General features: G+C 47.0%; 3 protein-coding genes across 8 annotated transcripts; 2 read left to right on the top strand and 1 right to left on the bottom strand.

Annotated features, from left to right (window-relative positions):
• The first annotated feature begins 9,085 nt into the window (after positions 1–9,085).
• PFKFB1 (6-phosphofructo-2-kinase/fructose-2,6-biphosphatase 1) lies at positions 9,086–24,860 on the top strand. 4 transcript variants are annotated; one of them, XR_002322776.2, is made up of 16 exons: positions 9,087–9,477; positions 11,884–12,009; positions 13,058–13,151; positions 13,545–13,611; positions 13,987–14,061; positions 14,488–14,544; positions 15,192–15,313; positions 16,552–16,759; positions 18,215–18,361; positions 19,062–19,166; positions 19,735–19,864; positions 21,303–21,365; positions 22,354–22,418; positions 23,329–23,422; positions 23,532–23,754; positions 24,329–24,860. XR_002322776.2 is itself a non-coding variant. In XM_020978959.2 (15 exons), exons 1-14 carry the CDS (start codon positions 9,384–9,386, stop codon positions 23,395–23,397), a joined length of 1,422 nt encoding a protein of 473 aa, XP_020834618.1. In that variant the 5' UTR covers positions 9,087–9,383; the 3' UTR covers positions 23,398–23,422; positions 24,329–24,860. The 4 variants fall into 4 exon arrangements, 3 of the variants coding, with proteins under 3 accessions (XP_020834622.1, XP_020834618.1, XP_020834620.1); XM_020978959.2 differs by lacking the exon at positions 23,532–23,754; XM_020978963.2 differs by lacking the exons at positions 18,215–18,361; positions 23,532–23,754 and having other exon boundaries at positions 9,086–9,477.
• Positions 24,861–26,275: 1,415 nt separating this feature from the next.
• On the bottom strand, positions 26,276–67,882 carry LOC110202688 (uncharacterized). 2 transcript variants are annotated; one of them, XM_020978954.2, is made up of 14 exons: positions 67,812–67,882; positions 33,955–34,019; positions 33,321–33,636; positions 32,657–33,058; positions 31,657–31,747; positions 31,123–31,287; positions 30,903–30,966; positions 30,401–30,480; positions 29,775–29,869; positions 29,151–29,230; positions 28,999–29,041; positions 27,497–27,559; positions 26,759–26,873; positions 26,276–26,610 (listed from the first exon to the last, which is right to left on the bottom strand). In XM_020978954.2, the coding sequence occupies exons 3-14, from the start codon at positions 33,605–33,607 to the stop codon at positions 26,404–26,406; spliced, it is 1,692 nt and encodes a 563-aa protein (XP_020834613.1). In that variant the 5' UTR covers positions 33,608–33,636; positions 33,955–34,019; positions 67,812–67,882; the 3' UTR covers positions 26,276–26,403. The 2 variants fall into 2 exon arrangements, with proteins under 2 accessions (XP_020834613.1, XP_020834612.1); XM_020978953.2 differs by lacking the exon at positions 67,812–67,882 and adding an exon at positions 37,623–37,730.
• Positions 39,140–54,446, top strand: LOC110202689 (uncharacterized). 2 transcript variants are annotated; one of them, XM_020978956.2, is made up of 8 exons: positions 39,140–39,358; positions 40,877–41,077; positions 46,834–46,990; positions 48,987–49,130; positions 49,325–49,447; positions 50,167–50,361; positions 51,603–51,713; positions 52,766–54,446. In XM_020978956.2, the coding sequence occupies exons 2-8, from the start codon at positions 40,908–40,910 to the stop codon at positions 52,964–52,966; spliced, it is 1,101 nt and encodes a 366-aa protein (XP_020834615.1). In that variant the 5' UTR covers positions 39,140–39,358; positions 40,877–40,907; the 3' UTR covers positions 52,967–54,446. The 2 variants fall into 2 exon arrangements, with proteins under 2 accessions (XP_020834615.1, XP_020834614.1); XM_020978955.2 differs by having other exon boundaries at positions 39,142–39,358; positions 40,824–41,077.
• Positions 67,883–69,391: the final 1,509 nt, after the last annotated feature.

The raw sequence follows: 69,391 nt of genomic DNA, 5'->3' as shown, positions 1-69,391 counted from the left end.
ATCACTCCCCACGGCTCTGTTCCTTGCTTAGCAGAATCATCCGGTTCTTATAATTCTGCATGTGTTTTTGATGAACCAAAAAACGAGCAAAATGTAATATTGATGGGGATTGCTTGGTTTTGTCTGTAAAAATACCAGTGACCTGGACATTTGAGATTCACTTATTCCTGATGATACAAATGAAGCAGGGTCTGGCCAGCTGCAGGGAAAGGAGAAAAGCTCAGGTTTTGTCTGGAGAGATAACGCCCATTAGGTTCAAATTCGATTCCTCGTCTGGCAGGATCAGACAGGAGTTTCCCAGTACTGCAGCGTAGCATATGTGGAGATGCTTGGTTAAATGAATGAATGCATGGAGCCAGAACAGCTTTCTCACACTGGAAGGCAAAACATTTTAGAATGAGAAATAAACTCATTAATATTCAGGGGGTGGAAATTTCTTGAAATGAAACACCAGAGGAATTATTTTAAAGAGTTGAAATGCCAAATGTGAAAGCTTCCCATGTAATGCTTTCTGGAATTGCTGTGAGCAAGAAACCATTTTGACAGAATGAGCTGCTGTCTGGGCCCACTGCACCTTGACGTCACATCTATAACTCAAAGGAGAAGAAAGAACAGCAATCTCATTAATTAGCGTCGGTTTCCACACTTTTCCTCACACATCCTCATGTTTGCAGAACGATCTTTGAACATTTTCATTACCAACTAATAATCCCTAATGCCAGCAAATGAAAAAATGAGAATTAAACTCTCAAAGCATCAAGCTCCGAAATATTTATCTACCTTTTCATTTTAAAACAAACTTTCTGGTAAAAACAAAACAAAACAAAACAAACAAAACAATCCATACCTGTTTTGGCTTCACACCCTCTGCCTGACAAATTTTGGTAGCAGTTTCAATCCACCAAAGCATCCCAGTCAATCACCACCATTGGTTTGGAATGATGGTCTTAGGAAAAACAAATGAGAAAGCAGCCCTAAGCAGGGAAGTGGTAGTCACCTCCTCTCTCAATCTTTGTCCTCTTCCTCTTTGATTTTCCTCCCTCTTAATCTGGCCATTTTGAAGACTGCCTCAGCTTGTGGTCTGATTCTGTTTCTCTTTACTCTCCCAGCATCTTCCCCTATAGATAGAGGTTACCTCCCTCATATCAGGGCCTTGCTTTTGCTCAAACTCTAGGGCATTGTAAGAGACATCAAGCATGGGAATCTGCTGCTCTGCCTCCAGATGCTTCTTTGCAGTATCTGCATCATCCCAGCAGCCATTTTCCATCCTCCCCTGGCCAGGGCTCAGCTGTGGATGTAGGAAGGGTATCCTTCTCCCAAGTGTTGAGAGTCAGGGCATGCTCAAGGTCCCCAGTGTCTATCTGAATCAGTCCCTGCACACATTGCTCCACCCTGAAGAGGAATTTAACAGGCTTTTCTCTTTCTGAGGTGCAGTATTAAAGACAAAATTAGCATAAAGGTCTTGGGACCCACCCTCCACACATGTCTCAGCTAAAGTTTGTATCCATTCCTGTCAGGTGGCACCTGGAGGGGAGGGTGTCGAGGAAAACATCCATTGGCACTGCAGCTGTGCCCCTCAGTCTCCCAGTCAGTGTCATCACTCTGTTGGGCTCAGGAGCCAGTCTCTGGTCTCCCAGAATTCTTCTCCTTGGGCATATGATACATGTCTAGAGTAAATGCTGATTTGGGGCATATGGTATCTGTCTAGCACAGGGGAGTTATGGCTTCAGCCTTACTCATCAGTGAAACGGAATGCCCAGATTTAATTATAACATTTAGTCTTTCTGTAATAATAAAAGCTAACATTTATATAGCTTTTTATTTATATATTTATCTATAATTTTATAAAATAAAAAATATAAATTTACATATTTACTATGGCACTAGGGTTTACGAGGCACTATGCTAAGTGCTTTGAAATTATCTCATCTGGTCCTCATAACACTGAGCAGTAGGTGCTATTATTATGTCCATTTTACAGATGAGGGAACTGAGGCAGACAGAGGGGAAGTGATTTGCCCAGGGTCACACAGCTAGTGTCTCAGGCTGAATTTGAATTCAAGTCTTCCTGACTCCAAGTTCAGCACTCTATCCACTGTGCCACCTAGTTGTTTTCTGGTTTCTGGGGAAATAATTTCTAGGTTCAAGCTGCACTTCTGATCGCTATCCCTTAAGAGGGAAGCAGTACCTCAAGGCTTGACTGACTTTCTATCAAATACCAGTTCCACAAAGAGCACACATAGAACATATGTTTTGCTGTTATTATTCTTTAGTTGATTTATTGTGTCTGACTCTCCATGACCCCATTTGGGGTTTTCTTGGCAAAAATACTGGAGTGGTTTGCTATTTCCTTCTCCAGCTCATTTTACGGATCAGGAAACTGAAGCAAATTGGCCAGCTGTGGAACTCAAAATTTTAAAAAACAAATGTTAAAAATGTCTACACATAATTGGGAAAAAAAGAAAATATCTTAAAAAGAAAAAAAATTCTCATCACTATTGATTAGAGAAATACAAATTAAAACAACTCTGAGGTAGCACCTTATACCTATCAGATTGGCTAATATGACAGAAAAGAAAAATGGCAAATGTTGGAGGGGATATGGAAAAACAGAGACCCTAATGCACTGTTGGTGGAGTTGTGAACTGATCCGGCCACTCTGGAAAGCAATTTGGAGCTATGCCCAAAGGGCTATAAAACTGCGCATACCCTTTGATCCAGCAATATCACTACTAGGTCTGTAGCCCAAAGAATCATAGAAAAAGGAAAAGAGCCCATATGTACAAAAATATTGATAGCAGCTCTTTTGCTCTTTTTGTGGTGGCCAAGAACTAGAAATCGAAGGGATGCCCATCAGTTGGGGAATGGCTGAACAAGTTGTGGTATGTGATGGAATATGATTGTGCTATAAGAAATGACGAGCAGGATGCATTCAGGAAAAACCTGGAAAGACTTACATGAACTGATGCAAAGTGAAGTGAGCAGAACTAGGAGAACATTGTTACAGTAACAGCAATATTGTATGATGATCAACTGTGAATGCCTTAGCTATTCTCAGCAATGTCATAATTCAAGACAATTCCATGATGAACGAAATGCTATCTGCCTCCAGAGGAAGAACTAATGGCATATGAATGCAAATTGAAGCAGACTTTTCAAAACTTCATTATTATTATTATTATTTGGTCTGTGTTTTCTTTTGCAGCATGACTAATATGGAAATGTTTTGTATGACTATCAAATTCCTTTCCTTCTCAAAGAGGGGTGGGGGAGGGAAAGAGGGAGAGAATTTGGAGCTCAAAATATTAAAAAACAAATGTTAAGAATTTTTATTTACATGTAGTTGAGAAAAAATTTTAAAATTAAGTAAAAAAAGAAAACAATGGGCTGCTCTTAAGAAAAAACACAGCAAAAAAAAACTGCTGGGAAAACTGGAAAAGAGTATGGCAGAAACTAGGCATAGACCCAAATCTCACACCATATACCAAAATAAAGTCAAAATGGGTTCATGACTTAGATATAAAGGCTGATACCGTAAGTAAACTGGGAGAACAAGGAATAGTTTACCTATCAGATCTATGGAGACCAGAAGAATTCATGACCAAACAGGAGATAGAGAACATTGTGAAAAGCAAAATGGATAATTTTGATGACATTAAATTGAAAAGTTTTTGCACAAACAAAGCCAATGCAACTAAGATTAGAAGGAAGGTAGAAAACTGGGAAAGAATTTTTACAACCAGTCTCTCTGATAAAGGCCTCATTTCTAAAATATATAGAGAATTAAGACAAATTTATAAGAACACAAGCCATTCCCCAATTGATAAATGGTCAAAGGATATGGACAGTTCTCAGATGAAGAAATTAAAGCCATCTATAGTCATATGAAAAAATGCTCTAAATTGTTATTGATTAGAGAAATGCAAATCAAAACAACTCTGAGGTACCACATCACACCTATCAGATTGGCCAACATGACAAAACAGGAAAATGATAAATGTTGGAGAAGATGTGGGAAAATTGGAACACTAATACATTGTTGGTGGAGTTGTGAAATGATCCAACCATTTTGGAGAACAATTTGGAACTATGCCCAAAGGGCTACAAAAATGTGCATACCCTTTGATCCAGCAATAGCACTTCTAGGGCTATATCCCAAAGAGATCAAACAAATGGGAAAAGGACCCACATGTACAAAAATATTCATAGCAGCTCTTTTTGTGGTGGCAAAGAATTGGAAATTGAGAGGATGCCCATCAATTGGGGAATGGCTGAGCAAGTTGTGGTATATGAATGTAATGGAATACTATTGTGCTATAAGAAATGATGAACAGGCTGACTTCAGAAAAACCTGGGAAGACTTATATGGTCTGATGCTGAGGGAAGTGAGCAGAACCAAGAGGACTTTGTACACAATAACAGCCACGTTATGCAATGACTAAGATTGTTAAACTGAACCCTTCTCAGCATTACAAGGATCTAAGACATCTCCAGAGGCCTTGGGATGGAAAATGCTGTCCACATCCAAAGAAAGAACTATGGAAGTCGAATAGCTATCACTTTTACCTTCTGTTGAGTTTTGTTTCATCTTTCTGATGGTTCCTCCTGTTGGTTTTAATTTTTACTTACAGCTTCACTAATGTGAAAATATGTTTATGGGTATGTAAATGTAAAGCCTATATCAGATTGTGTGCCGTCTTGGGGAGGGTGGGGGAGAAAAATTTTCAACTCAAAAGCATATGGAAGTGATTGTTGATAAATCAAAATAAATTAATAAAATTTTTTTAAAAATGAAAAACAGCAGAACCTTATAAGAACAGGATTGTTTTTTTTTAATGTCCAAGGTTTTTAGGGAAAAAGAAAACAGCAAAAAGCCACTGTTTCTTGCAAAATAAGTGGCCAGGAGATATTGATATATTCTGTGGATGGGCTCCCATATGTAAGGGATGTTGTGCATAGGTTGTATTTTCTCCATGTATGTTATGTGTATCCATATTGTTCTGTAAGATGGGGCTTTCGGAGAGCTATGATTTGATATCTCTAGAGGAAAGGTATCAAACTCAAGGGCCTGCGGAATTCAGTGTGGCCAGAACCAGATTAAAATGCAATTGGGAAATGTTTTCTAAGTCAATATGTGACCACTGAGTTTGACATCACTGCTCTAGAGTATCCTCCATCCATTCTTCTCCAAGGAAGACTTTTGATTCCTGCCAGGAGAGGAGGCAAGAGATGAATACAAGAAGCTGGCCACTCTGCCCTCCCCAGAGAAAGGCTCATTTTAAGTCTATCTGCCTGCCAAATAGTGTTAGTCTTTCCAGGTTCAGGGAAGCAGGACCCCAACCTATAAATCCAAGGTTGGACTCCCCACCAAATGCCAGTTCCACAAAGAACAGACATAGAAAAATAGCAAATAAACCCATGTATTCAAGGCAATAGCAAACAGAAATCAGAGAACTGCTTAGATAAGAATATATCAGACAGCACACAGAGAAAAGGAGCTCTCCAGAATCCCAGCTCTCACTCAAAGAGAAATTCCCTGAAGTCGCTTTGTAGTAAGTTAGAGACAGGGATGTGATTGAGGTGTTGGCTCTGCTCCATGTCCTCTTCTTCCTAGTCTTTCTCTCCCCATCGGGAGATCTGAAGAGGATCCAGAACCATGTGTTTTCTTTCTTGAAGCTGGAAGCCAGAAGACCAAGATCTCACTTCTCCCAAGCTCTCGCCAGTTCTGCACCTCATGTAGGATGCAGGTGAAAAGCATTTAGTAATCAATCTCCACCAATCAGGAGAGTTCCATTAACTCTCAACATCTTCACTTTATGGGTGGGGGAACTGAGGCCTGGAAAAGAGATAGTAAACTTAGAGAGCCATCAATTCCAACCCCATAAGTTTATAGATAAGAGAAAGTGAGACCCGGAGAGAAGCAGGGAGCTTAAATCTCATTGACTCCAACCTCCTCCTCTTACAGGCAAGGGAAACTGAACCCCAAAGATAAGGAAAGCCCCACCCCTCCCTCCCTGCCAGAGTCGCTGGATTCCAATCTTTCATTATATAGACAAGACCTAAAGAGGGAAAGAGAGCTTAAAAAGCCTCAACCCCAAACTCAGGAAACCGAGGCCCTGGTGAGAAGGTGCAAGTGCCAGGCATAGAATGCCACACCTAGCAAGTGGCGGAGTCAAATGTCACACCCACTTCCCAGCTCCTAGCATTAGGTGCAGAGACTATGAAGCTATTGGTCAACATATCTTGTTCTTCTAGCCAGTAAATCCCAATTGAGGGGTGAGGGGTCTGTGTGTGTGTGTGTGTGTGTGTGGTTTTATATTCCTTTCTCAAGCCAGGATGTGTTTAAAATTAGCTTTGACCTTTGGGGGGGGGGGAAGACTCAGGAGAAAGATTTACGGGCAGTTTTAGCAGGAGCTAGCAACAGCTGATTGCAGCCTAACTGCACCCCCCCCTCCATCGGGCCTCCCCTATCCAAGGGGTGCTTCCCTGGCTCTCCACTCTCCTGAGTGAACAGGCACACAGCAACTTTACCTCATTTTCAAATCGAAAGGCCCCACTGGGGCTGTCTTGGGTGAATTAGCTAAGCCATGGAGGACAGAGGAGGCAAGAGAGCAGGTAAGGCTAGGGGGCATAAAGGCTTGCAAAGGAAGGTGTAAGTGACTGGGGAGGAGGCAGAAACTGGGCAGAGCTGGGAGGGTGGGTGTCTTTCTCTACCCCCAAGGCTTGGAGAAAGGCTGGTCCCCCAGGGAACCAGAAGGTCAGCTGGCCCTCTGAAACACACCAGACTTGGAGTATCCCAGGGTGGAGGTGTGGGGCAATCTCCAGTGGCGTGACCTTGGGCAAGCCCTTCAGAGACTCAGTTTCCCCCTACCTGCATCACCACTTGTTTACCAAACTTGAGGCATTTGGGGAGCCCTTTTGTTCACTAACTAGACCATTGTAAGTCTAGGTCCTTTGCTTTGGGCCTCCCCTCCCTCTTCTGTGATGTGACAAGGGTTATAGTCAATGATCTTTAGGCCTCAGTTTCTCCCTTTGTAACTCTAGGAGAGTCAAACTCTAGGAGCTTTAAGTGTCGTTCTAGGTCTGATGCTCTGTGGTTCTAGGTCCCTTTCCCCATCTCAGTCTCTGTTTCCTTTATCAAGAAATCAAATAAGGAAGCCGGACTCCCTGACCACTAAGCTGCCTCTTTGCCACCATCTGCTCTGACCCTGGGTTGTTCGCTCAATAAATGGTGGGACTAGATGATCTCTAAGCCAATTAGCATCTTCCTCCACCACTCTGTCTGTCAAGCAGGAGGGGCAATGTGTGGTAGCCTGAAAGTCAGGACAGCCAGGACACTGGCTTAACCCCAGGGGTCTGTGAATCCTCAGGCGCATTGTCACCCCTCTTTGGGTTGGTTTCCTCCTCCATAAAGCAGAAAGAATTAAGTGTCTGTGCATTGTTTCAGTCGTGTCCAACTCTTTGTGGCCCCATTTGGGGTTTTCTTGGCAGAGACACTGGAGTGGTTAGCCATTTCCCTCTCCAGCTCATTTTACAGATGAGGAAACTGAGGCCAACAGGGTGAAGTGACTTGCCTAGGGTCATACAACTAATAAGTGTCTGGAATGTGGCCTCCTGAAACATCCCCAGCCCACTCTCAAGGTTCTTGTGAAAGTTCATTGTAAAAGCCCAGGGCAAGTGTGAGCTGTTCCCATTCTCTGCCCTGGGGACATTAGAGAGTTAGTGGTGGGCCAAGAAAGGGATTTGAATTCTTTTCAAATCCTGGAGCTGGGAGGAAAGGAGAGCCTGGGTCTCAGGGAACCACAGGGAAAAGGGATCTAATGCTGGAGAAATGGGAGAAGGAGACAGAACCCGAGCCAGAGAGGAGAGATGGCGAAGGAAGAGACAGAGACAGAGAGAGACATGATGGGGGGGAGAGACAAAGAGGCAGAGAGAAGGGGGAACAAGAGACAGAGATACAGAGAGGGGAACAGACAGAGAGAAAGGGAGGGAGAAAGAAAGAGATGGGGAGAGAGAGAAAGGAGGGAGAGAAAGAGAGAGAGAGGAGAGGGAAAAAGGGAGAGGGGGTGTGAGAAAGAGAAAGAGGAGAAAGGAGGAAGAGAGAGAAAGGGAGGGGGGAGAGAGAGAGAGGGAGAGGGAGAGAGAGAGAGGGAGAAAGGGAGAAGTGGGGTGAGAAAGAGAAAGGGAGGGAGGAGAGAGAGAGAGAGAGTAACCAAGCCCCACCCTGCCCCCCTGGGTCTCCAGGCCAAGGCAGGGGGACATACTGAGACCAGCTTTGGCCTTGTGCCCTCTTCTGGGGGGGAATGAAGAGATGGAGTGGGAGGAGGGGAACAGAGCCAGGCTTTCACAGCTGAGAGGGCCGTGAGGCCCACGGGCCCCGCACGTGGGGTGGGGGAGGTTGCTGTGTAGCCTCTCTCTGGGCCAGGGACCCATCTGTCCTACTTACAGGCCAATGCTCCCAGAGGAGCTCTGGGGCCCGTGGCCAGTGCAGTGCAGTGACCCCGACACTGCCCTAGGATCCCCAGCCAGAGGCTCCCCTAACCCCAAGCCTCCTCTTCCTCCTTGCCCACATCAGTAGTGAGCACCAGGACCCTCTCACCCTCTTTCCCTTTCTCCCTCCCCTCCTTCACTGACTCCCTCCATCTCTCTTTCCCTTCTTCTGTTAGAATGGCTCTCTGCTCCCTTCCTTCTTCCTTATATCCCTCTGGGCTTCCCTCCATCTTTCCTTATCTCTGTCCCTCCGTTTCTCCTCCCTTCCTCCCTCTGACCTGCCTTCCCTCTGTGCCTCAGTCTCCCCATCTGTCCTTCAGTCTCTCAGTGTACTCTGTACCTCCATCCTCCCCTCTTGTCTCTCTCTCCCCTGGGCCTCCCAGGAGGGTACAAAGGGCCATTCCAGAGTGGGAACGGGGGGGGGGGGGGGGTAAGATATTGCCTGGGGCAGCTTCCTCAGAGGGCAGCAGCCACCTCTGCCTCTATGACCCCAGGGGCCATCCTTGCCCCCACCCCCGGAGCAGGGTGTGTGTTGCAGGAGGGAGGGGACTCACTGACACCCAAAGCCCTCTGTCCATTGGCAGCCCTGGAGGGAGAGGGAGGAGGAGGAGAAGAAGGGGCCTGGAGGTTATCGGCTCCATACACAGTTAGGAGACAGGCACTTGGTGGTGGCAGTTCGGAGGCCTCCCTCACTGACCTCTGTCCTGCCTGGGGCCACCAGAGAAGGACAATATTACAAACACCCCCTCCCCCAGGAACCCTCCCAGCGAAGGCACAGCCTGCTGAGCCCTAGCCAAGGCAATCGAGGACCTTGGAGTAGCAGACAGAGGTGGGAAAGTGGAGAGAGGGGGAGAGAGGGAGGGAAGGAGCAGAGAAAAGGAGGGAGACCCGACATGTCCCAAGAGATGGGGGAACTCACCCAAACCCGGCTACAGAAGATCTGGATTCCCCATACCAGCGGCAGCCGTCTGCAGCGTGGCAGAGGCTGTAAGTGGGGTTGGGGGGAGCTGGGCCCCCCAGGGGAGTGGCAGGGCTGTAAGTGGCTAGGCCCCCAGGGAGGCAGGGGGTGCTGTAAGCAGGCCCTGGGTCCACAGGGGCATGGGGGGGTATAAGTGGGGCTGGGCCCGCAGGGGGGCTGGGAGGGCTATAAGTGAGGCTGGGGGGGGGACTATAAGTGGGGCTGGGAGGGCTGTAATTGGGGCTGGCAGGGTCAGGATAGGGGCAGCCAGAGACAGCTGAACAGGAGGGGAATCTCCATTTGTTTCTTGGGAGAACCCTTTCTCTCTTTGTGCTTTACTTTCTCAGCCTGCACTTTCATCTGGTTCTTGGAGGCTCCATCTCTTTCCTTTAGATATTTCTTTATCTCCTCGGGCTATATTGCTTAGAACATTCTATTTTCCTTCAGAAACTTCCCTTCCCACTTAGAACCTTTCCTTTATTTTTAGAACATTCTATTCTGTCTCTTCTTCAGAACATGACATTTACGGTTCCCCAAGGCTGCAAATTGGAATCACAGAATATCAGGGTCTCAGACTAGACCCTGTCCTCCAACCTGCACACACCCCTTTTATAGAGAGGAAAACTGAGACCCAGAGTGTGGGAGTGACTTGCTGTGGGTCAGCCAGCAAATAAATAGAGTCGAACTTGAGAGCTGGGCAGGCGCTTGCAAATCACCTAGCCCAACATTTGATGGCCAGGGAAACTGAGGTCCAGAGGAGGAAAGGAACTTGCCCAAGGTTCCATGGGCCAGGAGTCCTCAGTGTGGAAGCCAGTTCTCCTGAGTCCCTTATGAAGACTGGAAAAGTTTTGTTCCTTCGCTGGGGGCCCCTCTCCTCACTCCCTTCTCTCTACCTCCTCTCCCCAGCTGGGGGTTGGGGTGAGGCGAGGTGACGTGTCTCTGTTCAGTCCCTCTAGCTGTGGGAGACAGGTGGTGGTTACACAAAACCACCATGTGGGGCCCTCCCTCCCTCCCTCCCTCAGTCCTGTTTCAAAGTGTCCTGTTTCCATTAATGGGAGGACACTGTCCCACTGTCCCGGAACCAAATGTTGCGGGAAGGGGCCTCAAAAAGGAACACAGAGGGAAGGAAGGAGATGCCTCAGTGCCCAGGGACATCAAGCAAGAAGAAAATTCATTTGAAATTCAAACAGGAAAAAAAAGTTACATGGGGAGGAGGCAGTGGGAAGGGGGCTGAAGGAGAAGGTCAAGGGCCATAAATATTGTCAAAGAAGAGAGGAGGGCCAGTTCCCCAAAGATAACAGAGCCTGCCCTTGCTCTGGGAGGGCTTCTGTGCTGAGCTTTATGGGCTGGGCCCTGCAAATTCTCTGCAGATAAGGCCACAGCAGCCCAGTTATGCCAATGTGTGACCTTGGAGCAGTCCATTCCTCCTACCTTGGTCAAAGGGCCTGCTTCCAGCAGCACCCTGTCCTCTCAAAAGCCCAGGGGAACTTTGCCCTCCCCCCACCTCTTCAGCTCCCCTTCTCTTAACTTCATTCCCCCACTCCCCCAATGACTCCCCCAGGCCTGGTCCAGGCTCTGGGGCTACTTCTCTCCTCTCCTGAGGGCAGGCACCCCAATTCCAGCCCAAGCATTTAGTAAGTGCCCACCTTGCCTCCAGAGGGCATCGTGAGGGGTGCTAAGCAAAAAAGATGCCAGCCCTGCCTTTTCAATCCTAGTATTTGGAGCTGTATAGGACCCTAAAGTCCACCTAGTCCAGTCTTCTAATTTTACAAAAGGGAACCTAAGGACTGGGAAGATGAAGTGTCCCAAGGTACCACTGGAAAAGAGCTGGGATTTGAAACTAGGCCTTCTGCCTCCCAATAATGATAGCCCACCTGGCTGGAGGCTGGAAGGCTCACCCAGCCCTTTCCTCCTATGCCCAAGCATTATCACTCCTATTGTAAAGGGGAGGAAACTGAGACTCACAGGGCTGGTTACTTGTGTCCAGTAAGGAAAGCCAGAGCTGAGGTTTGAGCCTAGACCTCCCCTGACTTCAAAAGCCTTTCCCCTCCACCATGCTGGCAGGCTGCTAAGGGGGTAAGTGGACAATCACCACTGCCAAGGCCCAAGGCACCCTGGAGCAGTCAGGGGACGGGATTGCTCAATGCCTTCTCCCTAGCCCCAACCCATCTTGGTGAATGGCTCCATCAGCCCCGCCATCTTTACATTTTCCTTGGGTATCTTGCCCAGGTCTCTCCTATGCCCCGCCATAAGCTACCTTGTACTGCACTGCGTACAGTCTCCGATTCCCCAGCCCCGGCCCCACCCACAGCTTCATTAGATCATATGCTCCAGGAGGGCAAGGATTGAGTGGGTGAGGGGGAGTGGCACCAAGCATCTTTCCAAGCATATAGGAGCAACTTACTAAACGTTTGTCAATTTGAATGGAATTTCAGCATCCATTCCCCAGCTCACCAACTCCCCAACGATGGTGATCATGGTGGGGCTGCCTGCACGGGGCAAGACCTATATCTCTACAAAGCTTACTAGGTACCTCAACTGGATTGGGACCCCAACCAAAGGTACGTACAGCCTTCTGGCCAACGAGGGTCTGACACCACTCCTTAGCTCCCCATCAGAAGGAAGAGATTCCCCTTTCCTAGGATCCCGGAGTCAGCCACTTCCCTCATCCCCACCTAGTGGCCTCAGGGGATCCTAGCACTGGACAGGACCTTCCAGAGACGAGAAGGCAGATGCCAAGGTCACCCAGGTAGTAAGCAGGAGAACTTGGGTCCTGGGACTTTCAGACATGCACGGTCATTCTGAGGCTCCAATAAAGATACAACAACATTGTTTGGGTCAAAGCGCATGGCTTTGAGTTTTTCCCAGGTATCCCAAGTAGCTGAACTCGGGGTCTGTGACTCCAAAGCAATGCAGGGTCATCCCCCTCCAGATAGAAACTGAGGCCTGCTTGAGAGCCGGAAGTGTTCTGTGTCTGTCTCTGTATCTCCAGTGCCTTGCATGTAGTAGGCATTTAATAAATGCTCAGTGAATTAAATGTAGCTATGAACCTAGGTCCTGATCCAAGCACATGACCCCAAGTGTCGAGGATAAGGGGGGTGTGAAGCACTCACCCCTCTTTGCTAGTCAGACCACACATGCTGGGAAGGCCCTCGGAAGCAGGCAGACCAGGGTCATACAAGGATCCACCGAAGGAACGAGGGCATTTAGCCTCAAGCAAAGAAGATTTGAGGGCAATTGGACAAGTGGCAAAAGAGGGAGATTGTGGCTGGATGTCAAGAAAACCTTCCTCCCTTGGCCCGGGTTCTGTCCCCTTCAGACAACTGAGGCCAGCTCTCCTGTCCTCCCTGAGGCTTTTCTCCTTCCACAGGGGCACTAATAGCATGAATCAGAGGGCCTTCCCAGCCTAGTTGCCCTTCCCTGGATACGCTGCCTATTGTGGTCCCCAGAACTAAACCCCATACAGACTCCTTCTGTGGTCCTTCCCACCTTTAATGATCCTGGACCCAGGAAGAAGAAGTCATGGCACTGAGAGAAATCACCACACCCCTGAGCCCCTTGTGCCAAACTCACCCACTCAAAGCTGCTTTCTCCCAACTCTCTATTTAGTGTTCAATTTAGGCCAGTACCGCCGAGAGGCCGTCCAATACAAGAACTATGAGTTCTTTCGGCCAGATAACAAGGAAGCCCTGGTCATCCGGAAGTGAGTAGTCTTACCTCGTTCATGGGCCTTCCTTTCCTTACCCCTTCCCTCTTCCCTACCCCACCAGCCTTCTCTTATCTGTTCACTCTCCTTCCACCCCAGTAGGCCTCCTGCCCCCACCTCTGCCCCCTCTGCTGATCCAGACTTGACCTGACCTCCAGGAGGCTCTAAGCCCAAACTAATCTCCTGCTCATCTGACCACCCATGACAACCTTTAGCATTTGGCCTCTGACCCCTTCCTCTTCCCTACCATGGCTTCCTCTTTCCCTACCACCCCCATCACCTTCTCTCTCTGTCTCTCTCTCTCCTCTCTCTATCTCTCTCTCCCTCTCTCTTTTTCCCTCCTCCATCACTTCCATCAGACCCCTTCTCTCTCTGTTTGTCCTTTCTCAGGCAGTGCGCGCTGGCAGCTCTGAAGGATGTCCATGATTACCTTGGCCATGAGGAAGGCCACGTAGCGGTAAATTGACCTAAGGGTCTCTCTGGGCTGGGTCAGAATGGCCAAGCATAAGAGCTGGGAGACCCCATTAAGTCATCTGGGGCAATCTGGATGACGTCACAGAGGAGGCAAATGGGGGGAGGCCTAAAAAGGGGTGAGAAACCATCCAAGTTCACACATATGTCTTGCACACAAGCACTTACATGGCAGAACCTCTGGCCTTGAACCTGGGCCTTCCCTTTCTCAGTGACACCCAAAGAGCAGGGCACACAGGAATCTTACACTTGCCTGTCTTGTCAGAGAAGGCCCAATTCCTCTCTCATCTCCTTGTTTCCTCCTCCTCTTCCAGGAAGTCCTCCCCATTCAGCCTAGCCCCAAACTATCTTCTGTCTCTAGGTTTTTGATGCCACCAATACTACTAGGGAAAGACGGTCACTCATTCTGCAGTTCGCCAAGGAGCATGGGTACAAGGTAAAATAACTCTCATTCAGGGCTGATTTAACTTTTGTCTTGTGCACACTTCTAAAGCACCCTGTGTTCTGTTCCTCCCTCTCTCCAGATTGCCACAAATAGAGGCAAAGAGAGAGAGAGAGAGAGAGAGAGAGAGAGAGAGAGAGAGAGAGAGAGAGAGAGAGAGCCATGCGGGGAAAGGGCCATTAGCAATCATATAGTCCAAACCCTTCATTTTAAAGAAGTTAGGAGGGGGCAAGAGATTTGCCCAGAATCACATAGTAGAACTTTCGTGTGGGTGTCCTGAATCCTTGTCCAGGTTGTAGCCAGATATTTCAGCAAGATTTCCATCTCAAATGTGTCTTTTTACAGGGAATTTCATGAGCTCATATTTACATGCCAGGCCCCTAAGGGAAACTGAGGACCTCCTCTCTTGTCCCCTTGCAGGTTTTCTTCATTGAGTCCATCTGTGATGACCCAGACATCATTGCTGAGAACATCAGAGTAAGAGAGCCCCACTCTGGCATAACGCCTGTCCTAGCCCTCCTGAGCTCAACCTAAGGGCCAATTCCCCCATTGCACAGCCATCTCTTTGGGGGAGCCGGCCCTCCAACCCCTTACTGTGCTCTGGTCTTAGGAGGAGGAAGGTGAGTCCCATAGAGTGAAAACAACCCATGATTAAGAGCTGGAAAGGGCCTTGGAGAGACTCTTGTACAATTCCTTTCTATAAATGGGGGAACTGAGGCCCACAGAGGGAAGTGACATTGACCCAAAGTCGGATCACAGTGGGCCATCCTCCTCCCTGGAAAGGGATTATGTGACCTCATCCCAGACTGTCCGTGCTCAGGAGTGTGGAAGACATCCATTAAATCAATCTTCCTTCTATCTCTCTCTCTTTCTCTCCCTCTCTGTGTCTCTGTCTCTCTCCCTCTCTGCCTTTGTCTGTCTCTCCTCTCTCTTCCTCCCTCCTTTCTTCTCTCCCTCTCTCTGTCTCTCTCCCTCCCTATCTCTTTCTGTCTCTGTCTCTCCTCTCTCTCTCTTCCTCCTTTCCCTCCCCGTCTCTCCTTCTCCCTCTCTCTCTCCCCCTCTTCCCTCCCTCCCTCTCTCTCACTGTCTCTCTATCTCTGTCTGTCTGTCTGTCTGTCTCTCAGCAAGTCAAGCTGAGCAGCCCAGATTACAAAGACTGTGACCGGGAGAAGGTAGTGGAAGACTTTCTGAAGAGAATTGAATGCTATGAGATGAATTACCAGCCCATCGATGAGGAGCTAGACAGGTCTGAGGCCCAGGAGAACTTGGAAGGGTGGGAGGTAGGACAAGCTGGGAAAAGGAGGGAGGTCCTTGAAAGAACAGAGAAAGAAAGCTGGCTTTAGATTGATACCAGAGAAAGAGGCCTGGAAGAGAGTGAATGAAGGAGGTGAGAAAGGATTGTAAAGGATTGAGTAAAAAAAAGAATAAATGAAGAAAGGATTGAAAGGAATGAGCGAAGGAAGGAATAGCTGAGAAAGTAACAGAATGAGTGAATGGGGGAATAAATGTGGGAGGGAAGGAAAGGCTGCATGGAAGAATGGTTAAGTAGAGGAATGAATGAGTGAGGGAAGAAAAGAAAGAAAGGGAAGGAAGGGATGAAGAAAGGAAGAAATGTGCAAGGGGAGGAAGGAAAGACTGAATAGGAGAAGGAATGAATGGGCAAGGGAAAGAATGAATGCATAAAGGAATGCATGAGGAAGAGGACAGAATTCAGGAGTAAGGAAATAAAAAGGAGAGAATGAGGGAAGAGAGACTTGAAAGGGACCAAAAGAAGATAAGGCAGACTGCCCCAGCACGGCCAGCTCTGGAGCTGGGCTTCCAAGGATCTGCTAAAGGGAGGGCGAGGCCATGCCAGCCAACCCAGGGAGGTACAGAGACAGAATCAAGGTGGGGTGTGGGGGGAGTGGACAGCAGCTGGAGAGAGACTGGAAGAGGAGGGTGGTATCTGGGAGAGGGAGGCAGGGGCTGCAGGTATGTGTACTTTCTCCCCGGGGGTGAGGGAGCAGTGCAGCCCGCAGCCATCGGCCTGGAAAATGATGGTCGATCAGTGCACTTCGGACTCTGGCAGAATCTCTCTGGCTGGCGCTGACACACACGGGCAGAAATGCAGGGCAGCTCCTATCTCAGATGGCTTGGAGGGAGCCTGGCTATTCCAGGGGGAGCCCTTTCTGTAAAGTGAAGCAGCATCCCCCAAAACTCTCTTCCATGGAAATATAGGGTTTGTTTGTTTTTTTTTTCCTGAATCGGGTCTTGTCTAGAGCGAGATATGTGTGCAGTGTTTAGCAAGAGCAGAGCACAGCTCTGGGCAAAGTTGGGAGAGAAAGGCCCACTTGGACATGGGGAAGGAGGTTCAGAAGCTCTTATGGAAAAGAAGACACAAGAAAGTGTGGGGGCTGCCTTCCTGGAGGAGGCGACAGACTCACAGTGGGGGACTTAAGGCCTAGGAAAGGTCCTTTCTCTGAGTCTCCCTTGCTCTTCCTTCAGCCATTTGTCTTACATCAAGATCTTTGACGTGGGGACCCGTTATCTGGTGAACCGGGTACAGGATCACATCCAGAGCCGCACTGTGTATTACCTTATGAACATCCATGTCACACCTCGCTCCATCTACCTGTGCCGGCATGGCGAGAGCGAACTGAACCTCAAGGGCCGAATTGGCGGAGACTCAGGCCTTTCCACCAGGGGCAAGCAGGTAAGGAGATGGGAAAATGGACTCAATGCAACCACCTTCTCCTTCACCTAACTGCATTCTTCTGTTTCTTCCTCCCTCCCTCCCTCTCTTCTTCTCTCCATCCCTTCCTCTCTCCCTCCCTTCCTCCCTCCTTCCCTCCCTCCCTCTCTCCATCCCTTCTTCTCTCCTTCCCTCCCTCCTTTCTTCTCTCTCTCCCTCCCTCTTCTTCCCTCCATCCTTTCCTCTCTCCTTCCCTCCATCCCTTCCTCTCTCCCTCCCTCTCTCCTTCCCTCCTTGCCTTCCTCTCTCCTTCCCTCCACCCTTTCCTCCTTCCCTCCCTCCCTTCCACCCCTCACTCATTTGCTCCCTTCTCTACAGCCTCCTTCCTTCCTTCAGTCATGTCTTTCTTTGCCCACGCATTCTTTGCCTCACTTCATTTCATTCTTCCTCTACTAATTCTTTCTTCTCTTTACTCCCTCATCCCTTCCATCATGGCTTTATTCCTTTGTTCATTCCCTTCTTCCTTCACTTATTCATTTATTCTGTCACTCATTCCTTCTTTCCTCCACTAAATCCTGTTTCCTTTTACTCATTCCTTCTATAGTTCCCTCCTTCCTTCATTCAACTCTTCCTTCACTTATAGAAACACAGAAATGTAAATTCTAAAGCCGTGAATGCATTCATTGATTCATTCCTCTCTCTTCCTTCTCCCCCACTGCCTCTGCCTTTTGGCCCTCCCCTTCCCTCCTTCATGCTTCATCATCTTGTCCTGAGGATTGTCCCCATTTCCCAGAATCATGCCTTCCCTACCACGTGCCTGGCCTAGTGTGGTAACTTCCTTATTGGGCTCTCTGCTTCCAAAGGACCCTCCCTTCTCCAGGACAAAAGCCCTAACACACAGCTTGGAGCATGCCACCCCTGCTAGAGATCCTCAGTGGGTCCCTACTGTCCCTTGAATCAAACCCCAGCTCCTCAGCCTGCATTAAAGGCCCCCAGTGTAGCTGCAGCTCACTGATCTAGCTTTATTGCCTGCCTTTCTTTTTTTTAGCATTATTTCACTTTATCCCCCACCCCCACTCCACATTCCAGCCTAACTGGACTGCTAGCAGTTTCCCAAACTCAATAGTCCATCTCTCAACTCCATCAACCCCCGAATCTGTAATTTCCTTGAAGGTCAGACCTCCCACCTAACACTTTGCTGATTCCTCCCAGCTGTTAATGCTTTCTCTCCTCAAATCACTTGGAAGTTGCCCCTCTCTGTGCATACAGCATCCTCTAGATAGAAAAGAAGCACAGTTTGGGCAAGGACTGTCTCCTTTGGGCCTTTCTGTCCCCACAATTGAGCACAGCGCTTTGCACAAAAGTAGGCGTCTAACTAATGAGGGCTGACTTGGATTGAGGGTTTCTCTTGACATGTCGCAGCAGGCAGGGCCTAAAGAGAAAGTCTCCACTTCCCTTCTCCCTGTTACTCTGCAGTACGCACACACCTTAGCTAACTTCATCCAGTCTCAGGACATCAGCTCCCTGAAGGTCTGGACAAGCCACATGAAGAGAACTATCCAGACGGCTGAGGCCCTGAGGGTCCCTTATGAGCAGTGGAAGGCCCTGAATGAGATAGATGCTGTGAGTGAGGGGGGGATGAATGGAGGGAGGCCTGTCAACTCAAGAGGATGCTACTGGGGGATAGCCTAACAAGGTCCCTGAAGACAGCAACCTTCTGGGGAGATCCCGGCATGCACACACATACCATCCCCCAATATACATTCATACATATATGTACATAGACACATACATACCACAGGCGCATATATTTGCATATACCACAAACAGGCAGAAACTAAACACATATATACACACTCCATAGACACACTGAACATGGCACATAGCTATAGACATGCCAGGGACACATGTGCACAACCAGAGCCAAACACAAACACTGAAAGCACATACAGAAACTGCAGATACACACACACATACACACACACACACACACACACACAAAGCTATGGCTATGCATACATGAATACAGACACTCTTATGAACACTATTAGACATACCCACCCCACAGACCCACACACCTGTACCAGAGGTACACATATATGCATACACCCACATACACATGCACATGCACACATACGTGCATGCACACACACACAGACACTCCAGATGTACACATGTATATTCCCCCAACACACGCTGAAGCTAGAGACATAGAATGAAAGCAGACACACACAAACCCTAGCATGTTCTGTTCTGTGCATAGCTGCATGTGCCCACATCCCAGTTTACTGGCCCAGAGCTCTTTCCTGCCGCTGCATTTTAGGGTGTCTGTGAAGAGATGACTTATGAAGAGATCCAACAGCATTACCCAGAAGAATTTGCACTTCGAGACCAGGACAAATATCGCTACCGCTACCCCAAGGGAGAGGTGAGGGGGGCACCTGGCAGCCCCAGTCCCAGAGCCCCAGGAGGAGCCTCCTTGGCTGGTTTCAGACCTACCCCCCTTCCACTCACTTGCTACCTACCCTGAGACTCCACCCACAGTACTTATACCCTCTATCTGGGCTGCAGTGGCCCAGGAGGGAGAGCCCACGATCAGCAAAAAACGACCTGCCTCATGTGGATGATACGAGTTCCACATGGGCACAGGGCAGCTCACTCCCTCATCCCTAAGCCATTTTGATTCCGAATTCCCTAGGAGGCTCTCTTGGCCAATGGAGTGAGGGAGACACCAATGCCCTTTGTAGGTTTCCTACCCCTGACCTCACACCCCGCAGACCAGGGGCATCAGGCTCATCGTGCTGAGAAAGAATCTGAGGACCAGGGGTGTGAGCAGTGGGTTTGAGAGGGGTGGGGATTTCAAGGACAAAACCAGGACCAAGAAGCCAGGCCTCCCAGGAGTGCCCCCCAGGAGGCGCTAGCCTGCCTCTGGCCTGCAGGTGGGTTCCTGCTCCTCTCCTCTCTTGCTCATGCCAGGGTCTGTCTCTCCTTTCTAGTCCTATGAGGATTTGGTACAGCGTCTAGAGCCCGTGATCATGGAACTGGAGCGTCAGGAGAACGTGTTGGTGATCTGCCACCAGGCTGTGATGCGTTGTCTCCTGGCCTACTTTCTGGATAAGAGTGCAGGTAACACCAAACATCCTGTCCAGGCCAGAGCCAGGCAAGGACTGGGCCACCCTGATGTGGGTGAGCATGTGGGGAGAGGAGCGGGGCTGTAAAGGGAGACCAGAGGCAGTCACTACGTGTGGCAAACAGTCCTCAGTGGAGACCCTTAAATCCAAAGCAGACACAGCCTGTGGGAGACCTCGAGCAGTCTGCCATGGTCCTATTAGTGGTTTGCTTAGGACAAGATATACCAACACTTAATTTAAAAAAAAAAGATGAACAGACCTCTACTAAAAGAGATAGACCAGCATTATTACTAAACGCCATTTGCAAAAGAGATGCTACCCGTACAGGAAGTCTTCAAAGACATGGAGCAGGCAAAGCCTAGTGCTACGTAGGGGTAGAACGTATTTTATCTGTTAAAAGAGAAGCATTACTGCAAAAAAAAAAAAATAAAGGGGGGATGGCATAACTGGGTTCTCAAAGACGACACCAGTGGAATGCATCCTGTGGCAGCTCTAAGAACGCCAGGCTCAGTGTTCATCTGGGCGTCTGTTGGCCAGGCTCAGCCTAACTCAGCTAACTAGCGGCCACAGCATCTCGCAGCACCCTGGGAAGGGACAGCAAGCCAGGAAGTGACCCTGCATGCGTCCCTTAGCCCTCTAGCCTCAGTTTTCTCCTCTTTCTTACTGGATTGCTGTGAGGAAATCATTTTATGTACCTTCAAACAGTCGAGAAATGGGAGGTTTGGGTTCAAGTCCTCTGAAACAGACTGGTCGAGTGACTCTGGCCAAGTCACGGCAGTCCTTAGGGCCCCAGGCCACTCTGTAAGACTATGCTGCATTGGCACAGGGAGTCTCCTCACCACTCCCTAGCCCTAGCCCCATCTATGGATCCTTCCATGGAACCCATGTCTATGGCGCTCCTCCCTCCAAGGTGGGTGCAGATCTCAGCCCAACTGGGTACCCTGTCATCCAGATGGACTCTTGCCTGACCTCCTCCCAATCCTCCAGGAAGAATCAGGGCCTCCCTCCAGTTCTGATAGCATGCAGGCTGGCCACGCTATCCTTTAAGCTCCCTTAAGGACAAGGCCACTTGTGCTCTCACATTGTGGATCTCTTTGTTCCGTGGGTTGCCATGGCCAAAGAGGTTATCACCTAGGAGTCAGTCTGCTGGTAGCATGGCCCTGTGCTTAGGGAATTGGTCCTCTGGCAGAAACAATGTGGTAGCAAGCAGGGTTTGTCTTCCACTGCTGGAGACCTTCAGGAACATGGGTGGAGCCATCACTTCCACCATCCTCCCCAGCCCCAGAATGATATGTTGGCATGTGCTTTTGCTGGTGCGTAGATAGATGGATGAGGAGAAGGGCTAGGAGGTGGGGGAGCTGAATGGGTGGAAAGACAGTGGGTGGATGGACAGGGTCTTTCCTCTGGCCAACCCTTTCTTCCTTCCTTTCCAGAGGAGCTGCCTTATCTCAAATGTCCCCTGCATACGGTACTCAAACTCACCCCAGTGGCTTACGGTGAGTGCCACATTGTACCCCAGGTTCCCCATGTATGGTAACTGCCACCAACTTTCTCCTCCCTACACCTGCCACACAGTGCATCAGAGTCGGAAGGGATACATGGAGTCACCCAATGCTCCTCTCCCCCTTCCAGCCATATGCATACCCATTTTACAGACAGAAAGACTAGGGCCCAGAGAGATGCAGGAGCACACCCAATGCCATCCAGCATGCCAGGGGCAGAGTACAGGCCTCATGGCAAGGCCTTCAGAGTCCTAGTGTCATTACTAGTACTTCAAGCTCGTATCCTCTACTTCCTAGCCCTTTCACAGCTCATAACACATCTGCTGCCTCCATTTCTCTCCTCTCAGTCCCTTCCTAATTCTCGGCAGTCTGGCTTCCAACCTCAACACTGACCCAGAACCAAAGGCTCTGCTCTTCTCATCACTGCAAAATTGCAGGCCCCATTGTCACTCCTCATCCTTGACCTCTCAGCAGCCTCTTCTGGCCCCACACGCTCCCTGTTCTCCTTCCTACCTGCCTGCCTGCCGGCTCCTCCTCCGGCTCCTCTGCTGGACCAGCAGCATGTGTCCCCATCCCCTAACTGTGGGCGGCCCTGGTTACTGTCCTGAACTCCCTTCCTTTTTCTCTATCCTGTTTTCCCCTTCCTGCTCTCTCTTCCCCCCACTTGTCTCTCCCCCTCCCTCCTGTCTTCTCTCCTCTCTCCCCCTTCTTTATTTTTGTGTCCCTCTCCCCCTCCATCCTCCCCATCCTCTCCCTTCTTTCTCGTCTTCCCCTCTCCTTTCTCCCCTTCCCTTCTTTCTCTCCCTCTCTTCCCCTTCCTTCTCTCCCTCTCTTCTCTTTCTCCTCCTCCCTCCCCTCTCTCCTTTCCCCTCCTTTCTGTCTCTGTCAACGCAAGGGTTGAGCTTGGTGACCATTCAAGGCCCTTTCCATTTGTGAGTGTGGTGGAACTGACAAGTTGTTCTCTCTCTTCCCCCATTCTCAGGTTGCAAAGTTGAGTCCATTTACCTGAATGTGGAGGCGGTGAACACCCACCGGGAAAAGCCCGAGGTAGGTGGGCGGGCAGTGGATGGCCCCAGAGCTGCTGCCTCAGCGAGGCCGGGCATGCCCTGCCCCCTGTTAGCATCAGCCTGGGTCCCTCCCCACTGACACGGGAAGGCAGCACCCCACGGCGAGACTAGCTCAGCCAACAATCTTTCACTGCGGGAGCAGCCTTGATTCCGCCCTGACTGCCAGCCAGCCACCCTGTTATACTTCAGGGCCAGGCCAGCCAAGGGAGTGTGGATGAGAGGAGTGGGGAAAGGTGGGGGGCTGCCCATCTCGGCCTCAGATGGGCGACTTCGGGGAAGTGACCCAGAGCCCCACTCGGTTTCCTAATTCAAGGTGGGATCTTGCAGCTAAGGGACATATGTCCTTCCACTGTGTTGGCAGTAGGGGTGGGAGATGAGTGGGGGTGGCACTACAATAGATCTTCTTATCCTCCTGTTGGATCCTAAATTTCTTCATCTGGAAAGCGGGCAGCTAGCTGGGCACAGTGATCTCGAAACAGAGATCTCAGGGCCGACACAGCACCTGTGCCTGCTGTCACATTTCCAGGGGAGAGGCCAGGGGGAGGCAGGAGACCGGAAGGCATCCTCCTGTCTCTGTCGGGCCTCAGTTTCCTCATCTGTGTTAGTCAGACCCAGTTGCTAAGCTAAGTTCCTTTTGACTCCAAGAGTCTATGGCTGTTAGTGGTGGTTGGTTAGAAGAACTGTCTCGTGCCCCCAAAGCAGAACTGGCCCTACGTTGGTCCCCTGTCCAGCCTCCCTCTCTTCCTATGTGTCTCCCCTTCCATGAGCTGGAGCAATCCAGGAAGGCTTCACAGAGGGCTGGCGATGGGGGCTGTCACCTGTATTTTTGTCCTCCCCTCTCTCACCCCACCCCCCTCCATCTGCTCAGCTAGCCATGCTCCCACACACAGGAACTTCCACCCTGTTCCTCTGGCCAGCCCCCCACCAACCAAACAGCCCTCCCTGGAAGACCTGAGTGAAGCCCTCCCTTCCCTGACCGCTCAGGTAAACCTCCCTTCCCCTCCCTTGGCCCAGGGAGTCTCTCTTGGGGGGCTACCACTCCACCTCATTCCTCCTGCCTGATTGCCTACAACCTACTGGCTGGCTTCAACAGCTCAAGCAAGGATGTGCTAAGGGCCGGTGGTGGTCACAGCGATGCAGAGAAGTGAGGGAGTCAGGAGGAAACAGCCCTGGCCAGGCCTCTGGAGTCTCTCCTTCCCAGTCTGCCACAAGGCAGACACGTAACAAGCATTTGTTAGGTGCCTATGAGGTGCCATACACTGTACTCAGCACTTTACAATTATTATCTCACTGGAACCTCACCACAACTCCAACAGGTAGGTGCTATTATTGTCCCCATTTTACAGATGAGGAAACTGAGGCAGGCAGCAGTGACATGACTTGCCCAGGGTCACACAGCTAGTGAGCGTCTGGGGCCAGATTTGAGCTCAGGTCATCCTGACCAGGGCCCGGTGGCTCTAGCCACTGTGCCACCCAGCTGCCCCTAGTCAGCACCACTAATAAGCAGAGCTTTCTTCGGCCACTGTTGTCCTCACTGTGTGCGAAGCCCAGTGCTGCAGGAGTGGAAGGTGCCCTAAGGAAGAAGTGAGAAATCAGGTCAGAAATGGCCCTGAAGGCCAGAGCATTCTGTCTACAGTTCTGAAGCCTAGCCAGCTCCCTCTGGGCCAAAATGAACTGTGGCCACAGAATGTCAGGACTGAAAGGCACCTGAGTTGAGTACAGCCTCCTTGCTTCACAGGGTGGCAGGTAGAGGGAAACTGAGGCTGAGAAAGAAGAAGGGAAAGCCCTTGCCCAAGGTCCCACACTAGGATAGCAATAATGAGGCCAGGATCCAGGTCTCCTGGGTTTTCGGTCCAGAATTCATCCTATATTGCCACCCTCTTGTTTCAGAACGTGGATGTCACCCGTGAACCTGAAGAAGCCCTGGATACAGTGCCAGCTCACTACTAAGCGTCTTGGGACAGGCCACAGAGCCACCTTCCCTTCTCATTCCCACAGCCAGAGGCTGGCCTACCTGCTAGCAAAGGGATCCACATCTCCCATCCAGCCTTCCAGTCTCACAGCTGAGCAAAGACCAAAGCCAGGCCCTGGTTTAGCCATGTTAGTTTTGGAAACCAAGGCAGATCAGAAAAGAGGGTGGGGGCAGGAGGGCGGGAGGCAGAGAAGCCAATGATACAAAAGGGTAAGGAAGAAAGGTAACCACTAACATTGCCCCCAAGCAGGCCCTTGCCTACGCCATGTGGCCGCAGGTACTCAGCATTCCCAGGGGCACAGCTAAGGACTGACCCCAAGTCTACTGGGCCTTTCCTGGATGAAGAGTATCTCGAGGTACCCCCAACAGTTCACATGCTGAAATCCAAGCAGTTCATGCACCCCCCCCACGTGGACTTACCTTGCAACACAATAAAATCAGCAGATTCTCTGTGTGGGGGGAGATCATTTGAAATGGTCAGCTTGCTTAATTCAACCCACTGGCATTTCTGGAGCACTTCCCATGGATTATTCTGTAGGTGAAACAAGACCACAGTACTTGCCAGCCAATCATGAGATGATCCAGGGCTCCCATGAGGGGTGGGGGTGGGGGGAGGGCCAGGGAGACATCAACGTGCCTGGAGTCTCCTTCCTCTCACAACACTCCGGCCACTGGTGTCCGTAATTATCTTAGACCCCCCCCCCCGCCCCCAACTCCTTTGGGAACACTGGCAAAATCACAGCCCTTATTTCTCCCCTCTTGCAAACAGAGTTGGAGTGGATTACCCCAAGGCTTCTTCCTTCTCTGAACCAACTGAGGTCAGATTGAACCAACCCTCGGGAAGCATCCAGCTCTGAAGGGAGAATCAAAACCACACAGCTCAAGGCCACATCACGGTCTTGCAATGTGTGGTTATATCTCTGCGGGAAAAGCCAGTAGGCCTCTGAGCCACAAGACCTGGGCCTGGCCCTACCCCCAATCCATCTGCGTGACATTCCCTTGGTGTTCTAAGAAACTTTCTGTCTGCGAGGCACAGGGCACAGTATCCCAGGTCCAGTCCCCATCTCTACCTGTGCTTGACTGGCTTAGGAGCTGGCTGCCAGCTCCCTCCTGCCTCCTTATTGAGGCTGCTCAAGCTAGCTAACCCCCAAGGCCCAGGGACAGAAGATGACAAAGGTTATGACAGTATGGGGCCATGGGATGGCACAGCGGGTAGAGCACTGAGCCTAGGGTCAGGAAGCCTCATCTTCCTGACTTCAAGTCTGGCCTCAGACACTCACCAGTCATGTAACCCTGGTCAAGTCACTTCACCCTGTTGGCCTCACTTTCCTCATCGGCAAAATGAGCCGGAGAAGGAAATGGCAAACCACTCAGGTATCTTTGCCAAGAAAACTCCAAAAGGGGGCCACAGCGAGTCAGACACGATTGAAATGACTCAACAGTAATATGATGCTACCTAAGTACGGCTCAGTCTTTCAGCATGCCAGGAGTCTGGAAGCTATTTAAGCAAAATCTTAGGAGGGCCCGAGAATGTCAGTTATTTACTTGTGTGGGAAGAGGCCAACCATTTATTAAGCTCCTACTGTGCACCAGGCACTGTGCTTTCTAATATTAGCACAGACTGCAAGGCCACAGTCCAAGTCTGTGAACTTCAGTATAAGCAGGACAAATCCACACACCTGTACAATCTGGGGGTGGGCTGGGGGGTGAGGGTGACGAAGCCTGTGTCGTGTCTGTGGCTCCAAGGCCAAGCAACTGCTCCCCTCCAAAGAGCCCAGCTCCTCAAGGCCAGGGACCTTCTGGGGAGCCCTCATCCACAGCGCCCTCAGGGGCAGGCCCAGAGGCGCACGAAAAGACCACGGAGATCGCCTTGCAGTTTTATTGGACCAGGACTACAGAGGGAATAGGGCCTAACTCATAACTACAGGGCACACGGCTCATGGAAAATGATGCTTCTGGTGCTTTGGGACAGCCACCTCCATGGGGCCCTCGCCTACTCCAGGAAACTGGCAGAGGCAGCGGCAGCGGCAGAGGCACAGGCACAGGCTTCGGCCTCAGCTTCAGCCTCAGACTCGGCCTCCGCCTCAGCTGAAACTGAAGCAGCGGCAGAGGCAGAGGCAGATGCAGATGCAGATGTTGCCTCTTCCTGAAGGGCTTCATTGTATTGGACCGCCCAGCTACGAGGGTCCCTCCTTTGGATCTAGGAGAAAGCAGAGGTGGTCACCTGTTAGAAGCCAAGGAGCTAAACAGCAACAGGGCCCCCTCTCCCTCAGGCCCAGAGGGTGAGAAGCAACTGATCTCCCCCACCTCAAGCCCCTCCCCATACCTCACCCGACCCATGCTACTACCTTAGCCACAAAGCGAAGGACCTGCATCTTGCTGGTCTCTACGAAAGCTCTGGGTCCCCAGAGGAACTCGTATTCCTCCGGGTCAGTGTAAGGAATCTGGTTGTACTCCAAATACCTTGGGGATGAAGAAAAATAAGAGCCCTCATCTCCAAGCTTGGCCTTCTCCCTCCACCCAGACTCCCAGGGACAAAGGCCTAGCCACCTTTGTCCAAGAGGTCTTCCCCCTCTTTGCAAGCCCAAGCCCAATGCTTCCTATGATCTCGTGCTCTTGTGAGCTACGAAGCTGGAAGGACTGGATGTGTATGGTCAACTGAGAGACAGTGGGGCAAACACTCCTGCCCCCCTGTGATTGAAGGACCTCACGGGCTTTACTGTGTGGTGTGTGGTAAACAGCCTGGCCACGCTCTCTGCCAACTGCTCTGATCACACCACTCTTGCCAGTCAAAGGGCGAAGGGGATCTCTGCACAAGCACAAGGCTGCAGAGGGAGACCAACAGATGACCACAAAAACAAAGAGGCTCCTAATGGTTCATGCCCCAAGACTGACAAAGCAGTTTACCCACAAGTACCATGTAAGGGAGATAGAGCAAGATTTATTGTCCATATCTGACAGCCCAGAGAGGGACCTAGCTCTGAACCAGTAGGAAAGGAGGATCTGAGCCCAAACCAACCTCCCAAAACACAGAGCTCAGCGCTGCCAGGGCTCCGGGGAGGCCCGCTCAGGTGGTACCAACTCACCTCTGGCGGACAAATTCATCAGTGACCAGCTTCTTCACATCCCCAAAGAGTGGATGCTTTTTGCTAAAGACAGAAGGAAAAGCTGTTCTAGCTTATGCAAAGGAATCATCTGGGCCACAAAGTCAGAGACAGAGACATTTCTCAAGGAAATGAGCCCTTGAGAAAACTAGGGCATGATCACCCTGAGAGAGGGAAGCCTTAGGGAGGCTTTGATCAAGGGCTGCTGCTTCTGCTGTTCAATCGTTTTGGTCACGTCCAACTCTTCATGACCCCACGTGGGGTGTTCTTGGCAGAGATACTGGAGGAGTTTACCATTTCCTTCTCCAGCTCATTTTACAAATGAGGAAACTGAGGCAAACAGGGTGAAGTGACCTGCCCAGGGTCACATGGCTAGTGTTTGTGGCTGGATTTGACCCCTCAGGTCTCCAGCCACCACAGCACTCCCTAGCTGCCCTGGGAGTAAAAATTCAGGCTTGTTCTGCTAGGATCCCCAGAGCAGGGTCAGGAGCAGTGAGTGAGAATCGTAGGGAGGCAAACATCAAATTCGCATGAGAAAGGACTTTCCAAGAATAACGGCTGTCCCATAATTGAATGGCCTAACTCAGTGGCAGTGAAGGAAGTCTCTGGGAGGGATGGGCCAGAAGACCCTTGAAAGTCCTTTGTAATAGTTAAGAGTTATTCTTGTTGGGTCATTATGATTGAGGATTTGGAGCTGGAAGGACCCTTAGCTCAAGCTGTATGGAAACAAGTCTTCCCTCTCAACCAAGCGGTCCATGACCTCTGGCTCAGGGAAGCCTGCTGTGTGTGGGGACGGCCTTTTCTACCCAGGGTCTGCTCTAATTATTAGCCTTCTTATGTCCCTCAATCTCAGAATGAGCAAAGACTCCGCTGAGGTCGCCTAGTCTGACCCACTCCTCAAGAATCCCTCCCAGCTTTGGATCTATGAGGTCATGAGCTGAAGGCAGAGACCAAGGGGAAAATCCTGTACACACCAAAGCATTTACAGCAACACTCTTGGCAAGAAACAAAATCCAGGGAACTGCTGAAGAAACTAAGGTGTGGTAATGAAATGCAATATTACTCTCTGAGAAAGTTAATATGAAAATATTTTTAAAACGTGGAACCTTCTCTGAACCTCAGTTTCTTCATCTATAAACTGGGGGGTGATAATATTTGCACCTCCCACTTCACAAGACTGTTGGAGAGTGAGTACAGTTCCAATGGGCCTCCTGGTGCTGGAACTCAATGAAGAAGCCATGGGCTGGATTTCATTCTTACCCTTGGCCTGGCCTTCTCAGCACAGCTAAAAGAATCCAAGGGGTTGGGGGAGAATACCCAGTCTCAGAGGTTTCCATATCAACCCCTAGCACTGTTAGAAATAGGTCAGCCTGCCTGCCAGCCTGGGGCGGGGGAGGTGGGGGCCAGGAGACTGACAAATCCTATCCATGGGGATAGGATGACCAAGAAAAGAGAAGGGAAAGTATTCGATCACTACACCGTACTCGGGGTTAAGTCGCATCTTCCTGAGCATGTCCCAAACAACAGCTGTTGAAGAGAGACAGAGAATAAGGAGAAAGAGGATGAATGGGCACAAGTTGATTCCTTTAGACCCCATCCTGCCTCCCTCCTATAGGGGAGGGATGGGGCTGCTTACCCTCCTTGGCAGCATTCCCCTTCATGAAAATGAGACTCAGGATCACCATCAGAAGCCCCATCTTTGCTGTATCATGTTTTCTGGAAGACAAATGGAGAAGCCTATCACCTTTATGGGAGGCTGATTTCCAAGGGAAGCCTTCCAAGGCCCAGCAAACCACAAAGAGTCCCCACCCCCTACCCTTTGTCTCTCCAAGATCCCAGCGCTTGAACCTAGTCCTCATGCCTCCTAAGCACCAGCTATGCCAATTCACTGTGCAATCTCAGACAAGTCACTCGTGGGCCTTAGTTTCCTCCTCTGCCAAACAAGTGGACTGGGCTAGACTCAATCATCTAGCGTCCCTTTCCAGATTCGGTTGGAGTTCTGCTCCTCATCGCCAATTGCCCCAGAGTACCTTCCCCTCTTGGGACCACATAAAACAGGAGTAGTGAACCCTAGGTCAGTCCTGAGGGCCCTTCTTAGCTACAAAGGCAGGCCAGGGGGCCTCACACCAATTCCTCTCATGTGTTTCCTGTTCAGGACAGTTTCCTCCCAGTCTGGTGTCATGAGTCTGGAGGAACAGGAGGTCCCAGAACTCTGGGAGTGAGTATGGGGGGAAAGGAGGTAAGGGGCTCTCCCTCTTACGGTCTCATGCAGTCATCTTCCAGGGGCTCCAGTTTGTTAAGGAGCACATAAGCAGGAGCCTTGTCATCAATCTCCTTCAACTCTATTCCAAACACCTGTCAAGGGAGAGAAGAGGGGTTGGATAGGAGGGAGATGGGTAACACCCTAAGAGATAGGAAACTGTGAGAATCATGGGAAAATACCAGCAACCAGCATTCACTGAACCCCAATGTCAGAGAATGAGACAAGATAGGGTGTATCTAAGGGCAAGGGGTCCAAGGAGCTCCAACTCTCAGGACTAGAGGACTGGAGGGGAGAATAGAGCTGGGCCTTGAAGGCTGGTAGGAGGCTGGGACAGAGTTGGGAAGCAGAAGGGATGCCAGGCAAAATGCAGATGGGTGGAATTCAGGGTCAGGGTGGCCATAGTTAAGAGGACACAGACCTGGATTTAACATCCAGATGCCCTGAGGAATCTGGGCAAATGAGAGAAGAAAAAGAGGGGCATCTGCTTGAAATGCTAACACGGGGAGGGCTGGGCATCCCACGAGGACAAGAATCCAGGGCTCTAGTCCCCACCCATAAAATGAGGGAAGATTACACTGGATATCCTCCAGCTAACATCTGATGATATGGCAGCTTCCACTGACCTGCTCCAACATCTGACCAGCCCGGCTGATGATCTCTGTGGTCATTTCCTTGTACTCTTTAATTATGGTATTCACAATGTCTATGGGGAATAAGGAACAGCCACAGTTCTAACTTCCTACCAACCAAAACCGAGATCTGCCTAGAGGCTGGGCTCTCATCCTTGGCCTTTCCCCAGAATTAGACATGGGTTGGTCACTTCTGCCATCTGGGTTTTCATCAAATTATTCTGTCCTAGTTCTCCTACACCCCGTCTGTCCCTTCAACATCCTTTACTGGATCTTTACACAAGGCACTCCTAAGACAAAAGGGTGTGTATCTCTGCCCTGCTACTCTGATGAAGTGATGGGGGAAAATCTAAACCCCTGGACACAAATGCAGGCCTGAAGTGTGACAAACTGGGGCTATTTCCTCTCAGGAGCAGGAAGGAAGCCTGCCCAGAGCACAGCTGGTGAAGGCAGGAAGGATCCTTGGAGCTGAGCTGAGAGGGTGCGGATCACTCACCAGTTCGTTTGATGGGCACTTTTGTCTGATCCTTCACTAGCAGGTACTGGACCACCTCACAGACCTGGGGAGAGACAGAAGAAGGCTGTGGCTATCAGAGGAAGGGGAAGGGAACAGAGGGAAACTGAGATGACAAAGCACCAAAAAAGGGAGAAGATTTTAAAGACAGCAGGATGACAGACATGTTGAGGTGGATGGAAAGAGAAAGGCCAGCTTATACCTTCTTTTCAATCCTGGACTGAGTCCTGTACTGCAGGTTCCTCAAACCTGCCCCAGCAACCTCTTCTTCTTCCTCCTCCTCTTCCTCCTCCTCCTCTTCTTCCTCATCAGGGCAGGCTGGTCTGCTGGTCTCATCTCTTTCTTCATCACTGTTAGACTTCTCTACCTGCAATGGCGAAAAGAAAGAGAGGAGATGGGCTTCCCAACTGCAGGGAAATCCAGGAAGTTGTCCTTGCCTAATGGGCATCAGGAGCTGGTGAGTCATTTCCCAGCTGGACGTGCTGGTGAAAGGAAAGACTAATGTCTGAAGGCAGGAGCAAAACCAGCTCAAAATGCACTCCCTGGAGGCCACAGGCAGAGAACCTCCAAGGCCAGTTTCTAAGGCTGGTTCTAAGGTACAAAGAGGGAATTTTCTGACAGAAGATGCTCTGGGGTTGGAAAAAATGACAGGGCCAAGGAAGAGGGCTCTTCTTCCTTCCTGAGGAACTACACAAGGACCTTGAGTGCCAGGATGAAAGGGTGGGAGGAGACTCACCTCTAGAGGAACCGGCACTATCTTTCTGCATGGGCCTCTCTTCCTTCTTGGTGATTTTTTCCCCACAACTGCATCTTGGTCCTGAAAGCCACTATCAAACCCAACCCCCACCATCCTGTTAGAAGGATCCTTCATACATCTACACACACCCTTTTTTAAGGCCTCCTCACTAGACACAACTGTACCACTAGGTGTCTCACTAAGCCTGTTCCCATAGCCTGAAGGCTAGCTGAAGGTCCGCCCACCCACATCTCTCCCACTACCTTCCCCCAGTTCGGTGAATGAGCACACGCCCAGATTCCAGCCCCCCTGCACCAGTATCTCCCCTCTTCCAGAAGTTCCCAGGTTACAATCAGGCTTCTTTGGCCGAACCCCCCTCCAGGGCCGCATCCCTCTCCTCCTGGGACCGCCCTTTTCCCTGCATCCCCTCCCCATCTCTCGAGCGTACCTCCTTCCCCCTCCCTCTTCCAGAAGCCACCAGGTTGTAACACTACCGGCTTCCAAGGGCCTAGCTCCCCGTACAGGGCCGCGGGTTCCCAAATCTTCCTTGCCTAAGCCCCGCCCCCAGCCCAGAAGATGATGAAGGCCGCTACCTCTCTCAATTCCCCCCTCCCCCACCCGCTATTCCGAGCCCCGCCAAGCACCCTCCCCCTTCCTCTCCCAGGCTGGATTTTACTGGCTTCCATAGGCCGAGTCCTCCCTCATATAGCCAGTGACCCCCCCATCAAGCCCTCCCCATCGTCTTCCAGAAGCTTCCACTGGCCGAGTCCTAAGGCCCCCCCCCCCCCGCTGCCGGCACCCTCCTTTTTCCAGAAGCTTCCATTACTCCAATCATTGCCCCCGCCCCGTAGCCGTTGCCCCTTTCGCCGATGCCCCCCCCATCTCGAGCCCCCCATCCCGATCGGCCGAACCCCACCCCCCCCCGTGGCCGGGGGTGGGGGGCCCGTACCACCCCGATAGGCCGATCCTCCCCCTCCCGCCGGGGCCCGTTCTTCCTCACCTGGCTCCAGCCACCCCGAAACCCGAGGTGGAAGGGCCCTCGTCCAGGCCGCCGCCGGCCGCCTCGGCCGCACTGGCCCGGGAGCGCAGAGAGTAGCGCAGTGGGCCCGCGGCGGGGGGCGGGGAGGGGCTAGAGGCCCGCCAACGGCCGCCGGCGCCGGCGCTCGCCCCCGCCTCCTCGGCAGCCTCTCGCAGCTCCCCTCGACTCTGGCCCCGCCCGCCCATGGGCTGCCGGGGGCGGGCCCCGAGCGCCAAGTTTGGATTCCCGCTCATGGCTCTGGCCGCCTCGGGGAAGAGAGGCCGGGCTGGAGCGGCGGCGGCCTTGCGCTCCCTGCGCCTCTGGCTGCCCTCGCTCTCCTCGCTGTCCCTAAGCTGCTGCCCTCCGCACGCGCCTGGGCAGGTACTGCGGAGGAGAAGAGAGACAGGGCGCCTGCGCCACTTCGCCCACCGGAAGCCCCCAGACACGAGCGGGCGGGCGGGTGGGGGAGGGGGGGCGCCTGCGCGGGCGCGCTCGGCTCACGTGCAGGCAGTCCCCCGAACACGCGAGGTGGGGGGAGTGCGCGCCTGCGGCTTGGCGCCACCTCGGCAGCGTCCTCAGGGGGCCCCCCCAACACAAGAAATAAGAGAATCGCCCCCCTCCCAACCTGCACACAAGCTGTACTTACCTCGAAGCAGCTGCTGCCTCAGCATCCCCAACGGCCCCAGCAGGACCACAGGCGCCCTCCTCCCGGGAGGGGCCCTCTTCTTGAGCTGTGCCTGCACCCAGTCCGCAGCTGGGGGCCTCGAATTGCAGGGGAGCTTCCTCTGGGCCCCAGCAAGGCCAGCGGCTTCGAGAGCGCCCACGCTGCTGCCGGCCACCAGAATCGCCCTGAAGATCAGCGAGGGTGCCCAGTCTGTGCCAGGCATCCATCATCGCCTCCATCTCCTCGCGTCGGGGCTGCTTTGCTGCCATCTCCTCCCTTTGGGGGCGCTGCTACACGACTGAGGGTGTGGTATGCATGAGTGGGCTGGTATTAGGCTGGCAGTGCCCAATGAGGGCAGCCTAGGTCAGCGCTTGAGGTCATGGTAGGGTCAACTCCCCTACAGGACCGCCACCCACCCATCCTAAAATTGGCACCAATCACAGTTAGCTCTCCCCAGTATAGCCCCCCTCCCACAGCATGGGCCCTCCTTAATGCCCTCCCAACACCCTTCCTGGCCCCCAGCATGGACCCTTCCCAGCATCCCTGACAAGAGGTTGTCCCGGAGTGCTCCCCGATAAAAAGCCCTGGGGGCAGGGGAGCCTGTTTCGCTACTTACTGTTCAGTTCAGTTCAATCCGATTCCGCTGAATGCCGTTCAGTCCGTTTCTTTTGGTTCAGTGCCCTGCCACACAGTTCAGATAGTCATTCAGGTCAGCAGAAGCCTGTCACTTCAGTTCTGTCACTTAGCTGGTGCAATAAAGTGCTGGGTCTGGAGAGGGGACCTGGCCACTCATCCTAATATCTCTGGGCTTCACAGTCCTCTTTGATAAAATGAGAATTGGACTCCATGCCAGTCCTTCCCAACTCCAAATGGATGACCCTAGAACTTCAGTCATTTCATCAGATTTCAATTCAAGTAGCTCCATGCAATTCCAAATTCCTATTCCTAAAGCACAAGTCTGACCAAGGTACCCCAAATGCACACTTCTCCAACTGACATTTGAAGTCTTTTCAGGATCTGGGTCCAAGAGCCCCCCTTCATGTGTTCTGTGTGATAGCCAGACTGACCTCTTTGCTCCCTCCTACCAGAAAGTTTCTGCCTCTTGGAACCCCCAGCTCCCTTCAAAGATCAGCTCATAACCCACCTCCTGAAAGGAACTTTTCTTGATTTCCCCTTCCCCATGTCTGAGTGGTCCCCCACCACCTCCAAATTAGCTTAAATTCATTTGCTACACATTTTGTATTTACTTAACTATGAATGTGTTGAATCCCATCAGTACAATGTCATGTGTTTGTATTTTTGTACTCAGTGCCGGGCACATAGTAGATGCTTAATAAATTCTTGTTAAATTGACTGAATTCCCAATTCAATTCATTTCAATTCAATGAACAGGATGGAGTCAAGGGACTGTTGTTGTTGTTCAGTCATTTTTCAGTCACGTCTGACTCTCCATGACCCCATTTGGAGTTTTCTTGGCAAAGAAACTGGAGTGGTTTGCCATGTCCTTCTCCAGCTCATTTTACAGATGAAGAAACTGAGGCAAATTGGGTGAAGTGACTTGTCCAGGGCCATACAGCTAGAAGTGTCTGAGGCTGAATTTGAACTCAGGTCTTCCTGACTCTAGGCCTGGTGCTCCATCCACTGCATCACCCAGCTGCAGGAGTCTAGGGATACCTGCCTTTGAATTCTCCTTCTAATGCTTCCTATAATTTGTGTGACCATGGGAAGGTCACAAAACTATCTGAGCCTCTGTTTCACCTGTAAAGTGTGGGTCATAATATCTGGGGTAACTAACTGCTCATCATGGTGGGATATATATCCCACATATCCCATATATACATACACACAGACATACACACATACATATATGTCTGTGCATACCCCCTTATAGCCCACACCATTGGGAAGAGGTTCCAAATCAACAAGATTGCAGATCCCCTTGACTTGACTGTGGCTGTCTGCTGTTACTATTTTTATGAACTTTTAAGGTAATTCAATGTTCTCCATGGTTGCAGCAGCCCTTTGTAAGCCAACAGTGCTCATTTTCTTGCCACCTCTACGCAACAGAGAGAAGGGAAAACGCAGGGAGCCAGAAGGTGAAAAGCCTAGGACTCACTGTCAAAGTTGTTGCTGCTGGTACAAAGATGGACTAAGTGAAGGCAACGAAAACTTCAGGGAAACATGAGCAAACATATATGCACTGATGCAGAATGCAGGAAATCAAACTAGAAAAACCAGTATGCATAGTGACTCTCAAAATATAGACTGAAAGAACAATAGAGTGGAACTGAGCCCCCCAAAAAGAGAGGAGAAATGCACTTTCCTGCCTTCATTGGAGAGGTGGGGGACCGTGAGTGCAGAGTGCATGACGTCACCCATGGGCCATATTTGATTTTGTTTGGCTGAATTGTTCTTTTTGTTTTTGTGGAATTGTGGGAGTTTCACTTAGAATTCTTATCGACCCTGTTTGAGAGCTTTCTGTGTGGCCTTGTTTTATCATTATTATAAGCAAAGGCTTCCTGAGGAGGGAATGAGGCAAGGAAGAAAGTATCTGGAGGTGATAACGATGTAAAATCAAAAATCATAAAGAAACCAAAGCCGAACAATAATAAAGGGGACAAAAACCAAATCATTAAAAACAATTGTAAAATTCTATTAAAGTGAATTCTAGTCATAAGATGGCATGTAAAACTGCTAAACCAGTTGTGAGGGCAAACTTTCTATTCCTGAAATACTCATACTAATGAAAGGGAAAAAAGGAGGACAGTTTTGTCAAAGAAGCAAATTAGCCCAAAAACAAGCACAAAAGAGATTTTGAAAATTAAAGCAGCGATAATGTTTTTAAAAATTAAACTAATAAAACAGAACTGTTTTTGGAAAGACTTAAGCATTGGTCAGTGACAGGCTAATTTGATCCTTTTTAAAAGAGAGCAAGATCAAAACTGAAAAGGGGAATTCTCAAGTGGAAAAGAATTAAAGAAACCTGTTGGAAAGAAACTGCACTAAATTGTATGCTGCCGAAACTAAAAACCTAAACCAAATGGGTGAATGGCTATAGAAATAAAAATATGGAAATTAACAAAATAACAGAGATATAAAAATAATAGTAGCTCCCACTGAGAGAGCACTTTCAAGCTTGGAAAAAAACTTTCCCTGCACTAGCTCATTTAAACCTCACAACAAGTATTCTGCTGCCCTTTTACGGATGAGGAACTGAAATGCACAGAGGTTGAGACTTGTCCAGGGTCACCCAGACACCCAGCTTGGGGCACGTCCTTCCGACTTCAACCTGATCTCAGAAAGAAAAAAGGGACAAGTGGCGAAGGAGGGAAAAACTAACATTTTCTGTGCAGACAGATTTGCAAATGAATTGTAGCAAGCATTTAAAGAACAGATACCCATTATGCTGCTTAAGGATTTTCAAACCTGGAGGGAGAAGGCCCTCTCCTAAAGTCCTTTTCTGAGACCGACCTAGCCCTGATTCCCGAAGAATGATGAAGCAGAGAAAGGGCCCCACAGAACGTCACCCATACTGTCAATGCCAAACTAGTCAACACAACACTGGTAAAGCGATTTTCATAACATGTGCAACACATTTTTTCATTACAACAAAGTGGAATTTATGCTGGGAGCACAAAGGTGGTCTGTCTTCAGGAAAACAACTAACAGAATAAATCACATTATTAACAAAACAATAACCACAACTTCAACAGATGCAGAAAAAGCCTCCTAAAATACAGCTCTTTTTAATGTTAAAAACAAGATAATGTGTAGGAGTGAAAAATGCCGTTTCTGTAATAGGGTTACTGCCATACCAGGCTGGAGGAATCATAATTGTAATCATGAAGGCCACCAGCAACAGCTCGCATTTCTGCAGTGGTGGAGCAGATAGTATGGATCTCATCATCTCCATTTTATATTGGAGGCCACCGAGTCTGGGCCGAGCTAACGTTTGTAACTGCCCACCGACCATGCCACCCCTTCTCCCTTCTCCCAGATGAGCACTGTTATTGTAATCTGCTCACACCAACTTAGACTTAGAGTCTGAGGCAGCAGAGCCGAGGGTACAGGCAACAAGATTGCTCTGGCTTCTGAAAACTCTCTTTGATCGCCTGGTTCCCCTTCCCTGAAAGCTTTGGTAACTCCCCAGGCACACAGTAAAAACTCCCAGATTCCAAGCCGAGCTTTTAAGGCTCTCCATGCTATGATCTGAAAGTACCTTTCAGCCTTATCTCCTAGGACATTAACGGTCACATACCATTCCGACTGGTCCCAAATACTTACTGTTGGCTGAGCCGTCTCTCGGCCTTCCTCCCCTCACTGGTGCTAGAGCTCCTCCAGAGAACTCTCTCACTGATGGAGGACAGAAGACGATGGCAGAGACAGGGGAGGCGGTCCTTTGCTAGACTTGGAAGATTTGGAGAGTACTCAAGGATGGGGGTGGGGTGGGGAGCCTCAGTGAACCTACACTTAGGAACTGCAGAGAGCAGCAGGGCAAGGGGGCGGAGGTCACTTCTGCTTAGAGAACAGGGCATTAAGAAGGCCAGAGGCATCTAGTGCAACCTGTACCTCATGTGGGAAACCTCTCAGCCAGCCTCTGCTCCGAGACCTCCAGAAACACGGTGATCACTCCTTCCCAGTGACCAGAAAGGGCCTCTTGTAGCAAAGTTTGCCACTCTCTAGCTGTGGGATCCTGAGCTGTGGGACCACTCTGACCTCCCTAAGCCTCAGTTTCTTCCCTTCTAAAATTGGGGAGCAATACTTGAGCTGCCTACCTGGCTCACAAGGTTGTTATACCATCGACTTTGTTCCTCTTCCTGTGAAAGCTTCCTTTCCGATATTGGTGGCCTCTGTATTACAGAGGCCTGGCCCACCCATACACCCTCCCCTGGAGAGTGGGAAGCAAAGGGCCTCTTTATAGTATCTTTGGGAGCTTGGTTAGACTGATAACTCCCACTCTGAGGGGGCTTTAAGGTTTACAACAAACCTGAGAGAGGAGGCAGGGAGCGTTCATGAAAGGCCTATTTTGTGCCAGATGCTGTGCTGAGGGTTTTACAGTTGAGGAAACTGAGGCAAACACATGAAATGACTTGCCCAGGGTCACATACCTAGTAAGTGTCTGAGACTGGATTTGAACTCTGGTCTTCCTGACTCCAGGTCCAGGTCCCATCACCCTATCATATTCACTGTGGCAACACCTAGCTGTGAGGTAGGGGATGCGTTGGTAATCATTCCCATTTTCTTTTCTTTTTCATCACTCCCGTTTTCTAGACAAGGAAACTAAGGCTAAGCCTAACTCACTCAGGGTCACTTAGCTAGAAAATGGCTGATCTGGGAAGCGACTTCAGGATAATAGGGGTGTGGTACAATGGAAAGGGCATGAACTCCAGAACCAGAGCACCTAGACTTCAAATCCTACCTTGGCTAATGATTACTTATATAACTTGGGCCTTGTCAACTTACCCCCTTGGTCTTAGCTTCCTTTTCTGTAAAATGAAGGGCTTGGACCAACTGGCCTTTCAGTTCTTGACCCATCCAGCTCTTGATCTATGACCCTCCCTCCCCATCCAGGAGGTGAACCTCCCCCAACATGAGGTGCAACAAAAGATCTGTCATTGGGACTTGTCCAAGCCATGGCAACATGGTTTTCAGAATATACTGTTGCAAGCTTGCAATCTCCGGGACGCAAAAGGCTGATGTGGACGTACTGTTCCTGATTAAAGGAAAAAGAGCAACAGTGACCACAGGAAGAGATGATAACTGTGGATTGTATCCTAATTATTGCCCTGATCACTGGAAAAGGCCAAGATATGGGGCACACCCCCTTATGGGCATCCTAAAGACAGGGTATATAAACACACCATTGAGGAGGTTGAGTTGAGTTCGGAGGAGGGCATATTGGCATAAGCAGTGGGAGAGAGAACTCAGTGGGAGCTCGGAACTTCGTTGAAGGCTGTAGCATCCATGATCTGACCGGATCAGCACACAGATCAACTCCTTGCGCAGGGAGTTTGGCTCAGGTCAGTATTTGGAAAGGTTCATAGCAAAGCAACTCTGGTCACCTGGGGCTTGCTATATGAATCCAGGGTCTCGGTGGGAGGATCTTAGGAAGTGATGGGAAGTGATTGTCTATAATATCCCTAAGAAAAAATCCAATCAGGAAATGGAAAGGCCTTGGTGAGGTGCCATAGAATAAAGAGGTGTTGGAGAAGGTCCATCACTAAATACCTTCTGAGGCAAAGCTTACCTAGTGGCTGCATGTACCCTTGAGTAGCCTTCGACTTCCCAGCTCTCCTGGGAGGCCCAGATCAGTCTAACAGTGTGGGTTTGGAAATAGGGAATTGGCACCAGCTTTCAGTTGAGAGATTCTCCTCAAAGTTCTGAGTGACAGTCTAATCCAAGAGAAGTGTGGTACCCACCCCCCAGAAGTAACCGTGTCCTTCATAGATTGAGGGCCAGAGGGGACCTCAAAAGTCATCTAGCCCAGCCACCTCAGGTGAGGAGACTGAGGTCAAAGAGGTCACACCAGGAGGAGGTGGCAGAGCAGCCCACATCAGTGAGGCTTCAATGATATGGCATAACAACTAAGTGGTGGGGTCTCTGGTCTAATCTATGGCCAAGCCTTTTGCTTTCTGGGAACTTTTTCTGTGATACCTGGAGCCCACTGAGCCCAGACAGAAGCCAAGGGAAGTACCTTCATGAGAGTTTAGAGTCGATGTTGGTTTTTGTTTTGTTTTTTGGTGAGGCAATTGGAGTTAAGTGACTTGCCCAAGGTCACACAGCTAGTGAGTGTCAAGTGTCTGAGGCCGGATTTGAACTCAGGTCCTCCTGCCTCCGAGGCTGGAGCTCTATTCACTGTGCCACCTAGCTGCCCTGTAGAGTTGATTTTGAAGGTGAAACCTTTACAGAGAAACCCACAAACGAGCAACATGATTTTCTTGAATTTTGGCCTGTTGTCCTCCAGCCTAACCCCCACCCTCCAGAATGGCTCAAAAGAATAACAGGATTTCAGAAGTTTTAGAAGGGGCCTTAGGGAATCACCTATTCCAATTGTCCCATTTTACCAATGAGGAAACTGAGTCAGAGAGGAACTGAGTAACCCAAGGTCACACAGCCAGTTAGTGGTAGAACTGAGACAAGAGCTGAGGTCTCTCAACACCTTGTCCTTCCTGCACCATGCTGTCTCTGTTCTTGGAAGAAGGCGCGTCCTTAACAAACTACCAAGGACCCTTTTGTCCCACCACTGAAGGAGCAACTTAGAGTTGACTCCCAACTTGACCCCAAACCAACATGGTTCAAGAGATGTTTTGGTAGGGAATGCCTAGGCATGATGGATAGAGTGGTGGTGGTAGGGGGTGGTGTGGAAAGAGGGTCTTTGACGGCTGAGACATTCCAAGGGATTGTTCATGGGTGGGAGGGCCTGGGGGAGGGACGTAGGTGAGGTCCTTGATGTGGGGGTGGGGGGCTCTTTCTCATTTGACACAGGTACATGCCCATGCTCTCTCCCCCCCTGAAACCGGTCACTGCTGCTGACTCAGGAACACCCTCGTTCTGATCCCGTGGACAAGCATGAGCAGTACACCCATTTTCCTGCCTGGCCCTCAGCAGGACATCTCAGACTTCTGGACAGATCAGGAGACAATGTTTCCAGATGGAGCTAACCAGCTCAAAACCCTGACACTCACCTCCGTGGCCCACCAAAGCCAGACTCTGCCTCAGCACTCATATCCTCTCTCCAGGTGGGCAGGGCGTGGGCAAGGGCGGAACTGGGAGGAAAGAGGGGGTCAAGCAGTAATGGAGAATTGAAGGGGGGGGGTCTGAGAGTTTTAAGAGAGATAAGAGCAGCTAGGGCCCAGGGTAGCCATTCTCTGTCACCCTTCAAGCTTGCATTAGCTCGTTCTATTCTCCCTCTCAGGCCACCCCCCAAAGTCAATGCAGCTGCTTGAGCTCTTGGGGGCACTCACATTTACCCTTAGGTCCCACTCTCTGCTCTCAAATCCTGCTGGCCACTGACCCTCACTCAGTGGTTTCCTGGTCTTCATAGCCCTGTTGTCCTGTGCTTGTTCTGACCCACTGGGCTGAGCTACCAAAGCACCAAGGTCTCTGATCCAGCCTGCCCGCTTCTCTCAAAGGCACAAAGGGCCGCTCACTGCCTTCTTACCTGGACCCTGGCACTCCCTAGGGCTTGTGCCATCATTGGCCTTGGCACACAGCTCTCTGAAGACAGAGCTCCTCTTTTTGGGCCGCTCACTTCTCTTGGCTGGTCTCAGCAGAGCCTAAAAGGATTTGTTGACTGCCAGTCTCTTGGGCAACCTTTGAGGAAAGATGGCTCAGCTCATGGCTTATCTGCTTTCAGAGCCCCTGAAAAGGTGGTTCCTTTGGGGGTTTGGAGGAAGGGCTACAGAGCCTGCCAAACTCATGCTTTTCTTGAACACTTCTTGCCTAGCTTATCATAATAGCCTCCTAACTAGCCTCCCTGCCTCCAACCTCTCAACCCCTCCTGAGGCACAGGCCCTTACTTAAAAGCCTGTAGTGGCTCCACCTTAGCTTGGCATTGAAGGCCTTCCATTGTCAGGCTCATTTCACATCGTTTGTATCACAGCCAAACCCAATCAGCCTGCAATCAATCTCTTTCTTCTTCACTCAAAAAACTGACCATGCCTGGAATGGCCTCCATGCTCATCTCCACCTGGTGACAAAAATCCTCATTTCTTCCCCTCTCTGGGCTTCCTCTTCTGTAAAACTCTTTCATAAAGGTCCAGCTCAGGGGTAACATTGTACAAGAGGCCTTTCCAGGTCTCCCCAGCTGATATGGAAGGGTGCTCTCCTCTCCTCGCATTTCCCTAGAGCATTCCTGCCCACCCACTTGTGGCCCGAGGGATGCTTGTAGCCCGCCACAGGATTTGGGGCAGTCTGTGAAAAATGTAGAGGATGTAAAACAGGCTCGCTTTGGTGGGCTGCCAGCACCCACAGGCCGTTATGTTGTACATCTTCCCTCTGGTGCTTACTCCCAGTCTCTCCCGTTTGTAGCTCATTTGTACAGAGTCGTTGGCATACTGTGTCCCCTCTTATGATTTGCGCTCCTTGAGAACAGGGGCTGTCTTTTGCCTTTCTTTGTATCCTCAGCACTTAACACAATGCCTGGCACATAGGAGGTGCCTAATACATGCTTATGGGCTGACTGGCTGCCTGCCCAAAAGGGGCTTCCAGGCTACATGGGAAGACAAGAACCTCACCCCCACCCCAACAATAAGGCGCAGCAGGCTATATCACAAGGCTGTGGGTAACATCTGCCAGATGATTGACCCTAACATTTCTCTTTTTATTATTAATTTAATATTTTATTTTTCCCCAGTTACATGTAAAAACAATTTTCTACATTCATTTGAAAAATTGAGTTCCAAATTCTCTCCTTCCCTCCCCACCCCACCCCCCATTGAGAAGGCAAACAATTTGATATAGGTTATACATATGCAACTATGCAAAACTTATTTCCATATTAGTTATGTTGTAAAAGAAAACATAGACCAAAGAAAAACCCCAAGAAAAATAAGGAAAGTAAAAAAGTCTGCTTCAGTCTGTATTCAGACACCATCAGTTCTCTCTCTGGGGATGGATAGCATTTTTCATCATAAGTCCTTCAGAGTTGTCTTAGATCGTTGAATTGCAGAGAACAGCTAAGTCATCCACAACTGATCATCCCATTAAGGTGGGATATTGCTGTTACTTTGTACACAGTACATTTAACTTTGTATCAGGTCATATAAGTCTTTCCAGGTTTCTCTGAGAGTATCCTGATCATCATTTCCCATAGTACAATAGTATTTCATCCTTGATAATTTCTTGAAAGATGATGTCTAGGCTCTTTTTTTGATCATGGGTTTCAAGAAATCTAATAATTTTTAAATTATCTCTCCTGGATCTGTGTTCCAGGTCAGTTGTTTTTCCAGTGATCTATTTCACATTGTCTTCTATTTTTCTACTCTTTTGATTTTGTTTTATTGCTTCTTGATGTCTCATAGAGTCATTAGCTTCCATGTGCTCAATTAACATTTTTGAGGAATTATTTTCTTCAGTGAGGCTTTGTACCTCCTTTTCCATTTGACCAATTCTATTTTTTAATGAGTTATTTTCTCCAGTATATTTTAGTGCCTCTCTTTCCACTGGGCCAATTATGCTTTTTAAGGAGTTCTTCTCTTCAGTGAATTTCTGTATGTCTTTTTCCATTTGGCCAATTCTGCTTTTCAAGGCATTCTTCTGCTCATTGGATTTTTGAACCTCTTTTACCATGTGGTCTGTTTTTTAAGGTGTTATTTTCTTCAGTATTTTTTTGTGTCTCCTTTACCAAGCTGTTGACTCTTTTTTCATGATTTTCTTGCATCACTCTCATTTCTCTTTCCAATTTTTCCTCTATCTCTCTTCCTTGATTTTAAAAATCCTTTTTGAGCTCTTCCATGGCCTGAAGCCAATTCATATTTTTCTTGGAGCCTTTGGATATCAGAATTTTTATTTTGCTGTCTTCTTCTGAGTGTGTGTCTGATTTGATCTTCCTTGTCACCATAGTAACTTTCTATGGTCAGAATTTTTTTCTGTTGTCTGCTAATTTTCCTAGTCTATTTCTTGACTTTTAGCACTTTGCTAAAGTAAGGCTCTGCTTCCAGGGTGGAGGGAGCACTGTTCCAAGCTTCAAGAGTTTTGTATAGCTGTTTTCAGAGATACTTCTAGGGACCTGTAACTTTTCAGTTTTTCCAAGGTGCTATGATCTAAGGAGAGGTGTTTACTACCCTACTGGCATGTGCTCTGGTCTATGAGTGACCACAAGCATTCTTTTCTACCCTGGAACTGTGAGGAAGATCTCTGCTCCACTGCGGCCACCCCAAGCTCTGATGTGCTAGTACTCCTCCTAGCCCTGTGACTACCCCTCCAGGATTGTGACCCGGATCTGAATATGGGCAGAGCAACAGAGTCCTGCCTCAGTGCTAGCAAAGAGACCCCTGTAATCTCCTTCTGATCAGTTGTTCGACCCCCTTACCATCTATGGTCTGAGAGCTCCAGAAGCAGCTACTGCATCTGCTAATTCATTCACTCCCAAGACCTGCTCCTGGTTTGCTGGGGCCTGGTTTGTGCTGGTGAGGCCTGCACTGGACTGTGCTCTACTTGCCCTGGTGCAGCAGAGCTTTCCTGCCAAACTTTTAAATTGTCTTGGGCTGGAAAATTGTTTCACCCTGCCCTTTTGTGGGCACTATTTAAAGGGCTTTGGAAGGGTTTAGGGGAGAGCTCAGGAGAGTCTGCCATCTTGGCTCTGCCCCTCAACCCTTACATTTCTTACAGACAGTTCTTTTGATTAGAGAAACACCCTGGGGGAAGGGGAAATCCACAGCCTCTAAAGGGGAACCCCCCTGTTGGCAAGGGTCCAGCTGGTTTCACCAGCTCCGTGGGGACCTCTCCCCACCTTTCCAAGCCCCTCTTGGCTTCAGACCAGAGTAGAGGTCACACAAGGCAGAGAGCACGGCCTCAGCTCAAGAGCTCTTCTGCTTTCAGAGGGACTGCCTCCCAATCCTTAGCTTTTCTGAAACTGGGTGGGAAGAAGAAGGAAATAACACAAGAAGCTTATAGATAGCAGAGGAGGCTGAGATGACCTGAGTGGTGGCTCAGATTCCTGGTGGGAATGCTAGAGGCCAGCAGGATCTTGCCCATATCACCTGAATCCATGTTGGTTAGATGCAGTTCAATTCAATTCAGCCACTTTTATTAAGTGCCTACTACGTGCCACAACTATGCTAGGCACTATGGGCACAAAGATAAAAGCACCTGCCCTCAAGGAGCTTACATTCCACTGGAAGGAATACTAGTGGACATTTACTGAGTGGTATGAAGCTTGCAAACTACTTCTGTCCAGATGTTATCTCATTTGAGCTTCTTTACAATCCTGTGAGATAACACCGCAGCTATATTCTTATTCCCATCCTCCCGGTTTCTTTACTCGCTGTAAGCCACTGTAGCCCCTCAAGTCTGAAGTGAGAGCCCAAAGCCTATGCCCCTGGTTCCTCTCTTTCTGGGCCTGCTCCTTACTGGCTTTTCCCCTTTGGGTCCCAGGGTTCTTCTCCATCTCCACGCCTTTCATTAGTCTTACTCCACCCTGGTAGGCCAGGTCCTAAGCATGCTTATGCCCAAAGAGGCCCCTCCCCAAGAGGGCAGAGTCAGGGACTGGCCCCCTGGGGAACAGCTCCTCCAGACACAGTCTGAAGACACACTATCCCAAAAGGTCGGATAAAGAGAAAGGCAAAAATTAGGGGCTGGACGTGACTGCTCATCTCCACTGAAATGGAGGCTTATTCTAAAATGGCCTTATTACCTCCTCTCTGCTCCAGCCCTTTTGTCAGCCTTGGCATCCCTGGCCAGCCCCAGCCATTCTGAGCAGCAACACTCTTGACAGTTTGTAAGATGCTTTTGTGAGCGTCCTAACCCACGTGCCCTCACTTGTCCCTTCTGTACATGTCATTCTACAATCTCAGGGGGTCAGTGTGTCCCTTTAAGACAACTTCCCTTTTACATCTTCATCAGAATTATTTCTCTTTATGCCTTTCAAATTTCTTTCTTGGGAAAGCCAAGCCCCACCCAGGCTAAGTTCTCCTGGAGAATTTTCCGCCTGGGGATCTACCTGATGAGCTCTTCCTCTCTCTTCTGAAACCCTCAGTCTCTATGAGCATTGCTGGTGAAAAGTGGACCCATTTCCTGGAAGGTCTCCATTTTCTTGCCCAGGACTCCAGAGCCTTTAGTGATGTTTTCTGGATTAATCTAGTCTAACTCTCTCATTTTACAGATGAGGAAACCAAGGGAGGTTAAAGGACTTGTCCAAGGCCACACAGGATAAGATTTGAAACCAGACCCTCTAACTCCATTGTACTTCATGCCCACATCAGGCATCTGGTTTGACAAGCCATGGGAAGGGTCTTGTCATGTCCTGAGTCGAAAGACCTCCCTAGTGACAACAGCAAGTCAACCAACAGCAACTCCCTTCCCTCTCAGCTTGAGAATTATGATCATAGAATTTGGAGATTCTCTTGTTCAAATCCTTCATTTTACAGATGAGGAAACTGAGGCTCAGAGAGACATGACTGCCCAAGGTCACACAACTAGGAGGGAGCAAAACTAGAATTCCAAGCCATGACACCAACTCTAAAATTCTTTTTAGTATGCCATGCTTTTGTTGGTGGTGGTATGTGTGTGCATATACATGTATTTGCATATATGTGTGTGTGGGTGGGTAGACTTAAATTGACAAGGACCCTCTGCTGCAAAATATCTTCCCTTCCCCATTCCCACCAACTGGAGGCTTATTTTGGGTTAATAGTCTCTCCTTCAAGAAAGCTCATACCCTAGGTGCAGCTACTCTCCATCTGAGTGCTGTACAACATTTTGCTCATCAAACCCTAATTCTGAGGTGCTTCCCTCACTTGGCTTCCACCCTCCCCTCTCTCTTTTTCCATTCTAGGGTGAACACACTCCATGCCTGTCCTGAGCCCAAAGGTTCAGAGAATGACTCAGAGGAGGGTATCACTTATGCCTTGGACCACACGGCAATGCCGGCCGATGAGGAGAAGATGCTTCTGCTGCACAAGAATATAGAGCTTCAGAGGCTCAACAAACAGGTACGGACTCCCAAAGGGAAGAGGCCCAAGGAAGGAGGAGGACTGTGCCAGTCTTGGGGATATGCCCTCAGGTACCTGCAAATTTTTCTCTAGCCTAGGAAAGCCAACTGCAGAAGCAGAGGCTCCCTGAGGGGGAGGGGCCATCCTAGGCCTCTAGTCCAGCTGTCTAGGGAGCCCCTTCTATTATTGATCTAAAGGAATGCGCTCTAATACTTCAGCACGCTACTGGTATTTTCCAGTTTGTTATGCTCTTTATAATGGACTTACACTGCCTACCATTTGTGTGTGTGTGTGTGTGTGTGTGTGTGTGTGTGTGTGTGTTGGCACTACATTTGCATGGGGTGGGAAGAAGTTTACATCGCAATAATTTTACAATAAATACTCCAGAATACTCTCCTTTATTTAAAAAAAAAGTTTTTAAAAAACCATCTTTCAAAACACAGACCTATTGCATAAAAAGCAGTATTAACAAATAGCAATGAAAGTGGCTTTGGTCATTATATAAGAGATACCATGTAATTTCTCAATGAGAATCTTGGAAATGTGCATGTAGGCAAAGTTGGACTTCATACATACATTTTAAAGATAGGGCTTCCAAAGAAATCATAAAAAATCAAAAAGGACCCTCATGTACAAAAATATTCATAGCAGATCTTTCTGTGGTGGCCAAGAATTGGAAACTGAGGAGATGCCCGTCCATTGGGTAATGGCTGAACAAGTTGTGGTCTATGAATGTAATGGAATATTATTGTGCTATAAGAAATGAGAACAGGCTGACTTCAGAAAAACCTGGAAAGACTTGTATGGACTGATGCTGAATGAAGTGAGGAGAACCAGGAGAACATTGTACACAGTAATAGTCACATTGTGTGATGACTGACTTTGATAGACTTAGCTCTTCTCAGCAATGCAATAATCTAAGACAATTCCAAAAGACTCATGATGGAAAATGCTATTCGCACCCAGAGAAAGAACTACAGAGTCTGAATGCAGATGGTAGCATACTATTTTCACTTTTTTTTTTGTTTTTTCTTTCTTGTCATTTTCCCCTTTTGTTCTGATTCTTCTTTCACAACATGACTAATATGGAAATATGTTTAATGTGATTGTACATGTAGAACCTATATCAGACTGCTTGCTGTCTTGGGGAGAGGGGAGAGGAGGGAGGGAGGGAGAAAAAATTTGGAACTTGAAATCTTATAAAAGTGAATGTTGAAAATTATCTTTACATGTAATTGGAAAAAATAAAATACCATTAGGTGGCAATAAAAAAATAAATAAACTAATTAATTAAAACTAAGGACAGGGCTTCAACTGCTGACTCCCCTGTCACCCCCCAAAAAAGCCCTGTGACCCCAGCATGAGCTCTGAGGGAAAAGAAAACAAAATCAAAATTCAGTGTCAAGTCAAAATTGCTGAGGGCCTCCAAAGAAGGAAGAACTTTCCCCAGCCCACTCTTGGACATTGCTATGACATTTCTCCTGATTGGGTGGTAGATATGGATTGAATGAAGCTCGAGGGAGGAGAGGTTACTGAGTAATGGTGGTAGGGGGAGAACCTGGAAGGGGAATGAGTGAAAGTGCATCCAGTGCTAGAAAGGGAGGTCAGGTAATCAGGAGGAAGCCAAAAGATGGAAGGAGTGGGAAAGGGGAAGTTCATTGCCAATGGAGTAGGCACTCCAGAGAGTGCAGTGGAAGGGGTGAGTAGCCTCAGAGTGGGACCAGGGTGGGGGGGGCGGGGCAGGGTAGGGTTGGGTTGAGAGGGATAGGAAGAAGGGAGTTATCAGTGGGGGGTGGTTTGAATAATGACAACAAAGGGTTATGAATCACAGAGTTCCTATTACTAGCAGTACCTCCCAGGTAGCCCTCTGGGGGTCACAGTATGAACATGGACCATGGAGGGTCCTGTTGGATTCTGTGGACTGAGACCAAGCTGCAGATTGTCCTGTCCCAGAGGATCCCCCATCCCCAAAGTCACTTTGACCTTTCCCTTACAGCTTATGAAGCTGAATCAGGAGTGGAACCACATGTACCACGTGACTACCTTCCAAATGCAGCAGAAGATGAGCATCCTGCAAATGGAGGTGGTTGACTTCAAGCAGCAGGCAGAGCGCCTGACCATACAGCTCGACCAGGAGCAGGTGAGAACCCCCCAGGGAGCCCCCAGTCCACAGCACAGTGGATCTCTTGCGTTGGTATGACGGGGTTGTCAGGAATGTGGGTGAAGGGCTAGGGGCATACACACAAAAAGCACAGGAGACACTAAGCTCGCTTCTTGAGGGCTCCGAGAAGGGCACTTCTAAGCGATCCTAGCCTGTGGGGCGTCTTTCTTCAGAACAAGAAGGAGTACTACGAGCAAGGCTTTCTCCAAGAGCTTGAAAAGAACCTGCAGCTCCAGGAATACGTGAGGCACCTTGAGAACAAACTGCAGCAGAATCATGAGAGCTGCCCCATGGTGGTGAGTGATTGCCCCGCTTGCTTGTCAATGAGCAAGGGGGAGAGGTCAGGAAGAGAGCACAAAGGGCCCCTTGGAAAGAGCAGGGAGGTAGGGAGGGGCAGCCAAAGTGAGCAGCTCAGAGCTCAGAGGCTCTTTGAGGCTTCAAGGTTTGCAAAGCACTTTACCTATGTCAGCTCATCTGATCCTCACGACAACCCTGGGAGGTAGATGCTCTTATTACTCCCATTTTACAGGTAAGGAAACTGAGGCCCCAAGAACTTAAGCAGTTTGCCTGGGGTCACACACAGCTAGTAAGTGTCCAAGGTGGGATTTGTACCCATGTCTTCCTAACTCCATTCTATAATTCTGCCCCAATTGCAGAGTTGGAAGTAGAGGTCAGATAAGTATTTGTCAGGGATCTTATAAAAAGGGTTTCTGCCCATGTGGTGATGAACCAGATGGCCCCTTAGGTGCCCCTTCCAACTCTGGGATTCAATAGCTCTAAAGCCATCCCTGCCTAGATGATTCCTGTTGGACAGAGGATGGGTGAGAAAGGGAGGTGGTCAGCTCAGTAACCGCTGCACAGCACATGAGTTAGTATGTATCTTTCACCACGGGAAAATGGGCCTCTATTTTTTTGGTGGCATACATGAAGTCCCAGGGTAACAGGGGCAGGAACTGACCCCATGGCTACTACACAGCCATTAATGGCTGAGCTGAAATCCCTCTTGCTTTATTAGAATTTCATGGAAGGCTATGGTGCTTCTCCAATCCTGCTGACCAGGAAGCACTTACAGGACGATGCCCAGTGCTGGCACGGGCTAGGCAATGCCAAGGTTCCGAAGACTATATACTGTAGGCACCAGCTGGACATCTCCAACTCAGAGAGAGAGATGACTGACCTGATCAATCAGATGGAGGCCTTGAAATGCCAGGTACTGTGATGAAGAAGGAAACTGTGCCCATCCAGGAGCCTGCCAGAGCCAAGGCATATCCTGGGAAATGCTTGACTGTCTCGCACTTTACCTTGGGACTAACCCCACGTGTTCCAACAGCAAGATTCTTCTTCTAAATTGTGTTGTACCCAAGTTATTCATTCCTCCCTAGCCTGTTTCTCTCATCCTAGGTGAAGCTCCCAAAGCAGGTAGCATCTAAAAAAAGACCACTGCCAGCTTTCCGAGCTGAGCCTTGTGCCCACTAAGCTGCTCTGGGTGTTTGCCCTATACTTTTGTTTCTTCCATAGTCCAGGAGATCTTAACCTGGGGTCCATGGACTTGTTTGGCTTTCTAAATTGAATGTTTTGATCTCTCTACTTCAATATAGCTGATTTCCTTTGCAGTCCCACGTGTTTTATTTGATGTATTGAAATGCATAATTCAGAGAAGGGGTCCAGAGGCTTCTTCCCCAGACTGCCCCAAGTGTCCATGACCCCCCACAAGGCTAAGAGCCAGAGCTCCCACTTGAGATTTAGAGCTAGCAGGCCAGCTGGTGCAGACCACAAAGGTTATCACACAGCTGGCATTCAAACCCAGGTCCTCAGACTCCAGGCATTGCATCACATTGGCCAAGGACTGTCACATGGTGTATAATCCTTTGCGTGCTAGAGAGCTGGGACTTTCTCTGAGAGGTAAAAGGGAGCTGTGAAAAGTTTCTGAGCAAAGAAGTAATGAGCCCTACCTGTTGCAGGTTACTCTGCCAGCTATTTTGTGGGCTATGGATATGTTGAAAGGGAGAAGCCTATCAGGGGGCCATTGCACTAGTTCAAGTCCAAGTGAGCAGGACACGGCCTAGAGTACTGGCATCTGGAGGGGAGGGGAGGGGCTGGATTTGAGAGCCACTGATTGGGTGGGGGAGAAGAGGAAGCCTAAGGAATCACAGGAGATTCCAAGGTTTCAAGCCTGGGGGAGGGGGAGCTGACACAGTCGATATCTGCTTCGGACACTTCTTGGCTAGTTGGAGGGACTGGCAGGATGGTTAGCAGGCCTGCGTCCCCCATGCCCTACCCAGTGCTTACCCACCCTTTCCAAGTGCTCTGGCAGGCCCTCCCACTGTTGTCCTTGGCCTGCCTACTGGGCACTGGTTGGGCACATCCCCAATCAGGGGAATGGGTGTCCCTACTCTTAGGGCCTCCAATCCCAGCTTTTCGTGTGACCGTTCTGGTGCTGTTTTCCAACAGACTGAAATGCTTGAAGCTAATTCCCTGACAGAGCGAATGAAAGTAGAAAATGAAAACCTATGCAAGAAGGAAGAGGAGATGAGGCAGCAAATGGCACTTCTGCAAGAACAGGTTGGTTGGTTTCTATAGCTGGTCCCAGGCCCCACATTGCAAGGATTCCCTGCTTCACTGCAGGCTAAGCCTCCTCCCAGAAACTGAGGCCCCAGAGTCTACAGAAAGTGCTCAGATAATTCAGACTATTAGCAGGGAGGGTGCCCTGCCCAGAAATCCAGGGCAAGCCCATCTCAGTAGCCTGTGCGCCCTATCCAAGAACAATCTGAGCTAGCACCCAGACCGGGCATCACCACAAGGTGACTGGCTCACTGGGGGACTTGATCAAATCCCACCACCTCCCCTTCCTTCAACTGGAAAAAGTCAATCAAGATATGCATCCCCTTGTCCTCAGAGGGCGACCTTCAGGATCCAGTTAGATCAGGTGCCATAAGGCATTGGGTTCATGCACATGTTCCTACTGGCCTTTCCAGTTCCTAGCAATGGTGCCTCTTAAGAACCTTTTGTTGGACCAAATGAAATTCAAGTGAGAGTGAGAGATGAGGGGTAAGAATCACTTTCTACAATTCACAAATAGAAAAAGGCGCTAAATGAGAGAGAGAGAGAGAGAGACAGAGAGACAGAGAGACAGAGAGAGAGAGGAGAGAGACAGGGAAAGAAAGAGAGAGAAAGTGAGGGATAGAGAGTATGTGAGGGGACAGGAGGGGGGGAGAGAGAGAGAGGAGAGAGAGGAGAGAGAGAGAGAGAGAGAGAGAGAGAGAGAGAGAGAGAGAGAGAGAGAGAGAGGAGAGAGAAAGAAAGAGAAAGTGAGGGATAGACAGAGAGTGTATGAGGGGGAGAGGAGAGAGAGAGAGACAGGGTGGGCAGGGGAAGGAGGGGGAGAGAGAGAGTCAGGTGCCCTGATTCTAAACGCAAATACAAGCTCTTAGCAAAGGCTTCTTGGCAGGGGTATTCATGGTGAGAAATCAGATATGGCTAGCTGTGTGACTTTAAGCAAATCACTTCTTGTCTCTGGGCCTCAGTTTCCTTGTGGGTGCTCTCTAAGGTCTCAGGCCTGCCTAGCATTCTAGCTGACCTCCATCCCCTCCATCCCTCCTTTGTTTCCTCTGTAGCTCAAGACCTTTGAAGATGACTTTAGGAAGGATTGCACTGACAAGCATATTTTCCAAAGTCTCCTGAACAAATCTCATGGCAGAAGCCCCACCACTGGGGCCTGTGAGTACAGTGACACGGAGAAGTTTGCTGCCTCTTCCACAGCCACCTCCACCAGGCCTAAGTCAGGCGGCTGCAAGCCAGTGAGCAGCTTACAGTGAAATGCAACGAAGGCACAAAATCCTCTAAGAAGCAGGAGCCTGAGGCCCAGGTGACCCCCTTATACTGAGACTTTTAGGAAGTCAGAGTGGGCAAGCCCGGCAGGTAGCTTACCCACCTTCCCCAACCATTTTTCTCAAAGCTAAGACGAACATCTATATACTGAGCACCTACTGTGAGCAACATTTCCTTGACTGTGGGGCATTGTCTTTCAAACTCCCACACTCCCCACCCAAAGGCTGAGAATGCTCCTTCTAGCTTAAGTCAAGTAGCATTGTACTCTGTGACAGGAAAGCCTGCTGTGGACAGCATTTGGCTTCCAGGCAGTGCATGACTCCAACTGCAAAAGAGTCAGTAGGCAGAAAAGAAGCTCCAACTGAAAACTAAACCAGCAGAGAATAGAAATCAGTATCCTTTGAATTTATAGTTTTAGGAAGAATTCATAACTAAGACAAGTACAGAGGGGATCACAATAGACAAAATAGATTTTTGGGGGTGATTATATGAAACGTAAGAGCTTTTGCACTAACAAAAATCAACATAATAACATTAAAAAGAGAAACTACTGATTGGAGAAAAAAAAATCTTCATAGCATATATCTCTGATAAAAGTCTGATAGCCTAGATTTATATAGAATTGATACAAATGTATAAGACCAAGAACCATTCCCCAAGAGATAAGTGGTCAAAGAATATGAACAAAGTTTTCAAAAGATGAAATGTAAATGATCAATGACTACATGAAAAATTGCTCTGTATCACTAATAATAAGAGTGATACAAATCAAAACAACTCTACCATTTTATATCATACCCAGAAGATTGTCAACAATGATAAAAAAATGGAAATAGTTAATGTCGGAGGGGCTGTTATGGGCAGAAAGGCCCCAAAATACATCATTACTGGAGCTGGGAATTGGGCCAATTGTTCAGGAAAACAACTCTGGACTCTGCTATAAAGATATCCCATTGTTTAGATCCTTTGACACAGTGATACAATTTTGCTGGGCATTTAGCACAAGGTCAAAGACTGAGGGAAATGTCCTGAACACACCAAAATATTTAGAGCAACATCTTTTGTGGTAGCAAGAAACTGGAAACAGGGCAGATGCCCATCCCTCGGGGAATGGCTGGACTAGTTGTAGTGTGTGAATGCAACATAATGTTATTTCTCTGTAAGAAAAACTAACATGAGCTTTAATTGAATGAAATGGAATTGCTAGGTATTGTTAATTGACCTTCTCTCTTAAGTTGTCTTTACTAGAGCCATGGTTACCAGGTATTTCATAGAAGTGGAGCTCCTCTTGCCATTTCTCTTTAGAAGCCCTGATTTTCAGGAGAATTGATCTTCACTGCAGCCCTTCATCCACACAGTGAAGAGGGAAGCCATGTTCTTTTTTATTTTCATCTCTCCTGTCCACCCCTCCCCGAAATTTCCATCAATATTTTTAGCTAATGACAGCAAGAATGGCAAATAAATAAAAATCACTGTAGTGAAAAAGCTGGCTCCTTGTGTATTTTTCCTTTCAAAAACTAGCTGGGTCAGATGAAGAAAAGGTAGGATTGGCCAGAAATCAGACCTTTAGCTGCAATGCATTCACTTAGCTCTTTGAGCATGAAGACCTCACTGGGAAGACTGAAGTCATCAATTGGCAGCAGCTTCAGGCCCCCTCCTCCATTCCTCAATCCTTCTTAGCATTTTCAGGCCCTCTTTCCTCCTTCCCTCTTGTCACAGAACAGAGGACTATGCAACTCACCAATGGCAATTCCTCTACCTGCTCCCTTGCTCCTATTCCTTCCCCTGTCCTCCCCTAGGACCCTGCTCCAGGAGCATCCTCCCTCTCACATACATCTCCAATTTCTCCCTTGCCATGAAGTTCCTTTCTGTGGTGTGTTAGAGTGGAGAAACCATTGCACTTGCCAACCAGAGAGATGCAGGATAAAATCCCCACTTTGACATTGACTAGCCACGTGACCATGGACAGACAGGTCATGTAACTACTCTAAGCCTCAGTTTCCTTGTCTATAAAATGGCAGTGCCTATCTCATAGAGTTATTATGAAAATCAAATGAAATAATGAATGTGATGCATTTTTCAAAACTTAAAGTATTATATAGAAAGCAAACTTTTAATATTACATACGTGCTTAGGTGTCCCCAATCTTGGAAAAAAAAGGTTTCATTTGGTCCTTCTACCCAGTGATATGCTAGAGCTAGCTCAAACCAGCTCAAGAGAGTCAGTATGAGCATTTGCATCTTGGATATCACCTAAGAAAATGGTAAAAAAAATGTTAATAATGCAGATTAAACTGAAAAAATGGTGGGTTTTTTTGAGAGCCAGTTGTTAAACATTTACCAGCACACTCCCGCTTCTAACCCATCTATCTTATTCCTTTCTTTCACTGCTAAACTTGAAAAAGTTATCTATGAATGAGCATTCTTGGTCCCATAGAATAGATGGGCAGAGAATAGTTGGGTTGGGAAAGAAAATGTTCAAAAGAGGTGGAATAACAGCTAAAGAAAAAGGGCAAAAGAAAGCAAAGACATTTACAATTTAATAAAGTCAGAGAACTTGGGATGCAAATGGGAGTGAGAGGAAAGCATGTGGGTACAGACAAGCTATAAATTGTATAAGCAAAAGGGACAAAGAATTGACTTAAAGAACAAAGGGGATAAAATCCAATACAAAGTAAGTAAATGGAAGAAAATCCAAGTCTAATAATTGTAACCTTAATTGAGAATGGATTAAAGAATACAAAATCAAAAACAAAAGAGTGGCAAAATGTGGAACAGAACAAAGCCAAGTAATTTGTTGAATAGAAGAAATATATCTAAAAACCAGACAGATTCAGATTGAAAATGAGAAGTGAAAAGGACGTTTACTATGTGCAACAGCCCTCACCAAGACCCTGAGAGTTCTAGTTCTTACACCAATTGATTTTCAAAAAACAGAAGTTGTAATTACACTACTGAAAAAAAAAAGCAAAAATAAAAATTTGCAGTGTCAAAAGAAATAGGGAAATGACATTATGCTTAAAGATGTCATAGAGTCAGACAATAAAACAGTATCAGTATTAAACATAGATGCAGCAAATGGCAAAGCAGCTATATCAAGGATGGGGAACCTTCATCCTCCAGGCCACGTGTGGCCCTCTGGGTCCTCAAGTACAGCCCTTTAATAAAAGGATTTGTTCTGTAAAATTTGGACTCAGTCAAAAGGCTGCACCCGAGGACCCGGAAGGCCACATGTGGCCTCGAGGCCCCAGGTTCCCCACCCCTGAAATAATTCCATAAAAGAAAAGTAAACTAAGTTGCAAAGAGACATAGATGGTAAAATGATAGTTGTGAGCAGACTTTAATACTCTTGTCTCAGAGCTGAATAAATCTAACAGAAAGATAAACAAAAAGCAAACCACAGGAGTGGACAAGCCATTGGAGAAATAAGCTAAAAGACTTATGGCATCTTTGGAATTGAAATATTAAAGAATATAAAGATTTATCAGAATTACATAGTTCCTTTGCAAAAACAGACCATGTTCTAGCACACAGAAAAAATAAATAAATAAAAAAATAAAATAAAATAATAAAAAAATTAAAAAACAAATAAATATAAAAAGATCACAGTATCATAGATTTAGAGCTGAAAGGATATTACAGGACATTGAGTGAATGTTGCCCTCTTGTTTTACTGGAAACATGGAAACGAAGGCTCAGAAAGGTTAAGTTACTTGTCTAGGTTGACCCAGCTAATAAGTGTCTGAGGCAGGATGTGAATTCAAGTCTTCCTGACTCCAAGGCCAGTAACTAATTCTGCCCTCCCCAGAAGTCTCTTGAGGCAGTGACCAAGGCTGGTAAACCATGAATTGCCCAGCTGGGAGGAAACTGAGATGGCTTTGAGGTTCAGTTCCCAAGGAAACCACACTCAAAAGGGAAGAAGTCAGAAAGTGAGTGATAGGGACTATAAGACTATAAGAAACTAGAAGAGACTATAAGGGAACTATAAGGGAAAAGAAAACTAAAGACTTTGAACATAAGCAGATAAATCAACAGGAAATATGGCTTCCAGATTTGGAAAAAAAAAAGAGTTCAGGCATCTGTGAATAAATGAGAAAGGAAAATGAACCAATGCTTGATGAGACAGAGGACCCTGTGGATTTTCAAGAGAGCATGCTATTCCTGAATAGTTTACAAGAGAAATCAAAATTGTGAAAGCAAAACTTATAGGCAATCCTTGGTGGCAAATCTCAACAAAGAAATCAAAGAGGGAATAACTGATTGGGAATGCAACTACATGAAAGGGAAGGACAATCTAGAAGAAGAGATGCAAAAAGCAGTAATATTAAAGGAAGTCATGATCTCCCTGCAAGCAAAACATATTGATATAAAAGACAAGATGTGCAAAGACAATTTAGGGATTCTAGGTCTCTCAGAACACAATATGTCAAAATGCTTGAAATACTACATTGCAAGAAATAATACCAGAAAACTATCCAGAACTTCTGAACACAGAAAACAATTGCCAATGGGAAGAATCCATAGATTGCCTCCAGAAAAAAAAGAAAGATCTCTGCTACAAACAAAAGCCAAACCCTTGGTTACAAACTCTAGGAAAGGTAGCTCCCATTAAGAAGCAATAAATTCTGCAAGTGACCGGGAGAAAGACCTTCAAATATTAAGCAAAGGAACTTCAAATAACACAAGATTATTCTGTACCTACAAGACGAAACTGAATAACATTCCAAAGAGCAATAGAGCTCAAGAGGCAGTCCAAAGAGACCTACCCTGCAAGTTTAGCCTATCCATTAGTGGAAATAAAGATGGGCATTCAATAAAAAAAAAAAAGAGGTGTTTAAATCATTCCTAAAAGAAATCATGTGCTTTCCTTCTAGGGCTATATCCCAAAGAGATCAAACAAATGGGAAAAGGACCCACATGTACAAAAATATTCATAGCAGCTCTTTCTGTAGTGGCAAAGAATTGGAAATTGAGGGGATGCCCATCCATTGGGGAATGGCTGAGCAAGTTGTGGTATATGAATGTAATGGAATACTATTGTGCTGTAAGAAATGATGAACAGGCTGACTTCAGAAAAACCTGGAAAGACCTATATGGTCTGATGCTGAGTGAAGTGAGTAGAACCAAGAGGACTTTGTACACAATAACAATCATGTTATGCAATGACTAAGATTGTTAAACCAAACCCTTCTCAGCATTACGAGGATCTGAGACATCTCCAGAGGCCTCAGGATGGAAAATGCTGTCCACATCCAAAGAAAGAACCATGGAAGTCGAATCGCTAACACTTATTTTTACCTTCTGTTGAGTTTTGTTTCCTCTTTCTGATGGTTCCTCCTATTGGTTTTAATTTTTACTTACAACTTCACTAATGTGAAAATATGTTTCATGCGTATGTAAATGTAAAGCCTATATCAGACTGTGTGCTGCCTTGGGGAGGGTGGGGGGAGGAAGGGGGAGAAAAATTTTCAACTCAAAAGCATATGGAAGTGATTGTTGATAAATCAAAAGAAATTAATAAAAAAAAACACTGAAAAAAAAAGATATCATGTGCTTTCCAAACATTCCAGACAACAGACATGCAAGAAGGATAAGAAATTACAAGAAGAACAAGACAACAATAGAAAGATGACTAAGAGACTTTCTCAATGTATACAAAGAGACACAGATAGAAAGGGGGAGAAAGAGGCCTGCAGCACTGCGGACTAAACCACAGATGTGTACAAAAGAAGAAGGGGGGAAATCTTAATTTGGGAAAAATATATATTCGACATAAACCTAACTCTCATAACTTTGTGAATGGATTAACAATATGAGAAAATGACAAGAAAATGATAGATTGGATAAGAAAACGATACCCAACAAAATGATGTTTACAGGACATATTTTTAAAAAACAGAGACACACAAATATAAAAACAGAGGACTGGAAAAAAAAGACTGTGAATCTAAAAAACCTAGACGTTACACTCATGCTATCCGACGAAACAAAAACAAATATTTACGATATAAAAAAGGCTAAACAAAGAAACTATATCATGCAGAAAGGAACCATAGACAACAAATGAAAATCAATATTAAACTTCTATGCTCCAGATGACTTCGCACTGAAATTCATAACGGAAACACTAACTGAACTACAAGAAGACATAGACAGTAACACAATAGTGACAGAGATTTCAACATCCCTTTCTCAGTTATGAATAAGTCCAACAGAAAGATCAACAACAAGAAAAATAAAGACCTGAACAAATTACTGGAGAAGCTAGACCTGAAAGACTTATGGCATCTTCTAAATAAGATCACTAAAGGCTATGTGTATTTCTCGTTACCACGTGGAATTTTTACAAAATTGATCATGTAGCAGTTGTTTCAGGGACCATAAACAAGCCACACAAATGGTGACTCAACAATGAAATCCTATATAAAGAGAGTCAAAGAACAAACTACAAAAACAATTAATATAATTATGTGAAAGAAAATCACAGTGATATCAAGAGTTCTGACATTCAAATACAGCTGTCCTCAGGAAGAAAAAAACAGAGAAGATTAAGGAACTGAATATGCATTTAAAAATTAGAAAGTCAATAAATAAGCAAACCTTAAATAAGCACAAGAAAGGAGATACTGAAAAGTAGAGGAGAAATAATCTGAAAACAAAAATAAAACCTATAGGGGCAGCGCAGTGGATAGAGCTCCGGCCTCGGAGTCAGGAGGACCTGAGTTCAAATCTGGCCTCAGACACTTGACACTTACTAGCTGTGTGACCCTGGGTGAGTCACTTCACCCCAATTGCCTCACCAAAAAGAAGAAATAAAATAAAATAAAACCTATAGAGATGATAACTAAAATTAAAAGTTGGTTATTTGAAAAACAAACTAAAAAGTTGGCCAACCTTTATCAATAGGACTAAAAAGAAGAGGACAGAAATTAAAATTCACAACAAAACCAGAGCAAATAAAAAGAACTATTAGATCTGCTAACAAAAGAGGGATACCTTCAAAAATAGGAAATATCCAGACTGACCGAAGGCCCGAGAGGGATCCCAAGTAACCCAGTCTCAGAGAAGAACATAGAACTAGCTGCAAAGAGAAAAATTCTTGGTCCAGCTGGATTCATAGAAGAATTCTATGAAACTTTTCAAGAAAAATCAAAGACTGATTGCATTTCTACAAATCTAAGAAACAATACTAGAAGGAGAAATCCCACTTCAAATAACAAATAACCCTAACCCAAAATGCATAGAACATCTAGGAATCAATCTGCCAAGGCACACAAAAGACTAGTATAAATCTAATTATGAACTGCTTCTTAAAGAACTTAAGAACAACCTAAATCACTGGAGGGACATTCCATGCTCATGATGGGTGCATGACAATGTCATAAAATGGATAATATTACCAAAGCTGTTTTACACTTTTAATGCTATGCAATCAAATCATCAACAATATACTTCATTGAACTTGATAAAATTACAATGTTCATTTTGGAAAAACAAAAAATATAGAATATCAAGAGAAATGATGAACAGAGGGACGGACAAAGGGGAAATACCACTTCAAGAGATCAGACTATATAAAAACTACATACAAAGCAGCAGGCATGAAAACCATCTGACATTGGTCAAAAAATAGAGAGGTGGATCAATGGAACAGACCAGAGAAGGGAGAATAACAATGGAACTCAATGACCCAGTGTTGATAAACAGAAAAACACAAGTTACTTAGGAAAGAACTCCCTATCTGATAAAAACTGATGGGAAAAGTGGAAAGCAGTCCGGCAGAAATGAGGCTCAAACTAATACCTCACATTATGTTTCACAATGCATTCTAAATGTATATGTGATCTTACTTTAAAAAAAATTCAAAGAGAAGCAGACTATAGACTTCTCACATCTATGAGCAGGAGATAGATTCTTAACCAAACAAGAGATAGAGGCAATCATAAAAGATGAAATAGATCACTTTGAATACATGAAACTGCAGAGCTTCTCCACAAACAAAACTAATGCTCCTAGGATAAGAAGAAAAACAGTTATTGTGCTGTAAGAAATGATGAAGGGGATGGTTTCAGAAATACCTGGGAAGGCTTATATGCATTGATGCAAAGTGAAGTGAGCAGAACCAGAACATTATACACACTGACAGCAATATGAATGACTTAGCTACTCTGGTCAATACATGGATCCACCACAACTCCAGAAGACTCATGACATAAAATGCTATCTGTCTCTGTCCACTTCCAGATAGAGAACTGGTGGACTGAGATTGCACATTGGAGCATATTTTTTTCCCTTTCTTTATCTGTCTTGCTTCCCCCTCCCCCAGAATATGGCTAATGTAGAAATATGTTTTCATGACTTCATATGTATGATGGTTATTATATTTCTTGTCTTCTCTACCATTGAGTGGTAGAGGGGCCAGAGATTTTGGAACTTAAAGTAAAAATAAAATTTTTAAAAGAGTATATTAAATTATAAAAAAGAAAGATTTCTCTGATGAGGGTTTAGTGTACAACATATATAGACAATATGTGTGTATACATATATACACACACATATTCATACACACCTGTATACATATATGAACAAAAGCCATCCTCCAATAAATAAGTACTCAAAGGATATGAACAAAGATTTTTCAAAAGAAGAATTGAAAATTATTAACCACCACCACATAAAAAGGGGTTCAAATCACTAATGACAAGAGAAATGAAAAGCAAAACAATCTCAAAGTTTCACCTAGCACCCTGAAAATAGGCAAAGATGACAAAAGATGAGAATAGTCCATGTCGAAGGGGTGGAATGACAGGCACACTAGTGCATTGTTGATGGAGCTATGACTCAGTATAACCATTGTGGAAAGGAATTTGGAATAATGCAAATAAAGTGACTAAAATGTCCAAACACTTTGATCTAGCAATTCTATTATTAGGCTTATAACCCAAAGAGGCCACTGATAAAAAGAAAGTCCCCAAATACACCAGAATTCAAGGAGGACTTTTTGCGAGTAAAGAATTGGAAACAAAGTACATGCCCATCAATTGGGGGATGGCTAAATCAAATGTGGTACAGAAATGTAATGGAATATGACTGTGCTGTAAGAAATGATGAATGTGATGACAACAGAAAACCATGGAAAGAGCTCTATGCATTGATACAGTGTGAGCTAAGCAGAGCCAAGAAAACAATATAAACAATGACTGCAATAACGTCAACAATGTAAGTGTGAATCTTGCAGAATTCGAAAGAATGAGCACAAGATAGCAGAAGACCCCCTCATCCTCTCATCCTCCCCCTTTGCAGAGGTGGGAGGTCCACAGTGGCAAATGTTACAGACTTTTCTGATATGTTGATCAGTTATGCTGATTTTTTTCCTCCTTTGTTTTATTTTGTCTTAAAAAATGCTAATTGGTACATGAGATGGCTCTCTGAGATGGGGATGGATACTGGTAAAAACTATGGTGATGTAAAAAAATAAAATACATAAATCAAAACTTACTTTTTAAAAAAAGACATGAGTGAGAGGATAGGAACTTCTGGGAATTCTGGAAGCCATTTTGGCCCAAAATAGGCTTATTCCAGCACCTTATACCATAATATTTTCCAAATGTATGGGATAGGTACTAGACCTAGAATTTCCTTGCCATAGGAAACATCTAGGTAAGAAAACTCTAACAGTACAAGTCAGCACCTTCTCTGGAACTCATAGTTTTATAGTAACCTAGAGCACTTAGCGGTTAAATAACTTGCCAGGATCCCAAAGCCACTACTTGACACAGCTATTATGTGTCTATTATGAGGCTTGACTCAAACCCAACTCTCTATGCCTGCAAGGCTGGCTCTCCAGCTATTATGCCATGCCTCTAAGCGTGGATGAGGACATATATAAAAAATTACACAGTGTAGAAGCTGGTTGAAAATGGATTGTGTATCGTGGCAGTAGCTCTGACATTCCACCTCACACCCCACCAGACTGGCAAAAATGACAGAGAAGCAAGGTGACGGTTGTTGGAGGTTCTGTGGGAGAACAGGCATATTGGTGTACTGTTGCTAGAGCTGTGAATTATTCTCCCCCTCATTATGGCAAGTGGTTTGGAGGTAGAACTCAGAAGCCACTAAACTATGCATATGCCTTTTGGTCTAGCTACTTCCCCAGGGAAATCACATAGAGTGAGAAGGAATCCATGTGCACAAGGATATTATGAAAAAGAGCTGGGACTTAAGAGGGTGCCCATCAACTGGTGAATGGCTCGATGTATTATGTTATGTGAATGTAAAGGAGTGTTGTTGTACTGTGGGAAGTGATGAGGGGCATGACTTCAGAGAAAACCGGGAAGATTTGTGGGAGCTGATTCAGAGTGAGGTGAGCAGAGCCAGGAGAAGAATGTAACAACATTGCAGGGGGCCTGCAGTTTTGAGAGACTTAAGGTCTATGACAGAGGACCAACCATGAAGCATACTATCTACCTCCTTAACAGAGAGGTAATGTGCCAAGTGAGTAACACATTTCCAGACGTGACCAAAGAGTCAGTTCCCAACAGATAAACAGTTAAAAGATATGAACAAACAGTTCTCAAAAGAATTGCAAAATATTCATAACCACATGAAAGAATTCTCCAAATCACTAATAATATTTCACCTCAAACCTTAAAAATTGGCAAAAAAAAAAAAGGCAAAAAATGGCAATAGTCGACATTGGAGGAGTTGTAGAATGATAGGCGAGCTCCTACATTGTTGGTGGAGCTGTGAAATAGTACAGCCATTTTGGAAAGCAGTTTGGAATTAAGCAAATAGAATGACTAAAATGTTCATAACCTTTGAACCAGAGGTGCCATCATTGGATTTATACCCCAAGAAAGCCTTTGATAAGGAGAAAGTCCTCATATACTACAAAATATTTATAGTAGCACTTTTTCTGATGGCTAAGAATTCAAAACAAAGTAGATGCCCATCAATTGGGTAATAGCTAAACAAACTGTGATACATGAATGTAATGGAATGTGCTATAAGATATGATATGTGTGTGTGTGTGTGTGTGTGTGCGCGTGCGCGAGGAATACAGAAAAGTAGGGAAAGATCTATATGAACTGATGCAGAATCAAATAAGCAGAGCCAATGTACATGGTAACTACAACGTAAATGGAAAGAACATCAAAGGTAAATGTAACAAAATTGTTAAATTCCAAAAGGACTCCAATGAGAAGATATGAGAGGACTCATATGTTCATATGGACTATTTGTGCTTGACCTGTGGTAGAGCCTTCCGAGCTCGTATTGGTCTGATCAGACACAATCAGACACACTATACCTTGACCCCCAACATAATGAGGCCAATTGGATCCCCTTTGAGCACAAAGGACAACAACCAATGAAAGGACCCCCTCAACCTCCCCCTTCAGGGAGGTGGGATACACAGGTGTCATACGTTGCAGATGATTTTGAACTCTTCCTACATACTGATTACTAGTGTTGATTCTTTTCCTCTCTAAAAAAAATACTATTTGTTATATGGGATAGCTCTTTGGAAGGTGATAAGGGAGGGATGCATGGGATAACTATGATAATGTAAGAAACAGAGAATATCAATAAAAATTTATTTTAGAAAATAGCAAATGTAACAAAATGATAAGATCCAGCAGGAATCAAATGAAGAGATGTGAGAGGACACCCTCAACTTCCCCCTCCACGGAGGTGGTATGGAGGTCCACAGGTGTCACACATTGCAGATGATTTTGAACTCTTCTTATACATTGATCACCAGTGATTTTTTTCCTCTCTAAAAAATACTATTTGTTGTATGGGATAGCTGTCTGGCAGAGGGAAAGAGAGGGATACTTGCAATAAGGAACATAAAATATCAATAAAAGCTTACTTTAAAAAAAGAAATTGCTTATTGTATTTGTCAGAGAGAGCAGAAGGGGATGTGAATCCAAAATAGGTATTTTTTTACCAGAAAGTTTGTTTTAAAATGAAAAGGTAGATAAATATTTTAGAGCTTGATGCTTTGAGAGTTTAATTCTCATTTTTTCATTTGCTGGCATTAGGGATTATTAGTTGGTAATGAAAATGTTCAAAGATCGTTCTGCAAACATGAGGATGTGTGAGGAAAAGTGTGGAAACCGACGCTAATTAATGAGATTGCTGTTCTTTCTTCTCCTTTGAGTTATAGATGTGACGTCAAGGTGCAGTGGGCCCAGACAGCAGCTCATTCTGTCAAAATGGTTTCTTGCTCACAGCAATTCCAGAAAGCAATTACATGGGAAGCTTTCACATTTGGCATTTCAACTCTTTAAAATAATTCCTCTGGTGTTTCATTTCAAGAAATTTCCACCCCCTGAATATTAATGAGTTTATTTCTCATTCTAAAATGTTTTGCCTTCCAGTGTGAGAAAGCTGTTCTGGCTCCATGCATTCATTCATTTAACCAAGCATCTCCACATATGCTACGCTGCAGTACTGGGAAACTCCTGTCTGATCCTGCCAGACGAGGAATCGAATTTGAACCTAATGGGCGTTATCTCTCCAGACAAAACCTGAGCTTTTCTCCTTTCCCTGCAGCTGGCCAGACCCTGCTTCATTTGTATCATCAGGAATAAGTGAATCTCAAATGTCCAGGTCACTGGTATTTTTACAGACAAAACCAAGCAATCCCCATCAATATTACATTTTGCTCGTTTTTTGGTTCATCAAAAACACATGCAGAATTATAAGAACCGGATGATTCTGCTAAGCAAGGAACAGAGCCGTGGGGAGTGATGTGCGCACAGAGGTGACCAGGTGACCTTTCTCCACCAAAGAAGCAAATTCTGACTAGGCGCTGTTCCCCCGACAACCCAGAGCCGAAGAGACAGCCCCCTTGGGAGACGAGAGGCAGATCAGGGGTTGTAAGAAATAAATGCCTTTTGCTAGTAAAATGTTTGCAGACGGACCAGTAAGACTGGACTGAGTCCATGGACACGAAGCTGGCAATCCCTGCACTAGATCCACAAGATTTCAAATACTGAGGTCTTTCAAAACATCTGGTATTTAAGACTGACTCAATCCCGTCCCTACAAACATGCATTAACATAATAGAATAAAAGAGGATTGCTGAACTGAATTTGCATATAAAAAATTAGAAAGCCAACAAATAAACCTAAAATAAGCACAAAAGAGGAAATACTGAAAATGAGAGGAAACATAAATTAGAAACAAAAATCCACAAAGAAATAATAAATAAAACTAAAAGCTGGTTTTTTGAAATGACTAATGAAATTGATAAACCCTTAACTAATCTGATTTAAAAGATGGCAGAAAATCAAATCAACAAAGTAGCAAATGAACAAGGTGAAATTACAACAAAACCAGAAGAAATAAAAAGGACGATGAGACCAATATTATGAACAGTTATATGCTAACAAAACTGTGAACACAAAAGAAACAGAGAATACCTTCAAAAATCAAAAATACCCAAACTCTCAGGAGACCAGACAGAGATCTTAAATAACCCCATCTCAGGAAAGCTAATAGATCTAGTCGTAAAGGAACTACCAAGGGAAAAAAAAAAACATGTCTGCTCCTGATGGATTCATAAGAGAATACTATCAAACTTTTAAAGAACAATTAGTACCCATACTTCACAAATTATTCTCAAAAAAATGAGGAAAAAATGCACCCAACCAGAATCCTGTTATGAGACAAAAATAATCCTAAATACCTAAACCAGGGAAATTAAAAACACAAAAGAAACCTATAGGCCAATACCATTCATGTGTATTGACTCAAAAATTTGAATAAAATGTTGCCAAACAGACTGCAGCAATTTATTTAAAAAAAAATCATTCAATATGACCAAATAGAATTTATGCCAGGAATGCAAGGATGGTTCAACATTAGGAAAACAGTCAACATAATTAATCATATTAAAAACCTAAATGTCCCAAACCACATCATCATTTCAATAGATGCAAAAAAAGCCTCTGAAGGAAAATGCAGCAATCTTTTGTGCTAAAACCCCAACAGAGTATAGGCACTGAGAGACAACATTTACATTACTTAATAAGATGTCCATCCCTTTGACCAGAGACAATTATGGGGCTTATACTCCTAGGAAGCCAACAAGAAGAAATAAGTCTCCATATATACCAAGATATTTATAGAAGCATTTTTTTTTTTGTGAGAGCCTAGAATTGGAAACAAAATAGATGCCCATCGATTGGGAATGGCCAAACAAATTGAGGTAACACCAATGTCATGGGATATTACTGTGGTATCAAAAATGATCTATGTGATGCATACAAAGAAGCATGGAAAGATCTCCATGAACTGACGCAAAGTAAAGTGAGTAGAGCCAAGAAAACAATCTACATGGTAACTACAACCATATCAATGGAAAGAATAATGACATAGCAAAAAATCAAAAGTGAATGTAGCAAAATGACAAAGATCAAGTTGGATCTGAATGAAATGACATGAGAAGCCAGCCCCAAGCCAGCCCTTTGTGGGGGGGGGGGGGAGGGCCACAGGTGGCACCCACTGCACAGGCTTTTGGACATTTTCAATGGAGTGAGGAGTCGTGCTGATTTTTTTTCCTCTCTAAAAAATGCTGTTTCATATAAAGGATGGCTCTGCAGAAGAGGGAAGGGTGAAGGATACATGGAATAACTAGGATGATATAAGAAATAGAAAATATCAATAAAAACTTATTAAAAATATTACCCAATGAACCTGAATATTACCCTGAAACTCCTGGCAGAGAAAGTGAGTTACCATAAGAGACTCTATGAGACCAATATTGTCCCAATATCCAAATAAATTGAAATCAAATAGATAAAAAAGACTACCTCAAACTAACCTGGGATTCCGGCTCCTGCTTCCCAGCAAAATCCATCACCTGTTTCGAACCTCTATGCACACTGACGCATGAGCTGTGTGGCTGGCCTGTTTCCTGTAACCATGGAAACGAGCTCTCTGGCTTCCCAGGGAAAAGGTTTCGTAATCGGAATGAAATCTAATAATTTAAAAGCTTGTTCTGAGAAGGGGTCCATGGGCTTCTCTACTGGGCTGTTCAGGGGGGCCGTGACACAAAAGAGGTGTGAAATCCCTGCCTTCCAATCACTGACCTTGTGGTCCTTGAGGGACCTTAAGGACCATCTTACACAACCTGTTACCTCCCCTACACTCCCGAACCGTTAAGGAAATGGGCGAAAACACACTAAGAAGCAAAAAGGTGAAAGAGGACCTGAAGGGATGACAAGGGGATGCATGGACCCTGCTGCTGGCCAGCTCCAAGAGGGCTTTAGGCATGGCTGTTAAGGAATATTGCCCATGAGATCCAGGTCCTAAACAAGACAGAACCAGGACAGAGAAAAGAGTGCTTTCTGACCTTCAAAATACTCACCTCCAGTGTCCGCATACACGCTTCAAGGCTTGCTCTCACTCAGAAGAGTCCTAGAACTCTCTTTGAGAATTGTCTTTAAAGCCAATTTCTATCCAGACCAGGAAGCTCTTTGGACTCCTTTCTTCTCCCAGACTGTTTTCATTATAAAATGTATCAACAATCAGCTTAGGGGCCAAGTACGCAGTTCAGGGTTCGAACGTCTTTCAGCTCTGTCCTTTTAGAACAGTGGAGATGTCCCGTTGTAGGTCTGAGGTTCTAACGGCAATCCCAGAGGAAGCAGGAGGCTTCCCAAGGCGAGCAGCGTGGTGGCTAGGGCGGTTCCAAGGGGCACTTATGGTGTCCATGTGTTGTTGTTTCTAAGGCCGCATTGTAACCCCATCCTCATACTGATCTCCATCTCCTCCCCATCCGATTTGGCAGCCCAGAAGGCCAGGCACTGTCTTACTCTTCACCAAGCACATGAGAAGCCTTCCCCTACCTTGGACTATTTCATGCCAAGGGTTACAAATGAATATTAAAAAGAAATGCATTCACTAATAGCTGACATATCTGCACTGATTTCATATTCGCAGAGTACTTTGCATGGGTTATCTCAAGTCCTAATCTCTCTGCTGGCCTCCAGTCCTGCACCTCCCACTACCTGTCAGACATCTTGAACCAGACGGCCAGTAGGCATCTGAAACTCCCCATGCACAAAATCAAAGTCCTTATTTTCCCCCATACCCTCCCTACCTCCTGCTTCTCTATTGCTGCTGAGCACACCTCTACCCTCCCAGTCCCTCAAGCTCAGAACCTGGTCCCCCTCTGCATCTCTGTCTCCCTGACCCTTCATATCTAGTCTATTTCCAAGACCCATTAATTTCACCTTTTTGACGCCTCTCCAATATGCTCCCTTTTCTCTTCTGACACCACTACCCCCTTGGTGCAGGCCTCTTCACCTCCTGCCTGGGCTATGGCAATAGCCTGCTGGGGAGCCGGGGAGGGGGGCAGTTCTGCCTGCCTGCCTGCCTCCAGTCTCTCCCCACTCCAGCCCA

Source organism: Phascolarctos cinereus, unplaced genomic scaffold (genome assembly GCF_003287225.1).
Source record: "Phascolarctos cinereus isolate Bilbo 61053 unplaced genomic scaffold, phaCin_HiC Scaffold_8;HRSCAF=390, whole genome shotgun sequence".
Taxonomy (NCBI): domain Eukaryota; kingdom Metazoa; phylum Chordata; class Mammalia; order Diprotodontia; family Phascolarctidae; genus Phascolarctos; species Phascolarctos cinereus.
The sequence above is the reverse complement of the archived record's forward strand: the minus strand, read 5'-3'. Positions and strand labels throughout refer to the sequence as shown.

Bases quoted from the DNA above. Each gene is read 5' to 3' on its own strand.
- PFKFB1 (XM_020978959.2), top strand. From the start codon at position 9,384: ATGTCCCAAGAGATGGGGGAACTCACCCAAACCCGGCTACAGAAGATC. The intron at 15,314-16,551 runs GTCTGAGGCCCA...CTCTTCCTTCAG, and splicing joins ATCGATGAGGAGCTAGACAG to CCATTTGTCTTACATCAAGA. The intron at 18,362-19,061 runs GTGAGTGAGGGG...GCTGCATTTTAG, and splicing joins CCCTGAATGAGATAGATGCT to GGTGTCTGTGAAGAGATGAC.
- LOC110202689 (XM_020978956.2), top strand. From the start codon at position 40,908: ATGAGCAGTACACCCATTTTCCTGCCTGGCCCTCAGCAGGACATCTCA. The intron at 46,991-48,986 runs GTACGGACTCCC...TTTCCCTTACAG, and splicing joins TTCAGAGGCTCAACAAACAG to CTTATGAAGCTGAATCAGGA. The intron at 51,714-52,765 runs GTTGGTTGGTTT...TTTCCTCTGTAG, and splicing joins TGGCACTTCTGCAAGAACAG to CTCAAGACCTTTGAAGATGA.
- LOC110202688 (XM_020978954.2), bottom strand. From the start codon at position 33,607: ATGGCAGCAAAGCAGCCCCGACGCGAGGAGATGGAGGCGATGATGGAT. The intron at 29,870-30,400 runs GTCAGTGGAAGC...CTCCCTTGACAG, and splicing joins CTGGTCAGATGTTGGAGCAG to GTGTTTGGAATAGAGTTGAA. The intron at 29,042-29,150 runs GTAAGCAGCCCC...TCTCTTCAACAG, and splicing joins GGGGAATGCTGCCAAGGAGG to CTGTTGTTTGGGACATGCTC.